Source organism: Stenella coeruleoalba (genome assembly GCF_951394435.1).
Source record: "Stenella coeruleoalba genome assembly, chromosome: 11".
In the NCBI taxonomy this organism is placed as follows: domain Eukaryota; kingdom Metazoa; phylum Chordata; class Mammalia; order Artiodactyla; family Delphinidae; genus Stenella; species Stenella coeruleoalba.
In genome coordinates, this window is record NC_137157.1 from 98,070,633 (window position 1) to 98,142,332 (window position 71,700).

The following is a 71,700-nucleotide window of genomic DNA, read 5'->3' on the forward strand; positions in this document are numbered from 1 at the left end:
CAACAAACAAATCAATAGCCTTCCTTAATCACCAGTCTTAGACAATTAGGAATGTAAGTTTTTTAAAATGTCTTATTCACAAAACTGAAGAAGGTGCTTGTGGAGAAGCAGATGGAATATTATTGAAGGAAATGATAAAAGACATGGTATATTAATTAGGATGCTTTCACATGCAAGTAACACATGCCAACCAGAAATGTCTTAACTATGAGAATATTTATTATGTGGTGTAACAAGAAGTCCAGCACAGGCAGGTGCAGGTTAGTCCTGCGACGCAAAGACGTCATCAGACGCTCAGTATCTTTCCATCTTTCTGCGGCAGGGCTTCGACCCTCAGATTTGTCCTCTCATGGTTGTAGATTGGTTGTATTAGCTACAGTCTACGTGTAAAGTCCCCTTCGTACAGCCTCCTTCTGAAGGAAGTAAAAGAAGTATCTCTTCACACATCCGTGTTTATCAAACTGTTCTCATAGAATGTCACCTCTAGTCGCACTCCCCGGGATTAAGTTGTGAGGTCATGCCTACCGGCAAGGGAGGCTGAGAAACATCTCATATTTTCAGTCTCTATCGTGGGAAGTGTGTTCTTCCAGTAAGAAAGGGGGTGGGGTGGAGCAGGTTACTGAGGAAGAGGCCACCCCAAATAAACGGACGGAGAGACCCGATAGCATTACTGCTCCTCCAATTTAAGTCTATGAATTCAGGGCAATTACAATCAAAATGGAAATGAGTTTTTTTCCCAGGCACTTGAAAAGCTTATACAAAAATTAATATGGGAGGAAAAAAAGGGCCAAGAATAGCTCAGACAATTTTGGAAGGGAACAAAATTGGGGACACGTGCCCAACTAGAGATCGAAATACCTTGTAAAGCCATAATAACTAAAGGTGAGAACGCTTATGACAACACCCACTTCACAAAACTGTTACAAGAATCACGTTATAAGGCCTACGTGAAAAAGGCTTTGTTGACTGTAAAACGCTGTCTAGATGTGAGACGGTACAGAGGACAAAGGTGTATATTGCATCTCTGAGCTACAACGCTTCCTCCAGCAGTAAAATTAATGACATCGACTTCTTTACTCCCTACCTGCCATAAATTCTTCCTGTGAGTGGGCTCAAAGGAGGGTAAGAAAGAAGCACGAAATCTCCCAGTTGGAGGGAATCTTGGAGGTTATTATTTCAGTCTCCCACTCAGCGGAGGAATCCTATCTACAAATTCCGGCCCCAGGTGGCCATCCTGTCTTGGCTTGAACACTTTCTGTGATGGAAGGGTTACTCCCTCTCAAAGCATCTCGGTCCTCGGGCAGGCAGCAGTGACAGTTAGAGATGGAGCTGAAATCAGACTCCCTCCAACCTTTTTCCACTTGTCTTAGTTCAACCTTCGGGAACAACACAAAACGAATTCACTCCCTTCCACCCTTGACAGCAAATCAAGGGTTTGAAGAAGGCCATCAGGGCCTTTCCCTGGGATAAACATTCTCAGCTTTTTAACTGTCCCTCTAAGACCTTTCCCTAAACAGGCTGGCCTCCCTGGGGTGCCCACTCCTTGGTCAATATCCTTTTTAAAGCTGGTGGTACCTCCCTGCCACCGCCTCCAAATGGAAACAGCTTAGATGTCCACAAGTGAGTCACTTTAAACAAATGAAGGCATATGCATATGATAATGGATGGTGTGACTATTAAAACTGTGTTTTCAAAGAATATATAATGAGTTGGGGGGAGGAATTCAGGATATGATGTTAATTTCAAAAAAAAAGATTTCCCTCCATATTCCTCCGTCTCACACAAAAAAAGACTTGAAGGACACATACCAAAACGATACCAGTAGTTATCACTAAATGGTGACAGTTAGATCATTTTTGTTTTCTTTTTTTCACCTTTCTACATTTGTAGGTTTTCTACCATGACTATACTTTTCTTTTGTAATAATAAAAACAAAATTACAGAGGCTGACAAAGCTGAATGTGAAGGAGAAACATGGTGCCTGGAACAAACACGGATGCTCTGATGCGGGCAGCCAATGGGGTGCTCACCATCGTGGTGTGGCCATGACAAGCATTAGTTTTTGGGAGCCATGTCAGAAATTTGTCAGAAAATTGAGCTTTTTGTTAACTAAAATCCTCAAGACTTTTTTTTTTCACATGAACTCTCGTCAATAGTTTGAATAACTGAGTCTTTTTTTTTTTTTAATCAAAATGAAAATCTTTCATTTTCCTCCATTAAATTCCATGTGTTTGTTTTGGCTCCTTGCTTAGCAAACCATATCCTGTTTCTGCCATGCTGTGTATTACTTATACGTTTCCATTTTGTGTCAGCCCTCATTTGTATGTTGGCCTACCGTTCACGTCATTGAAAGATATTTAACAGAACCGGTCCCCACAGAAGGACCAGAGGCATCTTGTACTGTACACCTTTCTTTGGATGACTTGGCTCAATCATTCAGTGCTTTCTGGATGCAGTGGGTTGCCTAGTTGTGCCTTTACCCAGCTGGACATCATCTCTTCCTTATCTATTCATCTTACCATGAGAAACTTTGCCCAAATCCCTGCTGAAAGATTCAGTACCTCTGGGACAACCTGGTGATTTTTGATAACCTTTCAAGAAAGAAAAGAATATGAAATGATGTTAGTATGATGTGGCTTGTTGTACACAAACTTGTGCTGGCTTTTTGAGATTTCTGCTTCCTTTTTGAAGCGATTTCAATCTAACTCTTTAATAACCCAGGTTAAGGTTTGCTGGGGATCAAAGTTAAACTCAATGGTGCAAACCTTCCGGAAGCTACATATTCCCCCTTTTGATAACTCGGACCGTTTCCCATCACTAATCCTTTGGCATCACTCCTGAGATCCCTGAAAGATTACCGACAATGGTTCCGTGATGAAACCTACAAGTTCTGTCATCCCCGGGGAAGAGATTTGTCAGGACCTGGAGACCTGAGCTTATTTAAAGAGGCCAGGTGTTTACTTCCTGCAGAGCTTCACACCTAGGGCTGTAGTTTCCTTTTAACCATGTTGAAGATCCTTCTTGGAGACAGAGGAGATGACAGCTACTTAGGAGTGGAGCAACTCTGCTTTGTATCTGTCATCTTCTAGCGTAACACCGTCCGCCCCTGGCCCTTCCCTATTCTCCCAGGTCAAAGCACGCTCACACAAAGCTCTGGTAGCTGTTCCGGAGCATTTTTTTGCAAGTCTCAGCTAGATTCTGAGCCCCAGCCTTGCTAACACGATGGCTGCAAACCCATGACACTCTTTGCCGTTCTCCGCTTGTTCTGTGCTCCTCCCTTGCGCTGTTATAAAGGCTCTTGGAGAACCTGAGGCTGCTGGAGGGCTTCCTTCGCTGGCTCTGGGTCTTCCCTTTGCTCCACTGTCGGGATCGTGGGAGATTGTACTGTCAGCATTTAATTTCGGGAAGAATTTTTTTTTAAGTTGAAGGATAGTTGATTTACAATGCTGTGTTAGTTTCAGGTGTACAGCAAAGTGATTCAGTTATAATATATATATGTATATATATACATATATGTATTCTTTTTCAGATGCTTTTCCATTATAGTTTATTATAAGATATTGAATACAGTTCCCTGTGCTATGCAATAGGACCTTGTTGTTTATTTATTTCATATACAGCAGTGTGTATCTGCTAATCCCAAACTCCTAATTTATCCTTCCGGATCCCCTTTCCCCTTTGGTAATCATAAATTTGTTTTCTATGTCTGTGAGTCTATTTCTGTTTTATAAATAAGTTCACTTGTATCATTATTTTAGATTCCACGTATAAGTGAATATCATACGATATTTGTCTTTCTCTGACTTACATCACTTAGTATGAAAATCCCTAGGCCCATCCATGTTGCTGCAAACGGCATTATTTCATTCTTTTTTATATATATACAGTAGTATTCCACTGTACATACATCTTCTTTATCCATTCACCTGTCGATGGATTTTTAGATTGCAGGAAGAATGTTTCTTTAATACATCCTCTGTCCTCTTACCTTTAAACAACAAAACACCAACATAATAAAATAAAACACAATAACAACGGCAACCAGAAAGCTCCTCTTCAGGCGTGCTTCTCATCACGGATGCAAACGAGGTCTGATAAGACGCTGGAAGTGGGCATTTCGGCTCCTCGTGGTACATCTTCTTAGAAAAACATATGACAAATGATGAAAAATGTTGCTTAACTTGCTTCAAATACGAATGTGGAGGAGCTATTCTTTCCTGTGTATTGTGCAGTGGGAAAGAGGGGAGAGGAGTGATGGAGAAACAAGGGAAATTAGTACTGAGTACCAACCACGTGGTTTCATTTAATCTTCATATCAATCCTGGAAGCACCGTCCCAATTTTAAAGGTGGAAAAAAATGAAGCTCAGGCTTAAGTAACTTGAAATAACTTTGTTTGTGGTCCAGAAGGTAGAGCAAGGGTTGAACTCAGAATCAGTGTGATTCTGCCGTTCATGCTTTTTTCTACATAACAGGTTGTAGGTAAGCAGCTCACAGGACAATCCAGTCCAGAGATGTGTGTTTTTGGACCACCCTGTATTTTAACATTTTTGAATATATTGCCAACGTTTACAATGTAGGAGATTTTACATCAAATTCCAGATTTCCAGCTTCTTTTGAAGATCTCTGGACCCACGTTTCTCCCCATGGTGACCACTGGCCAAGCTGAATCATGGCGAGCCCTTTAGAGAGACCGTGCCCCCTCCAGGCTGCCATGATCTCCGATCCTATCCTCATTTACATCCTCTACTTGGTCCTGCTGGTATTTGCATTTGCAATGCCCTAGGCCATGCTGATGCTCTACTGGTTTTCCTGGTTTCAGAGAGAAAGACTGCTGCCGTATGCAAAAGAAGGGAGCAACGGATACGAAAATCACAGATATGTCTCTTACACTCAATTCAGCCTCATTATTGCCCCGGAAAGGGGGCTCCCAGAATCTCAAGATGTCCCCAAAAGAATGTGCTTGTTTGTCCCAGGCTCCTCTGTTCCCAGTTATGTACTCAACTCTCTGTACTGTTTCTTAAACCACAGCGTCTAGTAAGAGTATCATTTAAGACTTTGTAACCTCCGACAATGGGCAAAAGAGTTTGTTCCTGTGACTGTTTAAACGGAGGTCTCAGGCATGATCAAACTCTGTGCTGTCCCAGAATCTCTGGCTAAGAGATCTCTCCATCCACAGCTGGATGCTACGGACAGAATAGTAAAAATGTACGTAGGCTAAACAGGCCAGACAGTGGGGATATAAATAGGCCAGACAGTGGGGAACCAGGCTGGGGATCAGGAACCCGTTTCCTGCTCTTGGTCCTGTTCTTATAAGGACACCAGAATGTAGGACATTACAGTGATACAGACCTGAAGAGGCAAGTCCGAAACTGGGGCTAGTAAGTTTGAATGACAAATGCAGGGGGAAATATGAAGGTCATTTTGAAGGGAGAGATTCATTCATTCATTCAGTCATTTGACACATGTGCCTCATGTGTCCACTACATGTCAGACACATTTTAGGCCGTGAGGATTCAGGAGTGAATGAGACAGACAGAAATTCCTGCCATCACGGAGCTTACTTTTTTATAGGGAAAGACAGACCATAAACAACCAAACAAACAAGACTAAAAAGGAAATATATATAATGTCAGTTGATGATAAGGCTGTGGAAAAACTCAAGCAGGGCAAGGGAGTTAGGGAGCTTTTTCTGAACGCTCGTGAGGCAGATGCAGTGGAGCCTGGGGTGGGGGGAGGGGAGAACTGCTGGGCCAGTGAGTGAATTTGAGGGCTGGGACCCCGCACACGCGTGGGGGAGCAGGCCAGCCCATCCCTGGGGATGGTATAAAGGCAGAGACAGATAGGCTGGTACACGGGGTGACCGGACCTTCTATAGCCAGGCTGGTCACCAGGCTGAACACGGGGCCTGAAGGGAGGGGACAGCTCAGGAGCCGGGACCAAAGGCCCACGGAGAGGTCGGTAAGGGGAGACGTCTTTAGTTCCAGTAACTGAATCTAGAGGCCAGACCTTTAAACCATGAGACACAGGAGAGCTGGGAGTCACAAGGAAATGAAGACCGTGGAAGCTTCCATCAGAGCCTGAAAACCGGGGACGGGGTGAACCCTCTAAGAAAGAGGGGAGCAGAGAGAGGAGCCCGGGCCAAGAGGGCGCCTTGCAGGAACCCCCACCCAGGGAGCCGTGTGTGTGTGTGTGTGTGTGTGTGCGTGTGTGTGTGTTTGTGTGTGTGTGTGTGTGTGCGCGCACGCACTGGGGTGGAAGAGGAAGCAAAGAGCCTTGCTTTGTCTGTCGGTTCAGACCTACTTTCTTGCCTGAAGAAGTGGAGACAACGGAACCTGCAAAGGAGTGGAGAGCATCGCTTGAAGGAAGGAAGGAGCCGCCAGCTGGGCCACCAGCCTCGGGAGGCCACGCAGAGGGGGATGGTGGCTTCGGAAGTCTCCAGACTGAGAAGAGGAAGGTCCCCGGCTTTCGAGGGAACAGCTGCAGTAGAGGAAGGTGGGCAGATGCCAGTCGCGGGGGCTTAAGATGTGATTAAAGGACGGAATGGAGCCAGCACGTGGGTGGCAGGTCCCACATGTTGAAGTGGTGTCCCTACCGAGTGAACAAACAGAGGAAAAGCCATACGGTGCCTCCAATGACCAAGCAAGACCTTTTAAGGGAGTTGGAGGATGACATCAGGAAAGGGGCCCTTGGAGAGGGCGGGATGGTGGAGACGGTGGTCACCACGCCCACACGCGGCCCGGGCTCTTTCTGTCTGGGCTTCCTCCCAGCAGATCCGGCAGCTGCAGGACATGTCCAGACCCTTCACTTGTCTCCGAGCCTCCTGGCAAGATGGTGCGCAACAAGGACATGGGAAAAGGAGAAGCACGGTGTCCTAACATCTCCCAGATCTGTCTGGGTGGGAGCCTCCACGGCTGGCACGAGATAGCGTGAAGCAGAAGGTGTGGGTATCGGTCTTGTGTTGCTTTCCTCATTCTCTTTTTGACTTATTTCCCCACTTGTCCCTAAGTCTGGATGCAAACGTGTGTCTCTGGGGGGCGTTCTAACAGAGCTCTATTCAACATGAGAAGTCCGACGGTTTCCTCTTGCGGATGGTGACTTCAGGGCTGGACCCTGCCTCATTTGGGAAATAATAACACATTGTGCTTTGGGTCCCAAAACATCCTCCTAGAACCACCTTACGAAGGCCTTCATGGACACGCATAGCCAAAACCTTCAGCCACAGTAGAGCAGGACCACTTCACGCCCCCCTCCTGCTAGGTACTCCTCTTACGCTCTTAGAGAAGGTCTTATTAAACCTTTTAGAGCTAACGCACCAGTGAAAATGTTTACTCTGGGAAAGAACTTCTGTTTTTCTTATATTTTAAAGATACATGTACTTATTTTTTTATGCATTGATTAATTTATTCATCAATACGTTAAAGTGCAGAAAATAAAGTTTAAAAAAGATCGCCTCTCCACTTAAGGGAACAGCCATTTTCATGTAATAAAACAGATATTGCTGATAGTACGTGAAACGTGCCAATCCCGGTCCCGTGTCTGATGTACGTGATCAGATTTAATCTTCAGAACAAATTGATGAGGGACGTAATTACTGTCCCTATTTTATAAATGCAGAAAAGGAGGCTCAGAGACATTCACCGGCCCAAGAACTGGTAAAGGGCAGGGCCAGGGCCCCATGGCCCATCTGCTCCCCTGAACGCATGTTTCTACATCATTGGGATCCCCTGATGGGGTTTAATGAGCATTTGTTCACCACCACGGTGAGGAGGGGCTTCCCCGTGGGAGGAAATCCTGCAACCCATCCCTTCTCATCCTGCACTAGTGATGCCCTGATTCCAAGAGGACCTGGACTACCTCCATTCCTGTCTCAGGAGAGCCTCTGGGGGTGGACAGAGGCAGGAATGGAGCCTCCTGCTGGTGGGAGGCTGGCTGTGCAGATGCTCAGGGGCTCACAAAGCAGCCCGGTCCTGTCCCAGGGCCCCTGGAAGCCTGACCTTGCCCTTCACTTGCTCGGGAGGAAGGAGGGGCTGATCTTACCCTCCTCCCTTGAAAGATCCAGCAGGGGAGTGGGAAGTATCAGAGACCAAGCTGGAAGGGAAGGGGAAAGACCGGCACAGCAGGGGTCCAGGCAATAACCCGCCTGGAATTTGCAACCTGGAATGCTGGGGGGACGAGGGTCAGGGGTTCAGGCACGGGATGGATAAGGCTGGCTTCCCAGGCGTAGGATTTCCCAGGGAAAGTACTTCCTTAGCTCCTAGTGACAAGGTTTGGCAACAGCAGGAGCTGTGGTTTAGGTGGTGTCATTTCTGGATGATCGTTACATGAAAGGGAGCCAGGGTGCAGGAGTTTATGTTCCCACGTCTGACGATCCGTCCAGCAACACATGTGGCTGGGCTGTTCCTTCACACACTTTTGCTTTTGCTTTCCTGGAAGGAGTTCCAGTGTTATCGTTATGTTTAACAGTTATAAACACTCCCATGTATTACGAGCTTACTAAGCACCGGTTTCACTTCTCTTTGCCTGGGAAATTTGCGTTTATCACCCCCAACCAGGGCAATGAAAGCGCTGTACAAACACTGCTTTACAAGCTGGGAGTGACTTTTTAGTCTGCAGCTCCATTATAGCAAGTAAGCGATGTGGCCTCTCCGTCCCTGACTTCTCCTGGAGATGGAAGACTCCCCCTAAGGCAGAGGTAGTGACCCCAGGGAACTGAGAGAGCCTCTTCTGCCCTGTGTGGGGAGGTCTTAGGAGCGGGGAGAAGGTGTTTGCTAGTGTGGCCCAGGGCACTCCCCACAGGAAGAGAGATGTTCACTTCCTCCTAAGTTCTGGGCTGTAGCCTCACTGATCACTGTCACAGCTCTTCTCATACCACAGTTTTTTGGCAGCCTCTCCCCCAAGACCGTGAACTTCTTGTAAGCAAAGTCTCTGTATCTTTTCTGTATCTCTGCATCCCTAGCGCCATGTCTGCAGCAGGGTCTGGTCCCTGGGGAATGCCCAGTGCATGTGTTTCTGACACGCTCAGGAAGCATGTGAGTAGCTTATTTTTGGAAAGACTTGACTTTTCCTTGGTTACAGTCTCATCACAAGTCTTTCCTCACAACTCTAGTACTTTTACGACAGTGGTGTGATCCTGCAGTGTTCTGTTAAGATTACTCACTACAGTTTACAACTTACTACGGACAAGTATCTCACAAATGGGGTGCGGGGGAGAGCCCGTCCTGCCTTTCCATGTGCTAATGTCTTGGCGGGTGTTCACCTGGTACTGATGTAGGACACACAGAAGTAGCTCTCCCTTACTAAGAAATGTAACTATACTATTTATCAGGTAAGTATAAACCTGGCCTCCGACCCAAAGCTTTAGGTACGGGAAAGGTTGGACTAGCATAGGCACCAATGAGTCAGGCTCCATCCTGAACCAGTTAGTAATTTTGTACATTCAGCAACTTTTCTCCAATCCCTAATCTGCCCTGGCTTCCGGAAGAAAGTGAGCCAGTTTGGGCTTCATTATCAACTGTGTTAGAGTCCCTTTTTTGTCTTGAAATATATCAAGATGTCAAGAGTTCAACTACTGGAGCTCACCTTTCCTTGACTCCTAAGATGAAAAAGGCACTTCCTGGTGTTAGGGAATTACCTCGATGTTCTTTTTTTTTTTACAGCATAGAGATTTTTTTTTGGTTTAAAAACATTTTTTTAACATCTTTATTGGAGTATAATTGCTTTACAATGGTGTGTTAGTTGCTGCTTTATAACAAAGTGAATCAGATATCCCCATATCTCCTCCCTCTTGCATCTCCCTCCCACCCTCCCTATCCCACCCCTCTAGGTGGTCACAAAGCACCGAGCTGATCTCCCTGTGCTATGCGGCTGCTTCCCACTAGCTCTCTGTTTTACATTTGGTAGTGTATATATGTCCACGCCACTCTCTCACTTCGTCCCAGCTTACTCTTCCCACTCCCCGTGTCCTCAAGTCCATTCTCTACGTCTGTGTCTTTATTCCTGTCCTGTCCCTAGGTTCTTCAGAACCTTTTTTTTTTTCTTTTGGATTCCATATATATGTGTTAGCGTACGGTATTTGTTTTTCTTTCTGACTTACTTCACTCTGTATGACAAACTCTAGGTCCATCCACCTCACTACAAACAACTCAATTTTGTTTCTTTTTCTGACTGGGTAATATTCCATTGTATATATGTGCCACATCTTCTTTATCCATTCATCTGTCGATGGACAGTTTAGGTTGCTTCCATGTCCTGGCTATTGTAAATAGAGCTGCAGTGAACATTGTGATACATGACTGTTTTTGAATTATAGTTTTCTCAGGGTATATGCCCAGTAGTGGGATTGCTGGGTCGTATGGTAGTTCTACTTTTAGTTTTTTAAGGAACCTCCATACTGTTCTCCATAGTGGCTGTATCAGTTTACATTCCCACCAACAGTGCAAGAGGGTTCCCTTTTCTCCACACCCTCTGCAGCATTTATTGTTTGTAGATTTTTTGATGATAGCCATTCTGACTGGTGTCAGGTGATACCTCTTGTAGTTTTGATTTGCATTTCTCTAATGATTAGTGGTGTTGAGCATTCTTTCTTGTGTTTGTTGGCGATGATAATGGCCTGGAATTCATTCAACATCCAGGAGGGTTTATTGAGCACCCCGGGAGTGATGCGGAAACACTTCCCAAGGGAATTGGTAATAGGAACTGGGTCTTAAAGGAGAAGTAGAATCTGACTGAGTGAGGTGGCTGGGAATAATAGTCCACCTTGGGGAAGTGACCTTAGGACGGGGAAGAGCCCACACACACTGAAAAGTGGGCATGTCCACCTGAATGGAGAGAAGGCTGGTACCTGGGGAACATGGGTGGGATGGAATGTCAGGCCAGGTATGTTGGCTCTGAGTGGCACACTGAGGTGTTTGGATTCTAAACCAAAATGTATCCTCAAAACAAAAAAAGGAGGACCTACTTACAGCACAGGGAACTCTACTCAATATTTTGTAATAACCTATAAGGGGAAAGAATCTGAAAATATATATATATATATACACATGTATATATATCTCTGAATCACTGTGCTGTACACCTGAAACTAACACGACATTGTAAATCGACTATACTTCAATTAAGAGAAAAAGGTAGAATAATTTTACTGAGAGGACACTGAAAGCCAAGATAAATGAGAACAGTTAGTTAGAAAATGTTAGCTGGCTCCAGACGTAGAACAGAGACCATCAGACCTTGAAGGGGCCTTCAACTTCATCTGGTCCAAATGCCTATTTCCCAGATGGGGAAATTACAGCTGAAATAAAATCAAAACCTGCCCGCGTGCGCTCAGCGGATAAAGCCAGAGCTAGAAACTAGTGTGGTGTTTTTTCCCCGCCCCTGCCCCCTTAATAAATTCAAATCTCCAGGCTTAGACAAATCACATCCCAGGTTCCTCAAAGAACTCCCAGAACCCTTGTCAATAATGTTTGAAAAAGCATGGAGAATAGCGGAACTGTTAACAGACAAGAGAAGAACAAAGTTGTCCCGATTCTCAAAAAAGGGGGAAAGGGGCACATTATAAAAACGAAAAGCCAGTCAGCTTGACAATTATCCCTGGCAGAATATTCTAGAACAGAATTTTAAAAAGCTATTTACTCCACGACCATTATTATAATGATAGAAACGAAGGGGGAAATAACCCACAATTTGACCACTTTAACCCATCAACTGAACAGATTATTAAGTAGACTCTTTGTAAGTCTTTAGAAAAGCAGAGATCGCTCAGAGCCAACCCGAAATCTCAGAAAACAAAACACGTCTTCATTTATTCCTTTTTTGATGGGGATGTTGGACTAGTAGAAAGCAGTGACGTCAAAACCATACTTGCTCTTAGCGCGGCGCTTGACAAGATCCATCATAATCTCCTTGTGGCTAAGACGTGAACTGGCTCCCAGCCAGTGGGAACAGCCATGGCTGGTGTAAGAATTGTACCTAGACTGCTGATTAGTGTGTATATCAGCCTGAAAGGACGCTATGGTGGTGAGCCATGGAGGTCTCTCTTCACTCTTCCCTGAGAGTATTTTTGTCTTACAGGGGACACTTATCAGATTTTCACATGACATGGCCAAGGAGGAATAGCTAATATGAAGGACCCTTGCTGTGTTCTGTGAATTACGTTAACTATACTTTTCCCACAAAATTATCACGCTTAAATCGTACCACCCTGGGAGGCAGGTAGGAATGCTATCTCCATTTTAGAGATGAGGAAATCGATGGTTTGAGATGAATCGGTTGCTTAAGGTGACACAGCTCAGGAGGGGAGGGAACAAAATTTTGAATCCAGCTTTTTGTCTGGCACCAGAGTCAGAATGAAAAGATCGTGTGTAATTTGGACAGACCACAGCTATGAGCTGAAATCCACATGGTATCACAGAGCTTAACACCTGCATTTTAATTCTAAAAATCAATTGCATATCCAAGGATTGGGCCGATCCGACCTACTACACCCATGGGAATGACCTGGGGGTTTTAGTTGCCCACAGGCTCCATTGGGAAAAAAAAAACAAAACAAAACAGTGAAGAGAGTTAACCAAATTTTGGCTGCATTTATTGATAGTGTTTAAATCAAGGCAGCTAAGGGTCCTGCTGGCTATGGGATCAAAACATATTTGAAGATAAATCAGAGAAAAGTAACCAAGAAAGATGCAGAAACTATGTTGTATGAAAAATGGTTGAAGAAGCTGATACTATTTTAGGCTGAGAAGGCCGGAATCATCACATATTCAATGAGAAGTCATATAAAAAAAACAGCAGAACGGGATCCGGGAGTAGAAGTTATGAAGGGCCAGGCTTTGGCGCAATCCGAGGACGAACTTTCTAACTGTTGGAACTGTCCGGAAATATAAGACAGTGGTCAGTTTGCAGTTACCATGAGAGTTAAACAGACTGGAGAGCCCTCGTTAATGTGGAAGTGGTTACCGTGGGAGCTGAGAGGGAGACAGAGGCCACATGTTCTTCCCTCCAAACCCCAAATCCCGACCCCGCTTAGATGTTCGCTTATCGGAACTTGGTTAGTCGTTAGAGTTCAAATAGTGAATTATTCATCAACTGACCCTTCAAATAATCCTCACACAGATCCAGATTTGTTAAAACAATATGGTTTCTTGGGAAGTAGGAGAGTTCCTACTGTAATTCCTAATTTCATTTGGGGCTACCCGAATCCAGGTCAGCATCATCTCACTGGCAAAGACCCATCCGTATCAGAATAAGAATCTAAACCTTATCACCAGCTCTGTTTTCGGACACTACTTAGTTAAGAGATTTATAGTTCTTTACTAATACATTTACCCCGAAGTATATTATACGGCTTTCATTCAGTCCGGACCATTTCGCTGATTTAGGGTAAAACAGTACAGTTAGATCATCGCTATTCCAGAAAGCTATTCTGACATGTGCCTGACAAAAGCTGATCTTGGTCATCCAGAAACAAAGGAATTCTCTGGTTTATTAGGAAGTTTGTGCTCACATTTTAACATCAGAGCCATCCTTGCCTGTCTGCCAGCGCCATCTAGTGATGCAATGAGCACATTTTTTCCAGCCTGGGAGTGATAACCCAGTTTTGAATAATCTAGGAGGGACCACCCTTCTTTTCTGGACCCCAGAATATTTGGATTGGAAGAAACCTCTTGGGGACAAATGTTTAATACCCGTGTATCATCCAGGCAGGCCTTCCCCAAGATCCCACCCAGAGATATCAATTTCTAGTCTAGTGTCCAGAGTGAGTATTAATCCAGGAGGCCAGAGCTCCCAGGAAGAGTGAAAATGAACAAATTGAATGGGAGAGATCATAGTGATTTTTCCCATCTATTTCTTTTCATTTCAATTTTTTTAGAACTCAGGGCAGGTTAAGACTTGATGCAAAGGCTTGTGACCGGAGACTTGCAGAGATGTTGCAGAAACAGCCCCGGAGAGTAGGTGGCACTAGATAGGAAAATGCACAAATATCCTACAAAGCGGTGTAAGAACTTAATTTTTTTTTAGGGCACTGATTTTTGAGAAGTGGTTGCTGGGCAGATATTGTTCAAGTCTATGCCGATGACAAGACTCGTCTTAAACCGTTTCTTATTTAACCCACTGGGCTTTGAAGAGAAGGATATTATGTGCATTCCTGTTCTTGTTTCAGGTTATTCAGGATCGAGGATAATGTTGAGGATATTCTATCAAATTATTATAAGCGCAAGACAAGCATCCTCCCAAATGCTACATGGAGATGGAGGTGTTTGGATTGGATGATGCTAAGATCCCTTTTCTCCTCTGAGAGTTTCTTATTTGGTGATTTGAGACCATCCGCAAGATCGATAAGGTGTGCCTTTGTATTAGGGGCACCCAGCCCGTGAGATCCAGGACTCGGCAGGGTAAGAGCCTCCTTGTTGCTTTAGGCGCACAGGTGAGTCAAAGCAAGGTGAACTGGACCAGAGATCTGATCGCTCCTGATTCTCAGCTACTTCCTGTCCCTTGCATTCTTTACATGGTTTATCTTATGTCTTTGTCAAGTCTTACATGTGGCTCTCTTTTTAGTATCCTCCAGTAAAGGAAAAGTTCCTCAAAGGCACAGAGTGTATCTTTTGCTTCCTGTATCTCTTCCCTGACATATCTGACCCCAGCGTCTCCTTATGGCCTCAAATCATGGGCTGTGAGAGCTGGCAGCCACCTTGGAGATTACCTCGTCCACTTATCTCATCAGATGAGAAACACAGGCCCCAAAAGGGATGTGACTTGCTTAACACCATTCAGCTCATCAGAACCAGAACTTGGATCAGCCCCTGAATCTCCTGACTGTCCTAGACATTAACATGGCACATCCCATAGTGGCAGAGAGGCAGGACGCCTCCCCACCCCCAGCTGGGAGCAGCTAACCACGAGCAAGAAACTGCTCCAAACCCTCATGTATGTGAATATTGCCTTCTGCTCCATAATATGTACGTGTTTGTTTTAACATTAAAATGTTAGAATTATTTTTTCTCGTAAGGAAAATTGATACTGAAGTTATAATGGGAAAGAGTCGTTTGTCTTCCTTGGCATAAAGCTGTAACCCTCAGAGTCAAAACAGAGTTGTAACTTTTGTGCTTGGAGCTGAGGAACCGTGAACATCTTTCTGAGTGTGGCTCTGGGTCCCTGAGGATAGAGGTCAGGAGGAGGGGAAACCAGGGAGGGGAAAGCCAAGATCCTATCTTTTTAAAAAATTGATTGTTTTAACAGCCTTATTGAGCTATAACTCACATACCATACAATTCCTCCATTTAAATTGCATAATTCAGTGGGTTTTGGTATAAAGGTGCTTTGTCTTGAGTGAACAGCTACAAACACACATCCCCACACAGCGCCTGATGGAGGAGAAGGAAAGGCGAGATCTAGTTTTTAAATGCAATTTACGCTCCACCCTGCCTCCTCAAGATCTGTAGGGCGTTCTTAATCCACAGAAGCACCCCTTCACTGCTCCCCAACTCCCCTTCCCAAGCTGAACGGAAGCTCCATCCATAGACAATTATTTAATTTTCTGGGCAGAAGCAATGGACCGCAGTGATGAACTTGCAGGAGAGGCAGTTCTAGGGTTGGTAGAGAAGGGAGCAAAGGGCCAGGGAGAGGGTTGTAGGTGATAAAGCAGGGAAAAACACTGCTTTTTTAAAAAGAGCATAAGTTTGTCCTAGCGGACTACTTGAATTCCAATTGCGATTGGGTGACGGGGCTGGTTGGGGGATGGCTAGAAACCATGCAGAGTAGGGATTAGGAACACAGGTTCTAAGGCCAGGAACCGAGGTTCAGATTCTTGTGTTTGGACAGGTTCAATCATATCTCTGTGCCTCAGTTTCTTTTCGGGTAGAAGGGGTTAAAGAGAGTACCTACTTCACAGGGTTGCTGTGAGAATTCTATTTGTTAATTACATAAAGAGCTTATAACAGTGTCAGGCCCTAAGTTCGTGTTATACCAGGCCCTGTTCCATCTGCACACCTTCTCCTCAAACACATACACACACATACACACACACACACATGCTCTCTCTCTCTCTCTCTCTCTCTCTCTCTCTCTCTCTCTCTCTCTCTCTGTCTTAGGAACTCTGACCAGCTGTTCCCTCTGCATGGAATCCTCTTTGCCCAGATATCACTCAGCTTGCTCCCTTACTTCCTCAAATCTTAGCTTCTCAATGAGGACCATCTTGAATACTCTCACCATCCCTTACCCGTATCTGTGTTTTTTCTATAGCTCTTATCACCTTACAGCATACTATACAACGTGCTTGTTTATTACATCACGTTATCTGTGTCCATCCCCCCACACCCAAGCCCCAAGCCTGCCCCACCTCACCTTCCCCAGCACGTAAATTCCACAAGGGTAGGGATTTTCCTCTATTTTGTTCACTGATACAGCCTAGGAAGCTGGGGACAGTGCCTGGAACATTGAGGGAGCTTGCTAAATATTTGCTGAATGAAGAACCGAAGAGCAACTCATATTAGATAATCTGCTGTGGTTTCCTGACCTCCCTGGATGTGATTCTTAGGAATGTCTGCAGTGACCCAAGCGCAGGCGGGACACCCTCCAGCTGCCCTTTCCACCACTCAGGGCTTGTACTTGCCTCCCTCTCTCCTAGTGACCCAAGCGCAGACGGGACACCCTCCAGCCGCCCTTTCCACCACTCAGGGCTTGTACTTGCCTCCCTCTCTCCTAATTTTAAAAATGATATCCTATTGACGTGCTTTCCTGCTTCCCGCTTCTCACCTTGAAGCTTCTCAAACGCTAAGTCGTCTCTGTTCTCTCTTTCCAGATCATTCCTATTAAGTTCTTTTTGACAATGCGATGACCAAAACCCTAGAGTGGCATTCCTGGAAGGAAAGCACCAGCCAGGAATGTCACAGCCCGAGAGCCTTTTCAGAGTTCTCCATCCTCTAATTAGGATGGCCACACATCTCAGCTGCCGCTTTGGACTGTGCTGTGAGCTGCATGTTGATGTCTACATCTTCCCCCCCCCCCCCGCCGCCCCCCCACACCCAGCAGCAAAAACTAATCATCAGTGGTATTTGCAAGAGAGCCTTTCCGTTCAGTATGAGTGAATTATTTAGCTCTTCATTTTTTTTTCAGTTGAATTTAATTCCTTGTCCTGTTTCCTAATTAGGAAGATTTACAGGATTCATTCTGATTTTTTGAAAAAAAAAATTCCTTCCTAGGGACGCTTATCTCGGCTTCAGCAAATGTTTCATCTGCTTATCTCACCTCTTAATTCCTGCTGGAGTTGTTAACTGTCAGACTCCAGCAGCAGGGCTGATTCTGGCGCTGCCTCACTGTTGGCTCTTTTTCAGACTGAGGCTGGGTCTTTATATTCAGGGCCGATGGGCACAAATGCAGCTTTTTCTCCCTCACTCCTGGACCCTCTCGCGGCCCCTCATCTCTCCCTGTGCCTCTTCTCGTCTCCTGCTTCCCCCTTTCTGTCGAAAACAGCCTGTCCCCCATATACATTCCTAGCTAGCCCCCTCCATTTCTGGCTGTCCATGTGGCCGTTAAAAATAAAAACAATTATGAAAATAACATTTTTAAAATAGATAATACTATATAATGCATCTCACCAGTTACTTGGTTCTTTTTTCTCTTTCTGTTGTCTTAGGGGAGGTAGAATTCCCCCCCACACACACAAATTGACCTTGCCATTCTCTTCTTTCATCTGCCTGTTTTCTCCATCTGATTATTTTCTTGCTTTCCAGACATAAGATAGGTCTCCTCTGCTCCATTTCCCCCCCTCTCCTTTCCCCTTGGGCAATTCCTCCCTGCTCTCCTAGCATTCCAAGATCTAATCAACTCAACCAGGTGTGAGGGAGGCCGCCATCCCTCAGGATCCCTGGGCTGGGTTTAGCGTGGTTTAAGTTATCATCACCCAGAACACACACAGGACACATGAAAGATAAAGGAAAATGTCTTCTATTTGTCTGGCTTTCCTGAGAAAACTAGTGACCGTGGTCAGGATGCATAGTTTCTACAGCTGTGGCACTTAGCCTGGAACGATGATGCAGAGGGAAGCCGTCCCAGCCCCAGACCGTGTCACAGAGAGTCATCTCTTGGAAGACCATGAGAGGCTGAGCCCCATGTCTGAACCCTCCCTGGAAAAAGTTATGGGAAAGTGTATAACGTTGTTTCCTATGAGAACATTCTAGAAAGTCCCAGATCCATTCCACTTCTTCAGCAAAATAAGAGGTGGATTATCATCAGTTATGAACCCAAATACCTAAGGGGCCCAGGAAGGTAATTTAAACAAGGAAAAGAGATACAGGTCAGGTAACTCAGGTAAAGCTAAGAACCCGTTCCCAGTCCAAAGGGGTCAGTATGACCAGTCGTTGGCATAGGAGGATGGTGTGTAAGGGAAGCTGGAGAAACACATTATTTAATGTGAAATTTCCCAGTTTTAAAATGGTGGGCACTTATCAAAACTTTTAAAATACTTTGTGGGCTAAAGCTCATTAGCTGTTTGTGACCCCTGGACTAAAGGATCTAAGGTCCCTTCCCACACTTGCTCTCTAACAGTGGTCATAAATCCAGAATAATAAGAATAAAGATAATTACCAGACTTTTCACAGCTCTTTTCAGTTTATGAAATGTGTTCTCTTCATATTAGGGATATGGCAGTATATTTTAAAAACATATCCACCTGAGATATATATCCACGTCAGCTGTGTTCTCTCCATCTCCCTCTCTGACCACCAGCCCAGGCAACCGCAAGGCTTCAAGGAAATGAAGTATAGCTCCAACCGCCCCCAAAAGTTAAGGACTTCATCCTAATCTTTCCAATTAAACTTGCTTTGTAAAAATCCACTCCACCTTCGAAGAAGAGCTAGTTCCTAAATTATTTAAATTGCTACTGTTCACTTTGCAAAACTTAAAGACAATCACCAAAACCCACCGATAACAATGGATCGATTTCATGACTTATAAATAAATTTTATTCCTAAATAAAATATTAACAAATTGAATGCAGCAGTTTTTTCAAAGAATAATGAATATGTGACTAAGCAGAGCTTATTTCAAGAAGGTAAGGATGGGTTGAACATTAGAAAACCTACTAGTATAGTTCATTATATTAATGAGTCAGAATAAAAAAGGAATATAGTGATAGAGCTCAAGAGACGGTTGATAAATTTAACATCCTTTCCCAATTAAAAGCTTATAGTGAACTAGGAATAGAAAGGAATTTCTTTAAAGATGATAGTGTATTTAAAGAATATCTAGGGGCTTCCCTGGTGGTGCAGTGGTTAAGAATCCACCTGTCAATGCAGGGAACACGGGTTCAAGCCCTGGTCTGGGAAGATCCCACATGCTGCGGAGCAACTAAGCCTGTGCGCCACAACTACTGAGCCTGCGCTCTAGAGCCCATGAGCCACAACTACTGAGTCCTAGTGGCCACAACTACTGAAGCCCGCATGCCTAGAGCCTGTGCTCTTCAAGAAGAGAAGCCACAGCAATGAGAAGCCCGCGCAATGAAGAGTAGCCCCGGCTCACCGCAACAAGAGAAAACCCGCGCAGCAACAAAGACCCAACACAGCCAAAAAAAAGAAAAAAAAAAAAAAAATCTAGCACCAACCAGGGGCAAACGTTTACCATACCTAACTAAAAACTGAATGCTCATTACCTTGTCCTGCATTCTTCAAAAATTTTCTGAAATTTTGGCCAATGCAATACTAAGAGTGAAAACTGCATTATTTGTAGGTGATGTGATTGTTAACATAGAAATTGCAGAGAGATTGGCTGACAAGCTATTAAAACTAATAAGACATTTTCAGCGTGGTAGGATGTAAGATACACATAGCATTTCATAGCTTGTACGCATGTTACACACATATACACTTGAAATAATCCACTGTGATAGTTAAGTAGTTTTCAATTTTTTACTATTCCAAAAAATACAGCAATAAACATTCTTGTACAGATTATTGTGTACATTTGTCTATTTACCTCCTTGAAATTAGTTCCTAGAAATGGAATTGTTTAATAAAAGATTATGGAAATTTCAAATTTTGATACATAATGCCAAACTAGACTCAAGAATAGTGTGTGTTGGGCTTCCCTGGTGGCGCAGTGGTTGAGAGTCCGCCTGCCGATGCAGGCGACACGGGTTTGTGCCCCGGTCCGGGAAGATCCCACATGCCGCGGAGCGGCTGGGCCCGTGAGCCGTGGCCGCTGAGCCCGCGCATCCGGAGCCTGTGCTCCACAACGGAAGAGGCCACAACAGTGAGAGGCCCCGCGTACTGCAAAAAACAAACAAACAAAAAGAATAGTGTGTGAGCAACTAAGACCCAACACAGCCAAAAATAAATAAATAAATCTTTAAAGAAAAACAATTTGCACTCTCTAATTTATTCTGGTAAATGGATTGGGATAGGGATCTTCACTTTATCTTTTTTTTTTCCCCTCTTTAATTTTTGCCAAATGCTAAACCAGTTGCCCCAGTATGACTTCTCGAATAATCCTTTCTTTCCCCACTACTTTGAAATAGAATTACTCTACATATTGGAATGAAGGATAGCTATATCATAGTAGGTGAAAAAGTCTGTAGGTATTCTTTGATCAAGTAAAAAAATTTTAATGTGTGGAGGCATAGAAAAATTCAGAAGGAGCTTAAACTGTTCCTTTTTCATTTCCTATGGGTAGATGGTGCTTCTTTGCCTGGAAGATTCTTCCCCTCTTGTAGCTCAGGTAACTTCAATAGGAGGGCATCCTTGAAGTTTTGGCTTAAACCTCTTGGTGGGGGGGGTTGGATTGGGGGGCGGCAGACACCCTGTCCTAGGTAGGCACCCTCTCAAAGAACCCTGTACTTGCCATACTACCTGTAGACCATCCTGCACCTTTTAATTTTATCTAAATTACTTCTTACTTTTTTCTCTAGACTCTAAGCTGCATGAGGACTGCATATGGGTCACTTGCTCATTGCAGAGCCTAGCACAGTGTCAGTATCTGGCAAATAACCGTCACTCATTGAGCACTTCCTGTATACCAAACACCATGCTAGGTGCCTTCAATGAGCACACTACACGCTTAGATACTATTATTATCACCTCTGAGCACGAGGAAACCGAGTCGGAAGCTTGTCCCACAGGCTATTAATTCCCAGGCCTGTCTGCCTCTTGGCCACTACACTCCCTATACGGTGATTAATAAATATCGGAGGTCATCAATAAATACCGAGGCTTGAGGATCACTTGGAGGGGACTTTGCTGGAGGGATGCAGCCCTGGAGGGTGGCTGGGCTGGTAGCCCTTTAACAACCGCATTACAACCCAGACCCTCGCAGGCCCCGCCCACTCCGCGCCGAGGCCGGAAGGGAGAGGCACTGGCGGGGGCGAGCTTCCGGGGGCGGGGCGGGGCGGGGCTGGCGCTGGTTGGCCGGCTTCGGCCGGAAGTCGGGAGGTTCGAGGGGGTCCGAAGACGCCGGTTTATGACGGGGAGGCTTGCGTGGAGGTTGTCTCTCCGTTCTTTCGCTCCCTGGGCCCTCGGGAAAAACCCAGCACCCCGACCCTGTGGCCAGCCCCTTCCGCCAGGCTCTCTCCGCTCGATTTCGCCACCGTTATGTGGGAAGCGAATCCGGTGAGTAGCCGGGCGGGACGGGGCGGACCGATGGGCGGGGTTGATGGGAGAGGGCGGGAGGGTTTCCCGGGAACTACGCCCTCCCCCCCAGGCCGCGCAGACCGGCTCGTGAGTTCCGGGGACGCGAAGGCCCCGGCCCCGGGGGCTCGGGCAGTCGCCTTGCGAGCAGTGGAGACGGCTCGGTGGGTCCCCAGCGCCGTGCGGCTGTCCCGTCCCACTGATTGGACTCGCTGTGGTTTCTCCGGCCCCGTCCCTCCACCGTCTTTGTAAACTTGGCGTTTTGCTCTCTGGCTGGAGTTCCTGGGCTTCGGACCTGTGACTGACTTAGGCTCAGGTGTACCTGCCAGCCCCACCCCCATCCCCGTCCAAAGCGAGGGGACTCGCCCTCTGGGTCCTGAAATGGGCCTAAGGGGAACCGCCGGGGCTCCTTTTCCCTTCCTGGTGGACAGCCATGGAAAACTGGGGTGGTCGAGCGTGTGTTCTAAGCCTCTAGATGGTGAGGTTCTTAGATTTTTTTTTTCCAGTGGACAGAAACTGATGACCTGGAGCGTTTCCACTGCAAGTCTTGTGTCTCCCTCCGGTATTTGCATTGTGTCTGCATGCCTTTGTGTTTACCTTGCTTTTGTACATTTATTTATTTAATATGCCGCCTTCAAAGAGTGGAATCCGCTTGCCAAGAGTATTCCATTAATCTGTTAGAATTGAAATCGCCTAGTTACACGGCAAATAGACACTATTTACGCCTTTGAGTTGACTGGAAAAATGGCAGAATCACGTATCAGCAAATTGTTGACCTAAATATGTGCAACTACCCCACGTGCTGAGATAACTTCCTAAATTTAGTTTAATAACCCTGTTTCCATATTTGCAGTAACTCCTTTGCTGTAATCATTACTTCTTTTTTTCCCCATTCCTGGCATATATTTCCAGATAGAGAGTTTGTCTGTAAATTTGCTTCTGTTTTTACGTTTTTACCCGGTAGAAACTAGTCTGTTGGTCTGGATTTTTTTGGTTGCGTATCATGGTTACATCCCAGGCCATCGAATAGCGATGATCATTATCTAAGACCCCCCCCCCCTTTTTTTTTTTTTTTGGTTCAAACATACAGTCCTTTAAGGCCACATCAGAGGAAAGTAATTGCTGGGGTTCGATTTTAGCAAAGATAATTTCAAATTGTGAGAATGTGCTCTCTCCTTATATATTCAGTGTCACTATCTGTCATCAGTAAGTTTCATTTTCTATTATTATATGTGTGTTTGTGTTGTATTCAGTTTTTATTGGCAGTCCTTCTCCTTCCTGGCTTCTCCATAAGATACCCTTTAGTCATCCAAGTACATGTCTTGCCCAAAGTCACATGTCTTAAATCCTTCACCATGTTAGAAGCTCCATATGGGCAGAGACTTTTGTCTGTTTTGTTTACTGCGGTATCCTCAGACTAGGGAACAGAGCCTGACATATAGTAGGCACTCAGTAAATATCCACTGAATTAATAAAGTGGTTGCATCGGTACTAGAAAGAGTCCTTTGCTCCTGTTGTTCATTCTCCCTCCTCCATCACATATACAACAGAACTGGCTACTGGGTCACTCATGTGTTTGTGAGGATTATAAAGGCATTAATGAGTATCTCATATATTTGCTTTGTTACAGCATTATCTCACTTCTTTGGAAGGAAGGCTTGGTTTTCTCCGAAATCTCCCTAATGATTTTGCTTGATTTCAGTAGAGCAGACTGACTTTTGTTAATAGTGGTGAACCTTCCACCTACAAGCCCACATTCTTCTTTTGACCCTTATCACGCTGCTCTGATAGATCTTAATGCTCCTGTGTTTTCTTACCGGTCCTGTTTTTCTTCCTCTGAGCATATGAATGTTGTCAATAAGGACAGTTTCATTTTGTAAAAGTACAGTGAACATTCTGCATATGGATTTCCTCTTGTAATTTGTTAGTGTCTTTCACTAGAAGAGGCATCTGAATAGTCTGTCCAGCTGTGCTTGTGGGATGAAAATTAATTTTAATGTTTCTCTAAGCCAAACACAATTGGAAAGATGAAAACAAAACCCACAGTGCATCCTAAAGATAAATACAGATGACTTTTGTATTACCCACCAATTTAAATTACTGTTTACCATTTCTTCCCATTGAATGATGCAATAAATTCTGCTTTGTGGAGGAAGGCCATAGAGAGCTGCTTTAACTGAAGACTTCTGCTAGTTTCTCCCTGTATTTTTTTAGTAGCTTCCATGACTTTGATATGCCACCTGTGATCTGCAAATTTATCTCCTCTTGCAAATACGCCTTCAGTGTGATACTGTATTCCGCTCGCAAGTGTTTTGAGGAAATACTACACTGCCTCTGGCCATGATAATGCTCAGAAGCAGTCGCCCCTTCTACGTGGAAAGTCTCCATGACATGGTTTGAGTATGGAAAATCACCATTGAACTGGGAACAGTTTCTTGGGCGGGGGAACCCAAAACAAGATAACCAAGGAGCTATAAATAAACTTTATCTCAGTACACCGTTTTATTTTATTTTTCAAGGCAGTCATGAGGTCAGTGATGATTCTGTTCAAGCCTGTCACCGACCAGGCCCCTTGAGGTCCCTGCCGAGGCAGAAGCAGGTTGACAGGGCTCAGGCACTCAGTTTTGGTGTGAGATCCTGGCAGTTCTCCACCCACCTGGGGGGGGGGGCATGGCCCTGGACTGATGTCCCCCAGTGTAGGAAAATGGCAGATCTGTAGGAAGGAGTTGGAGGGGATGCCGTCACTGCCTTGACTCTGTGTACCCTGACTTTGCCCTGCTTTTTTCTGTATCTTTGTCGCTGTCTTCCCCCTCTTTGCAGGAAACAGAGTCAGTATCAGCATTACATAGGAGGGAGTTTCAACTTCTCTCTGACGACAGAAAATGAAAAATGACAAACATCTGTTACGATAACAAATCATCTGTTGCAGTGGTAGGACCTTACTTTGTAAAGAGTGATAAACTCTTCAAAATTCCTTTTCGCTTATTAATTCATATGATTAGAACAATCTAATGAGTTAGCTAAGGGAGAAGGAAGTGACTTCCCCAAGATCTCGCAGGTGGGTGAGCCACAGAGTCGTTTAGCACCCGTGTCCTCTCTGCCACCACCCTGCCGCTCGGTTGGGGCAGTGATAACGTTTGTAAATCGGTCCAGCGCTTTACCCGCTGAGCCTCCCTTTTCTCTGTTATTTTATATTCACAGCTGCTTCCACGCTCGCTTGGCACTGTGATTCTCTCCTTCCTCTGTCCAGCCTCTTGAGAGAATAGTCTTATACTTCTTGTCCTTCGTACTCAGACCTCAGCCCCCCCAGCCCCGGCTCTGCCCCAGCAGCTGACTTGCGAGGGGGTCACTGAGAGTTTCCGAATCGCCACGCACAGCGGCCACCTGCACATCTCACTCTCTTCTGTCATTTTCCAACAGTAATGCCACTGGAGATGTTTCTCAAAACTCTCTTTTTTTGATTTCCTGGGACTGTATTCCTTTGGATTTCTTCTCCTTTCTATGATTCATCCTTGAATCATAATCTTGGGTGAGCTGCACTGCCTTCTTCTGCCCCTGAAATGTACCACCTTAGCCTTTTTCTTCTCTCAGCACATCCTTTTTTGGTGAGCCCCAAGGCTTCAGATATCTCTTTAGTGACTCTACCTGCCAAATGGACGTCATTAGTCCTGACCCCCTTTCTGAACTGGGTGATGGACAGCTCTACTGGTTGTCCCTCCGGGAGTTCAAAGTCAGTATGTCTAAATCCAGCTCCCTCAGTCACTGAGTCATTTCACGCAGTCAGTCAACAAACACTGAATAAACATCTATTGTCTGGAAAACACCATTCCAGGCACTAGGAAGGGGCAGGGCAAACCTGGACCAAGTCAGAGCCTGCCCTCCAGGGCCTGGAGATACAGTTTGAGTGGGGACAGTGTTACCAGAGGGCATCTGGGGGCCTGGGAAGGTTTGTTGAAGTAAGTTACGCTTGAGCTAGGTGTCCAAGTCCCAGGAGTGGTCTTGTGGGAAGAGCAGAGGAAGCAGCATGGCCAAAGGCCACGGAAGTGAGAGAGAGAATGGCCGCTACAGCTTGGATGGAGGAGTGACGTCGACAAAGCGCATGTCCTGTGGTCGTCTCGGTGAGGACATCGCGAGAGGAGGGTGGAACGCTGCGAGGACAGCAGCTGGCATCTGTGGGACATCCTGGCTGAGGAGGCAGCGTATGCTATAGACGTACCTTCGGGCTGGAGGGGGACAGAGGTAGGATGTGTTCCTGGCAGTGAAAGTTCTAGAGAATGTAGTGTCTATGAAGGTGTGTTCTTAGGGTCAGCGTACGCTCACGGGTTCATAACTGACAGTTTCATCTTCGTGGCATTCTTTGTAATTGTTCTAGCAATGGGTTGAGCTGAGCTGACAGAGGAGTGTGACGTGCCAGTGTTTGGTGGCTGGGGGCAGTCTAAATTGAGTATGGGGTCATCCAGTACCTCTGAGGTGGGGATTTATAAATGATTGTTCTCTTTTTTAGTGATGAGACTAAGGCTCAAAGTTGGGTGCACTTTCTGAATGAGGACAGCCAGGTTCTAAACCCAGAACTTTCTGGCTCCAGAACAGGTACTCTTCCCAGTCCAACTTAGGATTTAGGATTTAAAGTGAGTAGAAAAGACCCTGTGGGAGAGTCACAGGGACTCAGAGCTAAAGGAAGGGTTCTCGAACTGCAGGAAACCTTGACGTTTCTGTGACACCAGCTCCTGTGCGCCTGGACCTTTGCTAGTGACGTAGCCCATGAGCAGGAGAGAAGTACTGTGGCCTCTTCCCAGGGTTGGCACGGCACATGCTGCGCAGGCTAAGGAATGAGTCTGATAGTTTTTGGTATCAGGGGAGAAAAAGAGTTTGGGAAGCAGGCTGGAGGCACGTGTTTGTGGTCGAGGCCTGAGGGATGGGGTGAGGCAGTTTGCCCATTGTGACCCACCTGGTCTGATGCTCAAGCCGGCTGCTGAGGTCTTTGGCTCATGCAGCTCCCCCTCTAAGAGTTAGACCTGCTTTGGAAATAATGTCTGAGGGCAATACAATACTCATGTATTTATTTAGCACCTACTATAAGCCAGTCAGCTCTAAATCCCAGGGTTTACAGTGGTGAGCAGAACAGAACAGGCCCAGCCCACACTGATTTGCAGTCTGCGCAGGGTGGCGACGTTAAGCTGATAATTACACAGTACCATTGAGCTCCAATTGTAGTAGAAGCTCTGAAAGAAAAAGTACGGTGACGTGTAATAGGAGGAGCTAGTGCTGGACTTGGAGATCAGGTCAGGCCACCCAGTGAAAGTTACTTCTACAGAGATCTGAAGGACTGAGCAAGAGTTAGCCACGGAAAGGCTGGGTGGGAGGGGAGGAGGGCTGTTCAGACAGCCGAGACAGCCTGAGCAAAGGCCCCGGGGCAGAAAGGAGCTTGTGAGAGAAGCCGCCCGTGGCTGGAATGCGGTGAACCGGGAGTTAGGGCCAGCGGGTAGGTCGGGGCAAGCCATGCGTGGCTTTGTGGCACGTGTTCAGGATCTGAAATTTATCCTTGGAGGAGTGGGGCCATCGCAGTGTTTTACACAGGAAGTGACGTGAACATACTTGCGTTTTGAAAAAGATCATTCTGGCTGCTGTGTGGAGCACGAGTTATTTATTAGAGAGTGTACGAGGCAGATGATGGCCTGCCACCGATAACCGTGTCCGCGTCACCGGGAACTGGGGAAGTGTTCGGTCCCAGAGCAAAGGGGAGTTAAGATTGCTGATCAGCCGACTACTGACAGGGAGATCATCTTGGATTATCCAGGCTGGGTCCTTGAAAGTATCCATAGGAGATGCAGACAGAAGTGAGTCAACGTGAGGATGTGAGGATAATCAAAAATACCAAGGGCGGCGGGGCAGCGGGGCGGGGGATTGGGAGGTTGGGTTGACACATACACACTATTGATGCCATGTATAAAATAGATAACTAACGAGAACCTACTGTAGAGCACAGGGAACTCTGCTCGGTGCTCTGTGGTGACCTAAATGGGAAGGAAATCCGAAAAAGAGGGGATATATGTATACGTACAGCTGATTCACTTTGCTGTATGGTAGAAACTAACAGAACATTGTAAAGCAACTCTAATCCAATAAAAATGAATTTATAAAAACAAAGATATACAAGGTTGCTGGCTTTGGAGATGAAGGGGACCACGAAGCAAGGAATGTGATAAGCTTCTAGAAGCTTCCCAAGGAATGTGATAAGCTTCTAGAAGCAGGAAAAGCCAAGGAAATAGATTCCTGCCCCCGCCCAGTCCCCCCACCGACAGCCTCCAGACAGGAATCACTAGTTGATTTTAGTCCGGTGAGTCCCACATCAGACTTCAGCAGAACTGTAAGATAAGAAATTGTGTTCCTTTAAGCCACTAAATTGGTGGTAATTTGTTCCAGCAGTGATTAAAAACACAGAGAGGGAGGGAGATGCAGGAGGGAGGAGATATGGGAACATATGTATATGTATAACTGATTCACTTTGTTATAAAGCAGAAACACACCATTGTAAAGCAATTATACTCCAATCAAGATGTAAAAACAAACAAACAAACAAACAAAATAACAAAACTTACACAGAGAGCATCAGAAGGTCTGTTCGAAGACACTTAGGAACCTATAGTGTAGTCTGGGGTGAGGGTGAAGGGGACTTGGACTAAGCGGGAGAGAGACAGGAGTGGATCAACCCAGGCTGCATTTCGAGTGATGGAGGCTGGGTTCCTGGCCCAGGCAGCCGGGAAGAAGGACCATTTCCACTGAGATGGGGAGACTGGGAAAGGGGAAGATGTGGAGGGGACCAGGAGTTTGGTTTGGGGCCTGTGATAGGTTTAACGTGCCTGTGAGGCATTCAAGTAAAAAGTCAAAAGGGGCAGTTGGATAAGTGAGTGGAGCTCAGAGGAGAAGGCCGGGCTAGAAATGGCTGTTTATGGCCTCAGCCTATATAGACAGAAGGTGCTTAAAATCTTGGGAGCAAGTGAGATCCCTAGGACAGTGTTTCTCAAATTTTCAGCACCCATGCAGATCACCGATTTTAAACAATATTTTATTGTTTATTTTAATTTTATATTGTATATTTTAAAAATGAATAATGTTTTTATTGTTAAAAAGATGACATTTTTGCAGCCTCTTACAAAGTATCTAACTTGATAGGTAGCTTGAGATGTGGGTTAGACCCAGACACTTGAATTTTTTACTCTATATTTCTATTAAAATAGGAAATCCCATGCTGTAATTATAGATTGTCAGGATTTGCAACTAGTGTTTGCTGACCCTGTTAGATGTTTTGGAATACCAAGATAAAACACAGACTGAGAAACTGTGGGAATTCTGGGACCATACCTAGTCCCTGAAGACTGTTCCTAGAGCTGTGGCAGTTGCCAACTTGATGCACTTATAATATTAAATAACTGTAGGGGTGGATGTTTCACCCAGCCGGAATGTTTGGAAGCAGGGAGTGAATGGATTCTGGGACTACTTCAGTCTCCGGAAAATATCTGTTCGTGTTTTCTTGTAACGTTGGCTGTGTTCTTTATACAGCCACAATAGTAAAGTCAGTCTCACTCTCTGATGAGTAAAGAAAACCATCAGATTCTGGGAAGAAATCACAGCCTAGCAATCGAGCCATTTGCAGCACAGTTTGCTGACTTTGAGAAATCTGGTATCTTACTCTCAGCATTAAAATTTGGGGTATTTTGGCCTTGAAATAGTAGGTTCCAGTTATTTATGTTGCTGACTATATTTCAGCATCTACTTCAGTAGGCCTTTGGAAATCAAGAATGGCCATTGGTATTATTAGCATCATGAAGAAACGTTTTTATCTCATCCCTCCTTTCAGAAACTCTTGTCAGCACTGCTGTCCTTGACAGCTAGTAAACTTAGGTGGGAAGAGTAATCTTGCACACACTGCCGTTGCTTTCCGCAGCATCTGAGAGCACATGCTCTGAGTTGCCAAGATTTGCTGGTATTCAGTTTTCACTGTTTCCTTCCACACTCGGTTACAATCAGGAGGCACATTGGTGCCTTCTGACTGGCCCAGATGTTTAAAGCATCTTTTAGGAACCCAGCCGCACCTTTCCTTGCTATTCGTATAGCTCATGCTCTGTCAGTTTTGAATGGATTGCACCTTTTTCAGCCCATGTCACACCTCACAGAAATACCATCGCCTGAATGAAAACTGACTTCCCTTGTACCGTGAGCTTCCACCCACAAGCAGAACAAAAAGTTGTCGAGTATTTCTGCCCCGTTACATGCCACCTGTACTGCAAGAACGGATTTGTATTTTTGCTCAGGTAGTTTGTTCAGTTTTAAAACTAAACATGTTGAAACACTCAAGTGGTAATAATTGCTTTTCTATGTCATGTGCCGTTGATAAGATGTGACTTCCAACAGAGTCATTTAATAAAGAAATTTTGTCAGTAGTTTATTTTTTTTTTTGTTACAACAATTAAATTGGGCATTAAATTTGGATTGACAGCTTCTCAGCAATATTCAGATTTTTACCGGTTTTAGCTGGGTGATGACCCTTTAGTCTTGGTCCTTTCTCTGTCCTTTTCAACAAAGCAAATTGACTTGGGGCTCTGTTAGAAGATTATGTGAAAATTTATTTGGTTTTACACCATTGTATTTGCTGAACACTAGCTGATATGAACTCAGTAACACAGACTGAACATATTGAGATGCTATGAAAATAAAAGGATTTTTGTGAAAATTGTAATTCATCTTATATTTCAGCTTTGCAAACTGTATGTGATCAAATTTCTTTCATTACTTTTTTTGTGTGAAAAATGCTTTTGAACTACTTCCTAATTCTTGAGGACCATGTTTTAAAAATGCTGAGAAAGACAAAAAAGGGCTAAGACTGAGCCCCAGTAACCTACAAGTTATAGGCTGAACCGAAGTAAAGTTGCAGAGGATTGAGAGTTTGTGGCCAGAAATCTAAGATGACCTGGAGAGAGTGATTTCATGGAAACCAAGAAGAAAGTAATACAGGACAGTGGGTAAACTGTGAAATGTTACTGAGAGGTCAAATAAGACAAGGTCTGATAAAAGTGCATGGGATTTGGTAACTTGAAGCTCACTGGAGATCCTAGCACGTGCTTCCTTCTGTGTGTGTGTGTGTGTGTGTGTGTGTGTGTGTGTGTGTGTGTGTGTGTGAGAGAGAGAGAGAGAGAGAGAGAGAGAGAGAGAGAGAGAGAGAGAGAGCGAGAGACGGTGGTGGGAGATATTAGCCCAGAAGCTAGAAAAGCTAAATTAGAGTGGGTTTTGGCATGCATGGAAAGTGAAGAAATAAACAGTGTGTGTAGACACACAAAGAGTTATAAGCCACCAAAGGAGATAAAGTGGAATCCTGAAAAGAAGGTATATGATAAGGGGAGCAAAGAACAGATGGGACAAAGCAAGATGATAAACTTAAACCTAACCATATCAATAATCATACCAAAATAAATGCTCTAAACACCCCAATTAGAAGGCAGATTGTCAGATTGGATTAGAAAGCAGGACCCAACTGTAAGTTGTCTACAAGAAACAGACATTGAAAGCAAAGACACAAGTAGGGGGACTTCCCTGGTGGCGCAGTGGTTAAGAATCCGCCTGCCAATGCAGGGGACACGGGTTCGAGCACTGGTCCGGGAAGATGCCACATGCCATGGAGGAACTAAGCCCGTGCGCCACAACTACTGAGCCTGCACTCTACAGCCCACGAGCCACAACTACTGAGCCCGCGTGCCTCAACTACTGAAGCCCGTGTACCTTGAGCCCGTGCTCCACAACAAGAGAAGCCACTACAATGAGAAGCCCGTGCACCGCAATGAAGAGTAGCCTCTGCTCCCCACAACTAGAGGAACCCTGCGTGGGACAATGAAGACCCAACACAGCCAAAAATAAATAAATAAAAAATAAAATAAATAAATTATTTTTTAAAAAAGTAGAATAAATAGAAAGAGATATACAGTGCTAACACTAGAGAGAAAGCTTGCGTGGTATGTTAATATTAAAGTAGGTTTTTAGAGATAATATTAGTGATAAAGAATGTCATTTCCTAATGATAAAGAGGTCCGTTAATCAGTAACAATCCTAAACATTTATATACCTAATAATAGAGTGTCAAGATACATGAAACAAAACTAATAGAGCTGTAAGGAGAAATAGGCAAATCCCATTATAGTTGGAGATTTTAATACCCCTCTCTGAATAATTGATAGAATTAGTAGGTAGAAATAAGCAAGGATGTAGAAGACTTGAACATCGTCAACCAACTTGACCTAATTAATATTTATAGACCAGTACACCAGCAATAGCTGAGTACACTTTTTTTTCAACTACACAGAGAACATTTAACAAGATAGACCGTATTCTGGGCTATAAAAGGAGTCCCAATACATTTAAAAGAATTCAGGTCTTATAAAGTACACTATCTGATTAAAATGGAATTAAATTAGAATTCAATAAAAGAAAGATCTGTAAAATCCTCGAGTATTGGTAAATAAATAGCACGCTCTAAAATAACCCATTGATGAAAGAAATAAAAAGGGAAAATAGAACATATGAAAGCATATCAAATTTGTGGTGTGCTGCTACAACAGTTCTTAGAAGGAAATGTATAGCTGTACTGATGCTTATATCAAAAAAACGTCACAAATCAATGACCACAGCTTCCTCCTTAAGAAATGAGAGAAGAGCAAGTTAAGCTCAAGCAGGAGCAAAGAAATAAAGTTTAGAGTGCAAAGCACTAAAGTGAAAACAACAGAGAAAATGAAACCGAAAGGAAAGAGGGGATACAAATTACCGATATTGAGAATGAGAGAGAGAATATCACTACATAGTCTACAAACGTTAAAGGATAATAATGGAATGTTATGAACAACTTAATGTCAATCAGTGTGACAGCTGAGATGAAATGGACATATTTTCTAAGACACAAACTACCAGAGCTCCCTCAAGAAGAAATAAATCACATGAATGGCCCAATATCTACCAAAGAATTTAAATTTAAAGAAAAAGCCTACCCACAAAGAAAACTCTAGGCCCAGTGGTTTCACTGGTGAATTCTAACAAACATTTAAGGAAGAAATAATACCATTCTGCACAAACTTTCAGAATATAGAAACGAAGGTAATACTTCACAACTCACTCTATGAAACTGGCATTACCCTAATTCCAAAACCAGTCAAAGACATTATAAGACAACTACAGACCAATATCCCTAATGAATATAGATGCAAAACTTTGCAAAATTTTTGCAAATCAAACCTAACAGTATATAAGAAGGTTAATGCATCATTATCAAATGATGTTAATCCCCCAAATACAAGGTTTGTTTAATATTTGAACAGCATCAGTGTAACTCATTATATAAGCAAACTAAAATGGAAAACTGTGATTATTTCAATACATGCAGAAAAAACATTTGACAAAATCCAGTATCTATTCCTGATAACAGACCCTCAGCAACCTTGGACAAGAAGAGAACTTGTTCAGCCTGATACGGGGTGTGCAGAAAAGGTTAACTCAGCAGGCCTGGGTTGCTCAAACCTTGCACATTCTCAAGAAAGGCCTGTTTCCATGACTGTCCTTTGCCTAGCTCCAGAGAACTGAACTCCTGGAATGGTTTGTCTCATGAGTGTATCTGCATGCCTGAGAACTTCAGCCATGCTCCACCAGTCTGTCCAGAAAGTTTATACTAGCAGTGTGATTTATGGTGAGTTCCTTCCCTCTGGAGATCTGGAACTTCAGCAGCTGAGGACATTCACACAGGCGCTATAGGCTTACATGACCAACTCCCAATAAAAACCCTGGACACCTAGGCTCAGGTGAACACCCCTGATAGGCAACACTTTGCAGTTGTCACACATGGTTACTGGGAGAATTAAGTGTGTCCTGTGTGACTCCACTGGGATGGGCCGCTTGGAAGCTTGTACGTGGTTTCCTCTGGACTTCATCCCACCTACTTTTTCCCCTGTGTTTATTTCACTTTGTATACTTTTACTGTAATAAACTGTAACCATGAGTAGAACAATTTCTGAGTTCTTCTCTTATGAACTAGAGAGTGGTCTTGGGGACCTCTGACACAAGGGGCATCTGCAAAATACCTGTATCTAATATCAAACTTAGTAGTCAAAGGCCAAATGCTTCCCCACTAAGATCAGGAACAAGGAAATAATACCTGTTCTTTATTCAGCATTGTACTGGTGATTACAACCAGTGCAGTAAGGCATGAAAAAAAAATAACAGGCATCTATATGCTAGAAGAAAGAAGTAAAGCTAGCTAGCTAGCTATCTAATGCCTAGAAAATCTGATGGAATGTCCAAAAATCTCCTAGAACTAATAAGTGAGTTTAGTAAGGTTGCTGGATACAGGAACCATATCCAAAAATCAGTGTATCACTATGAACTAGCAACATTCAATCAGAAATTGAAATTTAAAATGCAATTCCATTTGCAATAGTATCAAAAATATGAAATACTTAGTCGTGAATCTTGCATAAGTGATATGCAGGACTGTACACTGAAAACTATAAAACATTGAAACAGTTAAATAAGACCTAAATAAGTCAAGAGATGTACCTCATTCATGGGTTGGAATACTCCATATTGTTGAGATGCCAGTTCTTCCAGATAGGTCACTATGCAATCCCAATCAAAATTGAAAAGATCTAACCAAAGCAGTTCTGAAAAAGAAGAATAAATTTGGAGTGCTAACACTACAGTGTAGTATTGGTATCAAGATAGAGAAAATGTTTATTAGAACAGAATAGAGGGTCCAGAAATAGGCCCACAAACAAACAGACAACTGATTTTCTATAGAAGTAAGACTCAGTGGAGAAAGGATAGTTCACTCAGTGTTTGGTCAGAGGTTATGTTTAACCCCCTTGTGCCAGTGAGGCTGCCCCCTGTGTTGAGGGATCTGTGTGCAGCCTTGGGAATGCTGTCATGTCTGCCCCGTGACCTGTTCTGACCGCTCCTGGGTAGACACAGCCTAGAGCTTGTGCACAGCCTTCCCGACTCCCACCGTTGACTATAATCCCAGGAGGGCTTTCTTGGCTGTCCCTGGTTCTCTATATTAAATATCTGCCTACTGTGCCATTCTGCTTGTATCAGAGCTCCGGGCCTCTCCTTAATTGTTTTTCATCAAAGATTTCCATTTTTTTCGATAATGCTCTTAGACGTGAGGTTCTCTATACTCGGTTACACGTAGAATCAGTCCCCTCAGGCAGAGTCATGGATCTCTTTGTCCTTAGGATGTGCTTTTCCTCCTGCAGTAGAACCCCTGTGTCACTGGAGCTGGAGTTGGGACCCCACTCTTCCCAGAGTGACACCCTGGGCGGGAGGGGTGGTGGCAGCCCCTGGTCTACCTGACTTAGCCCTCCTGCCATGAAACCACTACCCTAGAAACCACCCTGTACCTGGGTGGGAGCAATCAGGGCCCAGTATTCACAGCTGGCTGGGCTTGGACTGGAGCTTCCACCAAATGAGTGGGGACCGGGTAGAGGAAAGGAGATCGGTCCTCTGTGTTGCCTGCCCAGAGTAGACCTTCTGCACTTGTGGGCAGCCTGACCCTTCCAGGGTCAGGAGGGAAAGGGAGCCCCTGTCTTCTCGTCTGCAGCACTGAGCCGGTGGGGTGGGGAGTGGTGGACCAGATCTTGCCCCAAATGCCTGTTCTGGAGATCTAGTAGATTTTCTTGAATAAATATTTCTCTGTTTGCTAGATGATCTTAAGACAGTTTCCAGAGAAATGTTGTTCTTAAATGTTGTTCTTTTAAATAATGCCCACCAGTTAAAATGCAGTTTTGCTGAGGAGGGGCCCACTGCACTCCTTACTCTGTCATTCCAAAAGTTCCACCCTGTTTGTAAGCTTTCAGTATCCAGTTTTGGACCTTCTTCCTATAAGAGACAAGGAAGTTTGCATTACAACTATGATTTCCTCAAGGTGTTACGTTTATCCTAACAAAATAAATTATATTCTGTGTATTTTAATAAACTCATCAGAAAGGTTTTAACCAATCTGGAAGGTGGCATTATTTTTCTCCCATAGAGCAGGATTTTGATTTTAAGCCCATCTTCCACCCGGCCTTTCAATTTGATGATCCAGATTGATTGCTCCCAGGCTCCATAAATATTGCGGTTGGAATAGCTAGCATTGTAGACAGGTTCCACCAGCATACCCATTGCACTGGAAAATTTACAAAATGCTTTTCCAATTTATACTAGCTTTTTTGTCCTTCTTAGCCTGAAGTACAGGAATTATCATCGTCTGCCAATTAAAAACCGGAAAAGCATGGCAGATTATGGTGTCGTGGCTGATCTAATTCATTCCACTAACATTCATTCACTGCCTTTTCCCTGGTGGACACCTGGCGCACACTCCTTTTGTTGCCTGTAAGTGTATTCTATCCTAGATCCATTACTACGCTGGTTACAGTATTTTAAAGTTACGCGTTGAAGCTTAACTTAACTCTTTGAGCCTAATTATACAGAATAGCCATTCCTTTGGAGGATGAACTTGTAGAAAACCATGAGTCAGTCTTATGAACTGAGTCTGAGTCTTTGGAAAGAAAGCCATAGCATCTGTGAAGCAAAGCAGTCACATTCAGCTTTGGCCCCAGAGGAAAGAAGGAACAACTGTCCATGTAGGAAAACGAGGCAGGGGACTGACAACTTAGGGAAGAGCTGACAGTCCGGAGGCCTCGGGTGTTTCTAGAATCTTCTTTGAACTGCCAGCTCCATGATCCTAGACACATAATTGTATCTTCTCTGCTTCGTTTTTTTCCCCTAAAGTTAATTAGAGAATGACTTCTCCTGTGCTTTGGGTTGTAGAGGAAAAAATTAGTGTAAACTGACAAGGAACTTTATAAAATTTGAAGCACTTCAGGGCAGTGGTGGCTGTCTGTGGTGCTGCCCTCTCTGCATAGGGATGAATATGAGATGAGTCTGTCCTACCCACCTCCCCCTGCGAGAGCTGCTTATGACAGGATGCTCTGAAAGGACTTTTGTGAAACACGTCCACTTGTAACCTGGCTCAGGGTGTGGTCTTGGGAACAGTGTGACGTAGCAAAGCACACATGTTGCATGTATGCTGTGTAAAGGGGGCTCCTATTTCCCATTCCCTTTTCTCCTAGATGGAACTCATAAGCCACATATTTATCTTAACTATTTCCTTGAATCTCATCCTTCCAAATTTTTCTGGTTATTTTCAGAAGAAAAATAAATTTAAGTCACTCTCGCTTTCTTTGTCTCTCAGTAAAATGAGCAAATTATGTGAACAATAAGTAATAGAAGGAAGAGCAGGTGTTGTGAACAGTTAACCTACACAACTGATCTTAAATTTTAAATCACTGCCCTTTTAATTGGGTTAAAATAGATAAGGTAAATAGTGGGCCCCAAATCTGCATCTCTTGCTCCTAGGGTGTTCTGGTTTTCATTTCTTAGTGGCCAATCCACTTTAAAACATGAAGGAAAAGTCCCGAACATAATCACAGAGCATCCCTTGGAGAGAGTTTCCAAACGTGAATGAGAAAATAACAAGTCCCATTCCCTGAGCTCAGGTACTGTGCCTGGTACTTCACTGCGGTACCGAGCATCACCTCTCCCAGCAGCCCCGGGAGGAAGGAGCCTTTCATCTAGGTTCTGTGAGGAGGAAGCTGTGGCCTTAACAAGGCCATGGAAGCTTATCCCACGTTACACCACTTCTGTACACTTTAAACAATGAAATGTGAAGCAAATATTTTCCAAATTACCCAAGTATAGTACATATTCTTTGTTTAAAAAAAAAAAACAGAGATATAGGAAATCACATTTTTAACAAATCAGCAGAAACCGTATAAGTTTATATGTGTGTATATGATGAAACGCGCGCACACACACACACACACACGCACGCAGAGAGAGAGCAAAGCCTGACAGTCGCACAGTAAGCAAACAGTACTGATTAACCCTGGCGAAGGAAGGTGAGAGGCGCCAGGAATGGAGGTGATAGTCAGAAAGAGTCTAGCTTTATCTTAAAGGTTCTGGTGTTTTGCAAGGAGAGATTTTCATGTATCAGCTGTGCAAATTTAAATTAATAATTTAAAAACCCTTAAAGAATGAGGACAGAAAGCCGCATTCCAGATAAAGTTGAATCTTTGACTGACTTCTTCGTCCCTTTTCTGATGGCCTTTTCTTCATCACAGTCTCCACCCAAGAATGTTTAAAACTTTTCAAAGATAATGTGTACATAATATAGGCAAGATTATAAAGTCATTGATCAGGAAGTATAAGGTAGTATTCTATGGTGCTTACATGGACAGACCCTGGATCCAGACTGCCTGGCTTTGAATCCTGGCTTCCACGTTGTGTGACCTCCTCATTTATAAATTTGAGGTACTAATAGTACATATCTTAAAGGGTGGTTGTGAGGCCCAGATGACTTATTGTTTGTGCAGTACTGAGGACAGCACCTGGCACATAGTAAGAGCCCTATACGGGTTACTATTATTATGATCCTAATATTCAGGAAAAACTATGATAAGTGTTGATGTATCCATCCAGACTTTTTCTGTGTGTATGTACATATGCGTATACCCACATCTGTATTTCATGTGGGTAAATATAGATGTATTTTTTATTAAAATCGGATCATACTATTTCTATTTATCGTAACATTCTTTGTACTCAACACTATATGTTATAAACTCTTTCTGTGCCGCTAAATGAAATATGAATATTTATTTGGCCACGCTGAGCAACTTGCAGGATCTTAGTTCCCCAACAAGGGATTGAACCCAGGCCCCGGCAGTGAAAGCGCTGAGTCCTAACCCCTGGGCCGCCTGGGAATTCCCGAAATATGAATATTTAAAACAAAAATCAGTTGTATTTGGTCTTAACTAGTTGTGATAGTGGATCCTTTTGACCAAATACGTGAACATTTGATAAGACAGAAATTTCTTGGCATTAAACTGAGAATCTGGAGTGCTTATAGGTGTTGATACCGCTTACTTAAGTGGTTGCGTGGACATTGATATATCCACCTAAGTGTCTGATTGTTTGTCTTATTTGTTAAGTGTGAGGATATTCAACATTTTTTAAAATAAAGACCAGATTTTTTAATCAGATCGTGGACAGTTTAAACAAAAAATTAAACTTGTGGTTTATTTCATAATCCCAAACTGAATCTTTCCTTTTTCTTTCTAAACAGTCCACTATGGAATTTTTCCTATAAGCAATTAACCCAAAAGACCCAAATCATTTCTGTAGCAGTTGCTGCTAAAAAACTGGAATGTTAAGGCCCATGTCCAAGAAAGATGTGCAGATGTGATAATTTAACATTTTAAAATGTTTATCTTCAGAGCCAGTATGAGAGATAGAATGCTGTTTGTCAACATCACTGTTGGAATACAGCTCTTTGTGAGAAGAAAAATGATATGTGAAAAGCACACTGGTTATTAAAAGAACGATTTCTTCCTCTCCCTCTTCCCGGCACTTCAGGAGATGTTTCACAGAACAGAAGAATTCTTATCCAAGACTGCAAACAGCGAGACAGATGAGATGGACACGTCGGACACGCAGTGGGGCTGGTTTTACCTGGCAGAGTGCGGGAAGTGGCACATGTTTCAGGTAGCGCCCCTCGGGCGGAGCAGGCGGGGTTTAGACTCACCGAGCACCGTTGTGCTGGTGTGAAAAGGGAGTCCGGGCGGCACCCGAAAGAAATCAAACCTCAGGGAAGTCAGAGGGTGGAACGAAAAGAAAAATCAGAAATTCTTCTGGTCCTTTTCCTTTCCCCAGGTTTTCACAGTGTTTACTTAGAAGAAACGGTGTGTGTTTTCTGTGTGTCCAGAGTGCAAGCGTGACTGAGGGGTACGTGGTCTCGGCACATGGGAGCAAGGCCAGGCCTGCTTTGGTGGACAAAGGGAAGGGGAAGCGACCAAGCCGGTCTTAAACGCCTCTGTGCTCCTGGTGTTAGGTTAGAGGGTGTAGAGATGTCTTCTCCTCCAGCCTCACAGCAACCCGAAAGCAGATGCTAGCACTCTGTCTTACAGCCAAAGACAGTGCAACTCAGAAAAGTTACTGTAATTGGTCTTGAGTCACACAGCTCGTTAACGGTTAAGCTGAGACCTGAACCCATATTCAAGAGCTTGTGGATTTTTTTTTTTTTTTTTTTTTTTTGCTTACAAGGCTACTTAAGGAAGATTTGATTTGAGCCACTTAAGATGTGTAATTTTGGCAATAATTTGGAAACACTGTAATACTTTGGAAAAAGTCCTTATAACCAGTTACCGAAGTTTCTTTGCTGGAAATCCTTAAGCTATTTTCCATATGCTGTCTTAGCTGTGATTCTCCCCGTGTGTTGGGAACTAGAACAGGTGATTAGTAAGTTTCCTCTGTCCCTCCACTCTGTCTCCGTCCCCCATTACTGCCTTTGTGGCCAAGCCATTCCTGTGAACAGCTGGTAAATGAACTTTCTGGTTTGTCTTAAAGCCGGATACCAACATTCAGTGTTCAGTTAGCAGTGAAGATATCGAAAAAAGCTTCAAAACAAACCCTTGTGGCTCCATTTCTTTTACTACTTCCAAATTCAGCTACAAGATAGACTTTGCAGGTATGTCTTTTTCCCTAATAGTTGTGTGTTCTTAGTATGTTGATATGGTGAAATCTGCAGTTCTGAAAATCAGGATTAGTTGACATACTTGCAAACAACAGAGTAAATCCTTTTTGTAACACATAAAAATACCTGTAAAAAAATTCAACATTTAAAATCTTTCTGAGCGACATTGCCTTTTATAAAGGTTATTTATATGCTTATAGATACTAACATATATGGAGACTGTCATGTATTTTCCTGTAATGTTTCTCTTCTAAGGAACACAAAACACCTCTAAGCCATTGTTTTATTCATCATCCTCTCAGCTTTTCGAAATAGGTAGAATCAGTCAGATTTTAAGGATCAATCAGAGAGGTTACACGCAGAGTCATAGGTAGCTGGATTGAGTTTTAAGACCACAGTTGAGCTGAATGACCCATCTCTTGGTGTCTTTCCTAGAAAACTACTCTTCAATGGACATTGCCTCCTGCCACTTTCTGATTTTGTTGGCCCTTTCACAGATTAACCAGCTAATCTGGAAATCAGCCCCGCTTCATATTTCATCCATGATACATGCGCATGTTTTTAGGGACCCCATGAGAAACCTGTTGGACTCACCCTGCAGTTTCAAGCTGCCAGCCTCAGCTGTTTACTGCTTAGAGGCAAACAGAACCTGGAGGGGGAGACTTTCTTAACAAAAGCGCCTTTGGGCTGCCACACAGCTCAGGCCTCTAGATGTTCTTTGCTATTTTCTGTGAGTAGAGTCCTTATGACAGAGTCAGTGCTATACCGTGGTGAGGGGGGGTGTTGAAACCCTAGGAGATTCCTTTGGAGGATCCAAGGCCCAGTCATGCTGCAGGAGATTTGTCCACTAAGACACTGATGGAATCAGATCTCTAATGACTGTTGTGCCCCCAGAGTGAGTTTTTTTTTAAAATCAAGAGTTAAAGCCATTAGATTCTTACTCCTGACTAAGCATAACATATTTTACGACGTTAGGCAAATAGGCTGCCTTTAAGGGGGCCCGACATTTGTCTTAGACGGAAGGTGTCAGCAGACACTTCAGTCTTGAGTACACCTGTCAGTGTTGAAGCCATACTGAGACATCGCAGTGTGCAGACATCAAGCTTCACGTAGAGCACAGAGTGCAGAGCTTTTGGTAGGTAGCCCAGCAAGCTGCATTTTCTGAAAGAATATTTTCTAGTAAGCTGTATTTTTTGGAAGTTTTCTCTCAGACGGTGCAGTTTATTTAAGTCTTTATCAAAGAATTGGAGTCACATATGATAGCGCCAGCTCCCGCTCCTCTGTGTGATGACACAGTTTCAGAGGCACAGGTATTAGCATTCCCCGTGTACCACTTGTAAAGTTAGCCCCCATGGTTCTGCCACAAGCCAGCTCGGCTTCTCTGTAAAAATGGTGAAAAGCAAACTCGAAACGAGGTAGTATGAGAAGAACGCAGCACAGGCTTCACCGCATGTGCTGGGATGACCTTTCTTTTTCCCTGCGCGGTGGTCAGACGCCAGTGTGTGCAGAGCCTAGGAGAATACGGAAAGGACAAACGCACTACAGCATTGGCCTGGATGGGTGAACCCCTTTACCTTGGAGTGGAATGATGCCAGTTAGACAAGGTAGACTGACGAGAATCTCACATTAAGACTTAGCACCTAACTTTGTGGGAATGAAGAGGGGGACCTAGTAAATATTGCCACAGCTGAGGAACAGAGGTAAGAAGAAAATGATACTTTAGTTAGTTCATTAGTCTTTCATCACTAGAATCTTTCATATAAGTCTGTGTTGAGTCTAGCTAGGTTTTCTGTTTTTTTGGTTTAGGTGTACAATTTAAAGAGAAGGCAAGAAATGTACAAATTTTTGAAACTCTGTGAATTGTACATGTTTTATCATGGTAATGTATCTTTTTTATCATTTCCAAAATTTTTGGAGAAATCAAAGTAACACTTTTCACTTAAGAAGCCAACCAGAAGATTCAGTACTGTAATTTCTTTCTCTTTCTAGTACTCTTAATTTTCCTAAGTTGAGAACTCTCCTATTTTCACGTCAGTTTAACCCAAGTATGGTACAGAAAGGGATAGACCTTACACACTGAGCCATGTATGAGGCTAGCTTCCTCCTGTGTGAGCCTAGGTCAAGCAATGAAGCTGCTTTTTATGCCATGATAAACAGATGTTGGTCAAGTATCCCTCATATACTGTGCTTAGTAGCTACTCCCAAAGCTCCCTGATTCCCTGACCATCATGTAGTGTGGCTAGAAATTTTCATGACAATTTGTAGCACAGTGTGTTTCTGTGACTTATCTAACATCTTTGTCTTTTTGCACAGAAATGAAGCAGATGAATCTCACCACTGGAAAACAGCGCTTAATAAAAAGAGCCCCTTTTTCTATCAGTGCTTTCAGGTATTGTGGAGAGAATGGGGTGGAAAGCAAGAGTGGGCTTTTTCTCTCTCTTGTCTTCCTTAATATTTAACAGAGGAACAAATAAACTGAAAATGTTTCGGTAGGTTATTTTTAATAATCTTAATATCGATCTTTTCTCTACTGAATTTCACATTCATTGATGCAAGAGCAGCGTTGTTATTTTCTGCTGGCATTTCCTTTCCTGTTGTCCTTTTCATTTCCCCTTATATATTTGTATTTTTCAATTCTTTAGAGCACTTTGCATGGTAGTTACAAAATGCTTTATGCTCTCTGCTATAAATCCTTAACATAACGTACTGAGGTAAGTTTTAACTAGCTTGGAAAGACTCTCACAGGACCGTCCAGTTATTTGGGCCATAAATCCTGGGTAATTACCCACTGTGTCTTCACCTGCACTGAACCCCTTTGGGCAACTCCTAGAAGTAATTTCAAATCTGTAGTGATTAAAGGGGACCTGGGAAGATGGGGGTGCATGGGACAAGGGCACAGCCTCCTGCCCCCTGGATCTGGGTGGCGAGTTTTCCTTTTTCTGTCTCCTGCCGTCTATAGCCTGAAAAGAGAGTATAAATGCCAGAAGAGAATAAATATTTGTTACTCATATGAATGGAGTTGAAGGGCATGTCTCCTGTTTTCTGGAACGATTCCTCAATCAAGTATTGAAATTCCCGTTGTTCAAAGAATTTAAAATGAAACAGAAACAATGCTAGCATGTGAATTGTAGGAGATGCCCATTGTTCCTTTCAAGGAGATATTTTGAAAGGATTAAAGATAGAAATTTTTAAAGTTTCTGTCAGTTAGCTTCTTGAGACTTTTGGCTTACATTTTAGGGTCATGATTTAAAAGTTACTCAAGTACTTATATAATGAATGCTCTAGTGCTTCTGTGGAAGGGAGAGAATCTTACTTCCTTACCAGCTACATCACATTCTCATTCTTAAGTGTAAGGGTTTTAATAAAGGAATTACTTATCTTCAAAGGGTATGGAATCTGGGAGAAAAATGAGACATAATAATGGAAAATTGTTACTGTAACTGTGTGTTATTATATCTGGTACCCTTTGGTGGGGAGAAGCACTTAATGGGGTCAAGCACTTTGTTCTCTCACAGACTATACAAGCCATAGAACAAAGATAGGAGAGGGAGAGAATTAGCGACAACAGAGGACAAAAAGCAAGATAATAAAAGAGGAAGAACAGTTAGGTGGGATACAGCAGAGTGATGAAGATGAGGAGGTATTGATATACAAATGTTTATTTATTACAGGAATACATTGGGCATTTTTTGACATGCAAGGTGAATAGTACATTTCCTATTGACAAGGAATTTATAATTAACTAAGGCCACAAACATTAAACAAACAAACAAAAATATTTTCCATGGCTAAAAGATACATCAGGCAAAGTAAAAATACAAAGAAAACGAAGAAAACCTGGGAAACATATTGTCACTCGGTATCACAGTCAAAGGGTTCACCTGTATAGTATTTGAAGTACTTTTTGGAATCTCTAAGTAGAAGACCAGCAACCCCTTAGAAGGATGAGAACAGAAGAATTCTTTGAAGAATTTGAACGGTTCATGCAACCTCACTCGTACTAAGAGAAATACAAATTATACCAGATTATTTCTTACCATCGGATTGACAAAAATTCTCATGTTTGACAGCACACTCCTTTGGAGAGGTTGTTGGCAAATAGGTGTTCTCTCCATTTCTGGGGGAAATGCCAATGAGTATAGCCTTCGAGGAGGGCACCTTGACGGCTTCTGTCAAAATCAGGAATAAATATATGCTTTGACTCAGAAATGCCATTTCAAAGATGTTATCCTGAAAATTGACTCGTGGCCATGTACAGTGACAAAGGGACAGACTTGTTCTTTGCAGCATCCTCAACAGTAGCAAAGAGTTGAAAAAGGCTAAATGTCATCAGTAGGGGACTTGTAATCAGTAGGGGTGGTATCCTTGCATATCAGTGGGTAAGAGAGCATCCACGCAACAGTGTCTGCCGTGTGCCAGGCTCTGTGCTAGGATGCTCTCTCACCTACTGATACGCAAGGATCTCTAAGAACATAGTCAGTGGAAAAAAAGAGCAGCTGCAAAAGACACATGATTATGCTACCATTCGTGTGTGCCAAAAACAAGGCTTGTGTTAACCTAGAGAAGTTCTGGAAGAATACCCAAGAGACTAAAAGCAGTGATTACTTGGAATGGAGGCGAGAGGTGAGAAGTGAGAAGAGCAAGAGGTGAGAAGACCAAGGACTGGAGTGGGAGGGAAACCATCCACCATTCACTTTTTTATACCTATTCATCTTTAAATCATACGATTGTGTGATCTTCCCAAAGTTAAAATGAGTTAAAACATACGCTAAAGATAGACTTGAAATTTATGAATGTCTTCCATAGCCTGCAGTCACCAGAAAGGATTCCTATCAATATTATCAGTCACAGCCTTTTGCCATCCAGCTCGCCAAGATCATTGTCTTTTTCTGTGTTCACGTCCAGTGGCTTACACATGGTGGATTACTTTACTGGCTTCTGCGCCGAGTGAGTTCATGCGGACCGTGCCGGGGGATAGTGGACAATAAAGAGAGAAAGGTTTAGGTTTGCGTTAGATCTTGAAGGATGTTGAGCGCGCGGCCGAGGGTTTTGGATGGTATTTAATAGGCAGTATACATCTGTTAAAGAGGTTTGTTTTTTTAATCAAGAATTTTTGATTTTCTTCTTGGAAATTCCTTTTCTTCACCTAAAATCTTCCTCCATTTAAAAGAAATTCTGAAAAAATAAGAAAAACAAGACTGAATTAAACGACTGTTTTTGAAATTTTAGTGTTATGTAGGATTAGACGTTTCCCATCAGATTTCTTAATTCAGCCCCTAAAAAGCTGCACACAAGCGGATATTCAATAAATATTTTAAAATAAAGAAACCAAGGACTACACTTAATTGCGTTTGTCACAGTAGCGCAGCGTGGCAATTCAGCTCGGGAGAAAACGTCTAAGTCATTGACAGTGATTCTAATCAGCTTCTAATATTTTGTTTTGTCTTTTCTGTTTAAAGTTATATCTGTGAAAATGAGGCCATCCCCATGCCACTCCACTGGGAGAATGTGAATACCGACCTGCCCTACCAGGTGAGAGCAGCGCTGACCAGCTGCAGGTGGGAGAGATTGGAAAGGACCCCAGTAAAACTGTGCAAACTTCTCTTTCCAGCTCATTCCTTTGCACAATCAAACACACGAATACAATGAAGTTGCTAGTCTCTTTGGGAAAACAGTGGATCGCAACAGAATTAAAAGAATTCAGAGAATTCAAAACCTAGACTTGTGGGAGTTCTTTTGCAGGTGAGACAGTTTCTACTCTGAACCCCCTCCTTGGCCTCTGAGACTTTTACAGTCTCAGAGACAGTGAAGCACAAATGTTTAATCATATTCATTGTCAGTGGCACCACCACGTGAGCTGTGTAGACGCCCTGTGCGTGTTCTGACCTGGTTTTTCAGCTCTCTTCCTCATCCTCAGGGAGAGCTGCTCTGTAAGCCAGCACCAGCATCCCGTGCAACACTGTCCGACAGCCTCTTCTGCACTGCTTTCAGAGTTTCGAGCTGGGCGTCGTGGCTGAATCAGCATTACCAGGGGGTCTGGGGAGCTGTTTAGTTCTGTTACTATGACTTTGTTGGCTCAGACTTCCCAGCCTGTAAGTCATTTGCTTGTTTTTAGTTTTGAAGGACATTGTAAAACGTACCTTCAAATTCCCTGCTTAGCCCAGAGTTTATGTTCTAGATTTGAAATCTCCATTCATTACTCAATTTAGGTTGGAAATGACCCATTGGATTGCTTGGTGTGCCCTTAACCTAAAAATAAAGCCCATTACAAGAAACTTAACAGGTATTGTCCACATGAACACATTGTGCTGTAGTTTTTTGAATAACATTATAATATAATGTAATAACAGTAATAAGCATTACTTAAAATAAGTGATTTTCTGAAATACTTTTATTAAATCTGTGTTCAACGTTTGATTTCTAATATTTTTTAATACAAGCATTTAACCTTTAGTCAGGAAAATTTCAAATAATAGAGTCTAATGTCATGAACCCTGTGTATCCATCATCCTGATTTAACATTTATCTCGATTTACCATCATAATCTGTCTCCTCTTTTGCTATGTTATTGTTGTTGCTGAAGTATTTTAAAGCAAATCCCAGGCCTTAACTCATTTCATTCTCATATACTTGAAAATCAGGCTGACTTTTGTTTGGTGATAATATGCGGAATTCTTTGATGCTTCTGGTAGGTCAGTTCCTACAGCCTGAGTAAACTCCAGGTTTTATTCTCATAATAGTTTATATTATAAAATAAGGGTTTTCAGCTTGTATTCTTTGTAATTTTGAGTCTTTGGGCCCAGCCCACTTTTATTTCTGACAATACTGAGTTTAACTGAGTTTAGGTTTTTTTGTTTGTTTGTTTGTTTAAATTTATTTTGGGCTGTGTTGGGTCTTCGTTTCTGTGCGAGGGCTTTCTCTAGTTGCGGCGAGCGGGGGCCACTCTTCATCGCGGTGCGCGGGCCTCTCACTGTCGCGGCTTTCTCTTGTTGCAGAGCACAGGCTCCAGACGCGCAGGCTCAGTAGCTGTGGTGCACGGGCTTAGTTGCTCCGTGGCATGTGGGATCTTCCCAGACCAGGGCTCGAACCCGTGTCCCCTGCATTGGCAGGCAGATTCTCAACCACTGCGCCACCAGGGAAGCCCTGAGTTTAGGTTTTATTCAGGGGGTAATGGAGGATGGAAGCCTCCGTCTTCTTTGATCTTATTCTCTCAGTGAATAAAGTAAGTTTTCCTAAAATGTTCTGATGAAGACGTAATTCCTTCTTCTTAATCGGGCCTCTGAGGTGGAATTCCTGTCAGTCTTCCTCGTAATTTGAGACCTCAATTAATTCCTAGTGGTAGAAATGTTCCAGCGAATCGCCAACACATCATATACTAAGAACCTCAGTGGAGATGTTTTTACTCTGTAGATGCCATGATGTTATGTGAGGTCGGCCTATAGAAATCTGTGATGGGAAATGAACCTGCCACCTGCCATGACAGCAGAAAATACTGAGTCGCATTTTAAGGACAGCCTGTCATTCTGATCTCTGCCTGAAGGACGAAAATAAATTCATCCACCCCATTGTCACGTAACCTGTGACTCACTGTACAGGCGGGAAGCCCACATGAGTCCAGCAGATAGATGTCAGTTTGCATGTTGTCCAGGCCTTCCTTCTTTCCTCCCTTCTTCCAGAAACATGTTCCAGAACCAGTTTTGTGCCAGGCACCGTTCTAGGCACTCGGGATGTAAGAGTGCACAGGACCAGAGCTTGGACAGAAGTAGGTTGTGTGTGGGATGTCACGGAGCACTTCCTAAGCCAGTGTCATCTAGGCTGGATGCAGGAGGAGAGGGGAGGGCACCCCAGGCATCGGGAGCAGCACGGGCCAGAGATCGATGACAAGAGGGAATGTAGAACATTGAGAGGATTTCAAATAGAACAGAAGATAGGATGGATGGCGAGAGAAGATGCTAGAAAAGGACTCAGGAGGTAGAGCATGCAGGGGTTTGTGGGAGACCCACTGGGTGGTCGTGTGATTTTCTCCATCAGCCTTATGAGTTGGACTGACCTGGCGTCTGGGTCAGAGGGTTGGCACAGGCCAGGCCACGCGGGGCCTTGTAAACAAACTAAGGGGTTTGGGTCTTTTCCCTGGGATAGTGGAAAGCCATTGCAGGACTTCAAGCAAGAGAGTGATGGAGCTGATGTGCATTTTAGAGAAATGATTTATCAGGCTGCACTGTGGAGAAGGCGTTTAAAGCGGTGGTTCTCAGGGGTGATTTTGCCCACCAGGGGCGTTTGGCAACGCCTGGAGCTGTGTTTGATTGTCGTGGGGTAGGAGGCGGGGGCTACCACTGCATCTGCGGGGTGGAGGGCAGGGATGCGACACATCCTGCGAGGCACAAGACAGGCCACACAACAAAGAGCTCCCCAGCCCAAAACAGCAGCGCTGAGGCTGAGAAACTGGTTTAAAAGGATCACAGAAGGGTGACCAACCAACTTAGGAAATTGTTTCAGTCGTTACAAATGTGACACACTGGATGGCCTGAGGCAAGGTGCTCTCGGTACCACTGCAGTGAAGAGGACTGTTCTGAGATATTAAAGATGTAGAATGATATTGCCTGGTACTCGATTTAATGTGCGTGATGGGGACACGCACATTAGGGGAGGTGGGGGAGATGGGAAAGATAGCTCCAGGGATTCAGACTTATTTGTTCTCATTGACTGAGGGAAATGTGTAGGAACGGGTTTTGGTCTGGGGAGGACGGGGCGGGGTTAGCAGTTGATACGTGGGTTGGGAGCTCAAGAGAGCAGTGTAGACAGAGATAAAGGTTTTGGAGTTACTGGAAAGTGTGGGGTCATAGAAGCCAAAGGAATTGATAAGATGACCAGGTATTTTATGTCGATTAGGAAAAGAAGGGGGTAAGGACCAAACTCTGAAAGGGATGAACAGAGGACGAGAAAGCTCAGGGAGGAGACTGAGAAGTAACCACATAAAGTGGAAGAAAACCCATAGAATGTGGAGTCACAGGAGCCAAAGGAAGAACGTGGGTGACACAAGTATGTGTCATCCTCAGGGTCACATACGGCAGAGATGCCAAGAAAGATGAATGTTGAAAATGTCCTTTGGATTTTGCAATAAAATGTCCTTGGTACCCTAGGCGAGAGCACCGTTGGTAGATGCTATACTGTGTGTACAGCAAACGTTGACAACTGTTTCAAGGCGCTCGGCAGTGAAGAGTGAGAGACGTGAGAAGATGGTGATGTGGGCGTGGGACGCGTGCTTGGTTTTGTTTTTCGAATTTAAAGATGGGAGAGACCTGAGGATATTTACATTATTATAGGAAAGGACCTATGCAGAGGGAGAGTTTAAAAGACAGCAGAGGGCTTCCCTGGTGGCGCAGTGGTTGAGAGTCCGCCTGCCGATGCAGGGGACGTGGGTTCATGCCCCGGTCCGGGAAGATCCCACATGCCGCGGAGCAGCTGGGCCCGTGAGCCACGGCCGCTGAGCCTGCGCATCCGGAGCCTGTGCTCCGCAATGGGAGAGGCCGCAGCAGTGAGAGGCCCAGACAGCAGAGAGAGGGAGGGGTAATGGGGTGGGATTCAGAGAACGCGGGTCAGAAGGAGAGAGACAGAGTGGTCCAGTTAGATATACAGATGAGGATGGGGAGGGGATCAGAGATGAGGTAGGTCAGGGAGTTCTCCCTGATACTTTGTTTCCTTGGGGAAGGAAGCAGTGAGGTCTCCTGCAGAGAATGAGGTGCTAGGGAAGGGGATGTGAGGGAGAGAGAGGAAAAGCAGAGAGAGGAAACAGCCACTGTGGAACACGGAGGGGAGAAAGAGCTAACCTGGGAACCATGGGGTCTCCATCAGTGTCGAGGGCTGAGCTGACGTGGGAACGTGCGGATATGGGGTGGGAACCATGGCGATGTTGTTTGATTGATTCCAGCCTCCCAATTCTAAAGCAGTGATGGGAGACGGTTGGATTGGTCCAGGGTTGGGAAGGATAAGGCAGCAGGAAATCAGAGCAGGGAAGGCTGCTGCTTTGTTAAGAATGCTGATTTAGGTGCGAGGTTCTCCATCCTGGCTGCCTGTCAAAATCACCTGGGGAAGCTCTTTAACCTGTATGGGCATCTGTCACCCATCCCAGAGCCACTGAATCAGAGCCTCTGCGTTCTGACAGTTTTATCTTTAAAAAGGTCTACAAGTGATTCTGGTGTTCAGCCAGGAGGGAGAACCGCTGGTCTAAACTGGACGAACCTATTTCAGTCCAGAGCGCGAAGCTCTTCCTGCTGCATTTGGAACGTGGGGCACACCCAGCCTGGCCCGGTTGGCACCCTAGTCCCTGGGGGGGAGGGTACTTTTAAGACATCTTTGAGAAGTGGGTGCAACAGCATTTTCAGTAAGTTCAGAGATGAGTGTGGGGTTGGGCAAAGGTGGGCAGGGTGGTGGAGAACCTAGTTTGGTTTCAATCTGTGACTTTCCCTGAAGGTTTAACTGGAGCCCAAGAGGCCCTGGAACCCAACGTTAGCCTTTCTAGATCAAGGTCATAGTGTGAGTCTCCGCATGTCCTGGGTGCCTTGGCGATGGGCACTAAAGTAAACCGTGCACACCATGGCGGGTGCAGAGCTGTGATCACCCCATCCCGTAGACGCTGTACCCATCCAGTGACTGAGCAGAGTTTCAGTGCCCACACTTCCGGCTCTTTCACTAACCACCACTTCATTTATCTTATCTAAGAGAGACTCGAGTGAATTTTCAAACCAAAGTTCATTCTAATCTGCACCTGAAAAGTAGTGCTGAGTGAATATCCTGATGATAGCGTGGATTCTAGTCATTACAGACCGTGAAGCTTAGTATTTGAAGGACGTATGTTAAAGACATGTTTACTTAGAAAAAACCCGAATGAATTCACTGATGCTCCACTAACCAAGAGGACTGCCATAGTGGTAGGTCGATAAGCCCCTTAGACAGTGTAGCTTGATTTCTACGAGTGGTTGAGAAAGGTCCTTACGATGGAGGCGAGATGGAGAGCTGGGTGCCGGGTGACCATACAAAGGGAAAAAGTAACATCTGGTTAAAAGTCTTATCAAAGAGTAACTTGAATGGCATGCATGCTTTCCTCTTGAGCCCTTCCACATCTCTGTCAGGAATGTGGATGAAAATGTAGGAGACGTGCTTATCACGCTTGTGGAAGGTTCAAAACTAGAAGGGGAAGCTTACTTGTAGGGTGAATTAATCAGGAGTCAGAAAGACCTTGGAAGATTGAAACAGTGAGTCTAAACAAATGTGATTATCTTCTCTTAAAAAGATTTTTTTCTTAGTTAGAAAAGCAGCAAATGTGCATTGTAAAAAAAACAAGGCAGACAGTACATAAAGGTCTAAAAAGAAAGTTGGCATAATTTGTTCTTTGTGAAAACATGCTGGCTTTTTCTGAAATAAATGTTTGTTTAATGCACATCCTCCTAACGTCGTGCTTAATGGTCTGAGAAGACTGTCTCCAGTAGATGAAAGCGTATGCATTTGAATTTTGATACATGCTGCCAGAGGGCTCTGAGAAGGACCGTGTGCATTTCCATTCTCTCATCATTTAAGGGCAAGTGTCCTTCCCCCCAACCCCGAACAGTCCCTAAGCTGCCTGCTCTTTATAAATTCTGTACTTTTAAAATTACTATATCAAGATAAAGCTTAATTGAAATAAACCTATTGCGTGAGATTTAGAAATCAGTTGCACAAATCTGGAGAGCGGAGAGAAGCCTGCTTTGGGAAAGCGCCAGCAGCTTTAACTGACTGCAAGCTTCCATCGGTAGCATGGTGCAGAGCGAGCTCAGCTGGGCGCCGTCCCACGACATCTAGGCCCTGTTTCTGTTTCTTCCCAGCGTTTTCGGACTAGAAGGTGTCCAGCAGATTCCTGCCCACTAAAGGCTGTCCAGGGTGGAGAAAGGCCTAGAAGCTATGCCATGGGAGGAATAGTTGAGACAGTGGCGTCTGTTCACCTGGGGAAGGAAACCTATCAGTGTCCAGAGTTATTCCTGGATACTTGGAGTTGTTTTGTGTTAAGTGTTTGGTTGTTCTGTGTTCAGAAGGGAATAACTGAGACGACAGTAGAAGGACCAGGGAGGCAGGTTCTGGTTCACCGTCGGGGGGTGACTTTCTCACGATTACAGCTTATGGCCAGTAGGTTGGCCGCTGTGCAGGGCGGGGAGCGCTGGGGGCGCGGCAGCTCTCATTGCAGAGCTAACGGGGGAGGCTTCTTTTTCATCTTTAAGACATCTTTTGAATGAAATATGTTTAAATGAAAATGCAGCCAACAGTTTACAGACACCCATGTACCTACCAATCAGATTTGACATTTTAATATTTGTGACATTTTCTTCATCTTTGTGTCTGGGTTTTTTTTTTTTTTAAGATACACAGCATTAGAGATCAAGGTGGAGTGTTTCCCCCATCCCCATCCTCTCCTCGTCTTTCGCCCTCAAGTTGCTGTGATACCTTCTTATCCATGTTTTTATATTTGTTACTACCTATGTTTGTATACCGCTACAATATGCATTATTATTTTGAGATAGAGGTCTCTTTTTGCATCATTCTTTTTATATTAAACATTATTTTTCAAGAGGTATCTATGTTAATACTTATAGTTCTAGTTCATTATTTTAACTTTCATGTATAAATATATAATTATTCATTTTGCTGTGAAAGAATTTTAGGCTGTTTTCAGTTTGTTTGTTTTTTTACTATTACAATAAGTCCTACATCGAATAGCATTTTATGTGTTGGAAGAGGATTGTCCATTGGCAAGAGGTTTGAACTGGATGGCTTCATGTCCCTTCCAGCCCTAAGATGCAAAGTTCCGTTCAGTTTAACCAACATGTCCTACTGTGGGGATAAAAAGATTAAGGCATGGTCCGTGCTCAAGGAATTCACTGTTTAAAGACTCTGTGAACTATGTATTATTTACTGTTTGTAGTGTCATTTTTAGGCATCTGTAAAGCTTGGCTGGTTTCGGCGATCAGTCACTTTACTATGATGGGGCATTGTCTGGGATATCTATAGTTTTTGGTATAATTTTCAACATTCAGTGTCAATATTAACTAATAATTTTTGATGAGATGATTTATGTGTCCAAGATCATTTGAGATTATTTTTTTTTTCCAGAGCTATTTGTCCACTTATGATGTATGTTAAAGAACTGTGTTCTGTTTTACCCTTTCTATTGAGGTTTGCTCCTTGAAAAATTAATAATGCCACTTATGGTAGATATCTGTGTGTTTTGTGTCTGTGTATTGTGTTTTCAGGAAAAAGGCTCAGCTCAAGAAAAAAAGAGGCGTGCCCCAGATTAATGAACAGATGCTGTTTCATGGCACCAGCAGTGAATTTGTGGAAGCAATTTGCATTCATAACTTTGATTGGAGAATCAATGGTATACACGGTGCTCTCTTTGGAAAAGGTAACTATCAGAATCCAGTTGGAGCGCTAGAAGAGAATCTCCTCTCCTGAGAGAGGATTGACTGTTTGTATCTCAGGGGCTTGAGAGTCACTAAGTTAAAAGTTACTGTACTGGGTTCCTGGCACACCCTCAGAGTTTCTGAGACACCGAAAAGCCACTTCCTGCGTGTGCAAGATGGAAGGAAGACTTTTTACACCTCTACCAGATTAGATAACCCTCCAAGTCCCAGTCATTCAGGTGGGGCATCATGTCCAGATTAGCTGATTTTTGCATTATGACGTTTACTTTCCATGCATAAGTCCTTTCCATGGATAAACCCATACAGTGAACTGTTTTATGTCAAGTACACAGAGCACTATAAAATAAATCAATTAATGTGTACATTGTACGTAGGTCTATTTTTTTGTTTGTTTTGTTTTTAAAAAAATGATAGGTAGGAATATTAATGAGCATGGGGGAAATCCTCGCCTTTTTTCTAATGTTGTGAAAGTCTAAGTTCTCCAGTTTGTGCTCACTACTCAAGCAAATTAAGGAGAGAGGGGAGGGGAAAAGGTAAGGGGTGGACATTTCTTTGCTTGGTCCTTATTTTGTACCTTTCCTCCAGCAAGAGAACTGGCTACCACTCAGGATCAGGAGGTGCTACATTTTTTTCTTTTTTTTTTTTTTTTTTTTGTGGTACGCGGGCCTCTCACTGCTGCGGCCTCTCCCGTTGCGGAGCACAGGCTCCGGACGCGCAGGCTCAGCGGCCATGGCTCATGGGCCCAGCCACTCCGCGGCATGTGGGATCCTCCCAGACCGGGGCACGAACCCGTGTCCCCTGCATCGGCAGGCGGACTCTCAACCACTGCGCCACCAGGGAAGCCCATGAGGTGCTACATTTTTAAGAGTAAATTAATTTTTAAAATAACGACTTTAAAGGCCATCCCATTTATTTAACTGTAAGAGGATCAGAAAGGTGTTACATTAAGTCCTGTCGGATTTGGGTAATAGGAGACTTTGCAGTTCATTCCCGAAATGTTTTAGGGTAAGTATTCCCTTCATGATGTCAGCCTCCTAGGCCTACCCCTTTGGAAGAGTCGGATTCTTCGTGGAGGTTTCCTCTTTAGGCAGCGGACAAGTGAGCTTGTCCTTCTGGAACGTTCAGGTGTGAATAGGATCACACTCTCCAGAAATCTTTTCCTGGATATGGGGTTCTCTCAGCTCCAGAAGTATTATTGAACAGTTACCCGGTAGCACAGAAATGTGGTGTCTTGGGGTTTGAAATCATCTCTGCAGACCCTTGGCTTCACTGTGCTCTCCAGTGGCTGCTTGGATGGGTGGGTGGTGGATGGGGAAAGGGTGGAAGGAAACAGAAGTGGGAGGGAGGTCCGAGCAGTGACAAGGCAGGTCCTGTCACTTGTGATCACAGAAACCATTCGTATCCATCTTACGTACTGGATTTCTTTATGAGGCTCTTTTTGAAAACACAAGTCTGGTTGCTACGTTTTGGTGGGGACGGGGCTGGTGGTGGTGGTGGGGACTCTGGTCTGTACTGACAGATCTATCCCAGTGGCAGCCTGCATCACAGCTGTCCATAACAGACGGATTTCTGTTCTTTCCTTTAAAACCTACCGGCGAGGAAATTCCATGTCTATTCCTGTTACACAATTCTGTGTGTCTCCCCCCCCAACAATCACAGTGTTTTTTTGCTTGTGTTTCATGCACTCCTTGGAGTAATCTTGGCTCTTCGGGCTCCTTTTTGTTTAAGGAACCTATTTTGCTCGAGATGCTGCCTATGCCAGCCGCTTCTGCAAAGATGACGTAAAGCACGGAAACACATTCCAGATTCACGGCGTAACCCTGCAACAGCAGCATCTGTTTAGAACGTACAAATCTATGTTTCTTGCCCGAGTGCTGATTGGAGATTACATAAACGGAGACTCCAAATACGTGCGCCCTCCTTCCAAAGACGGGAGCTACGTGAATTTGTATGACAGCTGTGTGGATGACACCTGGAATCCCAGGGTCTTCGTGGTGTTCGACGCCAACCAGATCTACCCCGAGTACTTGATAGACTTCCATTGATTTCATTTCCAAGCTTCCATGGTCGAAGAAGTTTTATTTTTCGCAGGGAGATCTGCTTGCCGGTCACCTAGCTGCTCAATGTTAATTATTTGATCGTTTTGAAACAGATATGAAAGAAAGGGGCCGCCCTATAAAAAGACATACTGACTTTAGGGTTGGTTTGTTGTTTGTTTTTGTCCATTACTCATCTTTGTTACAGATCGATACCATTGCTGTTTTAACACCTGGGGTGAAAGACAGCGCTCAGAACGCAATCAGCTGAGTCCCTCCATCTTTAACGTTTACATCCGTGTCTTCAGGGTAAATGTTTTCAGCTCAAATAGACTGATTCATATGTATGTTCAAAAAATAAAAATACAGGCATAAAGGTGTCCCTTCAGAGGAACTGAGCCTTTGTAAACGAATTCTGAGATGATGGTGCACCGATCTACGTGTTGCCTTGTTAGTCTTCCGAAGAGGGGTGGAATTCAAAACCTTGAAGCAGCCTGAGTACCTTGAGGGAAATAGAAACAAGAGAATCGTTGGCAGTGCTGCCAGACAAGCCAGAAGGGGAGGATCAGGACAGGGCGCCCTGCTCCCGGTGCCTTCGGGCGGCAGGCTGCACACTCGGCCTAGCCCTTCTCCTCCTCTTCTGCTGAACTGACTGTAATCAGCCCGCGCGTCATCCCCCAGCGCTCCTGAATTCTTGTACCAAGACTTACTGCACAAGGCTTTTATTGCATCTTCAGAATGAAACTTTTATTTATTATTTAAAACACATACTTTCCCTTTGTTTTGGGGTCCCTACAATGATTACTTCTAAGAGATTTTTTTTATCTGCCGCCCCCCCCCCACAGCTATTCAGCAAGGATTTATAAAATCCACACTTCTAAATCCTATCTCCCCATTTTGAATCGTCTGCAGAAAGCCTGGGATGCTTGGAACAAAGCTGGGTTACTCTTTTGAGCAGCAGTTGACAATCTGCTAACTCTCTTGAAAAGTTAGGTATAATGCATAATCGCGCCCAGTGGAAGTTTGCTTACCTGCTGCATCTGTTTGGCTCTTCTGTTTTAAGGAGGGCTGAGTGATGTTGGAACAGCCCCTCAAGCTATTCTAGCAGAGGCTGGACAGCAACGAGGCAGAGGTGTCACACAGGAGTTTGGGTGTCAGGTGGGGGAATTGGCCATACGACTGTTAAGTGTTTTTCCAACCTTGATTTTCTATGATTCTACCTGAAAAAAAAAAGAACACTGGTATCTTTTCTGAGAAACCTTTTTCTAACTCAGTTTAATACTAAATTCCCTCTCCATCATCTTCACTCCGTTTGGGCTGAAAGGTAGTGAACGTAATTTAACTTCTCAAGAAAAATCCAGTAAATGTCTATGCCTGGGACGCTCGTTCCCTCACTTGAACTGGGAAGGCATCTAGGAATAATACAAATAAGGAGTAGGGAGCATGATTAGGTGTGTAATTCTTCAGCTGCCACATACCCCCAGATCCTCGTCGTAGCCCAGAGTACACGTGATTGTGCAGCCGAAAGTAAGTCGTGCACAGGGAGTACCTAGTGCTCAGGAAGTTGCATGTCCAATGCTTTGCAGTCAAGTGACAACAAACGCTTCCCAATTCTGATGTGCAGACTAACAGCCGGTTTCGATGAAGCGCTGTTAGTGTTTGGAAAGGACACATCTTAGAAACACGCCGAGGTCATCAGGGAAATAAAGGCGGGAAAGTCACCAGGCTGCCTTGTGGGAGGTGGCACACCGCTGCTCCGGACTCGCTCCCAAAAGAGGACCTTAGAGACATCAGGGAGTCAGATTCTGAAAAGCTCTTTCTTCTGCTTACTTGTTATTTGCATACAAAATGATGTCAAAATGGTCTGCACTTCAACACGGCTACCTTTTTTTTTTTTTCCAACTTAACATGATTGCCTCTTGTATCACTTGAATGGGATAACTGTTGTAGCTTTGGGGGTTGTTACTCCTTTGGACACGTGCCGATCTGATCTCCAGGAGACTAAGAGCCCAAGGTTGAAACTTGCAAGGCAACCGGTGTGAACTCTGCACTTCGCTAGCTGGCTCGTCTCTAGTAGGCAGAGTGCCCTGCGATAGACACTGTGAGTAACAACTGTGCTGTTATTCATGTCTGAGACCCTACTCCAACTCCCCTTTTATAAGAAAGGGCTGATCGTGATGACCTTTTTAAACGTGATAGTGTTGAGTTCATCAATGTTAGTGTTCTCTTTGTTTTCATCAGTAGATCGAGTTGAGAATCGTATCATCAGTGTAATCAGACCAGACACCGCCGTTTGCCATCTTTTCTCTTGTCCTCACATAGTGTTGGGGGTGGGAGTGGGGAGAGAAACATTCCAGAGTCATGAATAAATGATTTTTAAAATTCTGCATTAAATACACTCCAGCTGATAGTAACTCTTCTTTTCCACTTTGGTAATATCAGCCTCAGGGTGAAAAAAAACTGTGTTTATAAGAAACAGTCTCCTAAATCTTGGCGGTAACGAACAGGAAGGTTTTGTATTAATGCCAAATACAAAATACAATAGACTGTTCCAGTGAGGGTGGTCAAGACTTGGGAGCCATGTTGGATGTATGAATGTATTGTTTCTACGTGGAGTGATTAAAGCTTTCCGTAGCAGGTCCTGGAGGTCTGTGTGTGCCATGATTCCTGTGTCTCATCTCCACCTTGCGTTATTTAAGTTTTCAACTCAAACTTAATGGACTCCAGAGGTGGTGGTTTCCTGTAACTCTTATGTAACCAACTTGCAGGTGGGGGAAGACCCTTGCTCTCAATTTGAATCATCACGAGCACTAGCTAAGCATATAACCCGTGGGGAACAGCATTTACTCCGTGCAACTGAAAATTCTGAAATAGACCAAGGCCTGGCGCCTTTGCTCTCAGTGGCTTCTGGCACAGAGGAGCATTCTGGAGGGTGTCGGCCGTCACCCGAAGAGCAAGCTACCTGAGTCCACCAACCTCCAGCCACTCCCGGTATGTCCTTTTGAAGTACGTTAGACATTTCACTTAATCATTTAAGCTTCTGTTGGCCAAAAAGGAAGGTATCAAAGATACCTTAATTGTAGAGCTGCGAGAAATGCAAAGCAGAATGACTAAGGCTTATCTACCCATGGAAACAGTCAAGATTTCCGTTCGCTAAAACCGTGTCCCAGTCTGTCTAAATGCCGGACTATTATTGAGATTCATTATGATGAAAATTCACCTGAGCTTTGATGATGTAGAAAAGTGACACCTTTACAGAATTGTGCCTAAGCCATCCAGGTGTTTGAGGTCACCTCCCGGGTCACCAGGAGCAGAGCTAAAAACAGTCTTAATAGTGAGCGGTCCTGCTCGTGCTTCTGTCCCAGACTGCCCTCTGGCCCCAGGGAAGGAGGTTTTATTTATTGTTCAACAAACATTTTATTTTGCGTAAAACAGTCCACTTCTAGATGAAAGTATACATTCTGTACTTGTAAAGAGAAAAAGGAAAGGTAATGAAAAGATAGCAAGGAAAAGAAAAACAAAAACCTTGTCAAACATAATTTTTGATCAGAAGCTTTAGCAAAGTGATTTTGCTTCATTTTACCCCTTTGCACTAAATGCAGGAAGAGGTTTGGTGAAACAAGCCGCCCTGCCTCACTCCCTGTGAATAATCGGATCATGATGCTTGGGCGCCGCTGACGGAAGAAAGGAACGTTTTAAAGAAATATGAGGTACCTGGTTCTCGGGGGCTGCCTGGTCAGTGAGAGTGATCTATAAGGGAGAGGTGAGCCCAAACGTCTCGGAAAGGTGTTCATAGCTCATCATTAACCTTCACTATTCCGCAGGAGTAGTTTTCTTCTCATGTTTTCCCAGACTCCAGGCTGGGAGCTAGCTGGGGAGCTGGTTTGGTCCCTCTCTTCCCCCGCCCCCGCTCCTCTGCTGCCCTTGGGCTCCATCCATCCCAGGTTAGAAGGTGTCTTGCTTATTCCTGACACCTGCCGGCTCCTTCCTTGCTGTGACTCAGCTCAGCCTCCTGCTGTAAGATTATGTAATGTGTTTTCTCAACTCTAATTTCCTGGCTTTTGTTCCTCAGCCCTGCAGGCTATGAACTTGGCTTTTATTTGAACTTTCTCCCTGTGTGGCTGTGGATCTAAGAAATTAGCACTGGTTTCTTGTGAGAACGGAGCATAGGGCCTTGCCAAAGACATTTGTGTTCCCTGCAGCCTTTTAGCTTTGCTGTACCTTCTATGGAGACGCTGCACAGCAGGCTGATTCCGGCTCTCATCTCACTATTTAAGCCAGCTCAGGGGAGTCACAGTCCAGAATTGAATCCAGATCATCTCTGCAATCTTGGCCATAAATCCAGGTGGTGCTTCTTGTGTTTTCCTGTTCCTGTTTAAGAAATACCTTGTCCTGAGAGGCTCCTTACACTTTGGTATCTCCTCGGGGCACACGTGGAAGCTGCAGGCATTCTAAGTCCACACTCGATGGCATTCTGAGAGAATCAGTATTCCGGCCCAGTTCCTCCTCTTTATTCCTTTAAGAAAAAGATCAAGGAACTTCCCTGGCAGTCCAGTGGTTAAGACTCCACGCTTCTACTGCAAGGGGCACGGGTTTGATCCCTGGTCTGGGAACTAAACTCCTGCAAGCCATGCAGCCAAAAAAAAAATCAAGCCCCGCCTTTTATTTTTTAACATCTTTACTGGAGTATAATGGCTTTACAATGGTGTGTTGGTTTCTGCTGTGTAACAAAGGGAATCAGCTGTACGTATACATATCAAGCCCCATCTTGAGAGTGCCGATCTGAGTTTTCTTTCTGGCTTTGCTCTTTGGCTCCGTGTCACCTTGGATAACTCACCAGAGGGGGAAGGTCACTTCTCAGAAGGTGAAGTTTGTGAAGGACTGACCGGACTCTTGTTAGAAGAAAAGCCCGTGGGTGGATTTCTCTAGGCAACACCTGACCTGACTGAGGCCCAGGAGGCAAGCGTTGGGATGGGAAGGGAAAGGGGTTGACCTGGTTCTCCCCAAATCTCCCGCCACTCAGTCTGTTCCCCCTTGAGTTCACGACTCTGAGTTCCCGGGGTGTGCCCGGCAGTGACCGAGCCAACACAGCCCTGCCCTCGCGGGACTTACATCAGGAGGACACATCCTGAACTGTCACAAGAGCCACCAAAAGGGAAGCTGAGGCCACTCGGGAGCCTGTGACAAAGAGATGTAACCTGTCCCGGGCGTCAGAGGAGGCTTCCCTAAGGAGTGACATCTGGATGTGGAGACCCAAAAGAGGGGTGGGCGTTAGTTAGGTGGATTCTGGATTCTGGCCACACCCAGCTACCCTACCAGGCTCCGGGAGATGAGGGACGAGGTGTGGGTGGAGGCCCGTGGAGCACTTTTTATCATTAAAGTGAAGGTGACAGGATCAAAGCCACTTAAAGAACCAGAAAGTGTTGCCCTAATGCCTGCACTGGCCCTGGCCCTGGGAGCTGGCCTTCAGGGAGCCCGGCCAGTGCTGGGGTTACCTGGGGACAGCAGCGGGGCTTGCGAAGATTTTTACTCAACTTACTAAATGTCCAGATGCGCGTTAGGCAGAGTTGTTACTTCCTGCCCCCGGGCCTTTGCTCATGCCTGCCTGTCTGCCCCCTCCCGCCCTCCCAGAACACACGCTACATACCTCCTACCTTCAGAGTCCTGTTTATCTGAGGCTTGGGCTCTGGAGTCAGAGGACCTAGTTGAACCCTAGCGCCACCACTTGCCAGCTGTCTGACCCTGGGGAGGTTACTTCACCTCCTCATGTGTCAATAGGGATAATAATAGTGCTACCTTGCATGATGAAATGACGTCTGTGAAGTGCTTAGGATAACGCCTAGGGAAATATCATCGGGTGTTAATATATAAGACCCTTCCTCTTTCAGGAAGTGTTCTGTAACGAACACAGCTCTCACAACCCTGGGATCCTTACAGGATCCACGCTGCACTGAGGTTCTTTTTGTTTCTCCTTAACATTTACCTGGTCAATGCCCTTCGGCCAGACACTCGCAGAAGCAGCCCTGGAGCTAAACAAGCAGGGTTGTAGTGAGTGAGAGTCCAGACCAGGAGCGGTGGAGTGTCCCAGGAAGAGGGGCTTAGAAAGAGCTTATTGAGGATTGGGGGAACATCTAAGGAAATGGGGCTTTGCCCTAGATGGGAGGCTGCCAGGAAGCAGACAGGCAGGTCTACGATTAGCTCTTATCTGCAGGAGGGAGAGACAAGCCTGTGGATAGGCTGCAATTTGTAAAGCAGCAGCAGCCCTCGTGTGGCTGAGGGATGGGTGTTTGGTGTTCTGTGGGTGGCACACTGACCTTATTTTTGTCTGTGCTTAGACAAAATTATGAGGTGGCCTTGCTGTGTCTCATTTGGTCATAGTCTCCTTGTAACCTTGCCCAAGGTTGGCATTCCGTGAGTTTATGAGCAATGGGAGAATAACATGGCAGTGCAGTTGCCAGGCGAACTGCAGGGGCTGTTCTCTTTTTCTCTCTCAGCCTATTAATGAACTATTTATTTGGACTAGTTTTCTTCTCCCAGGGAAATTGTAAGTGAATATATTCATTCATTCAACAAAGCACTAGCTGAGTATCTATCTGGCCTAGGTACCAGGCACTGTGTCAGGTAGGATACAGTGGTGAAAACCCTGCCTTCCTTCAAGGAACTCAGAGTCAGGCATAAGGGAGATTTAAAGACTGTCTGTGTCACTCCATTTTGCTAGTTGAAATGCCTTCTTCAACTTGCCCACCAAGAAATTCTCCATCCTGTCTGGAACTCCCAAACATCCAAGCCCTGCACCCACGAGGCGGGGCTAGAAACTCAGCGTGAAGTTTAGACCTGCCACCCCTCCCCGTACCTTGCACCCCTCGGACTGTGTCTGCCCAATAAAGATACCCAGACCGGGTGTCCTGCGTGTTCCCCGCTGCACCCCTGTGCGGTCCACACTCAGGACGTGTAAGGGAACTCGACATCCTCACATCCCAACGCTGGACTGACTCCTCTCATAGTTTTCTCAGAAGGATATTTTAATCCAACAAACAACTTAATGTTTTCTGAATGGCTTTGCTATGTAGGGCGATTCTGTCTGGGTGGAGGACCGACACCACGATGCTGGGGGTTCCTAATTAGACTGGCATCTGGGCAGTGAGATGCTGTTGAGGGTGGAGCAGCAGGGCACTAGAGGGCAGCATCTCACCCCAGAGCCCAAGCCGCAAAGTCAGGAACTGAGCTCCTGTGACGAAACCTCAGAGAACAGGGTGGAAGGCCCCTCCAGAAGGTACCTGGTCTCCTCTGCCACGAGGTGGCGCCATCCCTGGTCAAGTCCATCTGGGTCTGTATTCATCCCTTTTGTACTAACTGCTGGGAAAAGCAGGCCCCTTTCCAACAGTAACCTCTTCAAATGTTTTAGAATCTGGCCTGTCGGAAAGCGCCTCTCAGATAACCTCTTTACGTACTATCATTGAATCCTTGAATCCTATTTTCTTTCCTTTTCTCATGTGAAATTTTATGTCATCCAGCAGATAATTTGGGGATACTTTCTGAGTCCGTAAATACAAAGATACCCTTCAAACCTCCCCTCTTCAGGCATCAAATAAAGTAAACTCACAATCTCGAATCCTGTAACTTCTCTCTTGCCTACTCTCTACCTCCTCATCTCCCCACGAGGCTGCCTCCGGGGATGCCCTGTGTCGTCATTAAGTTATGGAGCCCCAGGGTTTCACCACCCTCCTTGGCACAGATAAGAGACTCACCTTCTTACAATTGTAAAGTCACCACCTCGGAACACTGCATATCTGTGCTCTTTACCAAATGTGTGTCCAGAAGTTGGGCCATAAACTTAGCTTAAAATTGGAATCTATGACATATCAACACACATTTCTGAAATACTTTCTCAAAGTCCGAGGAATTGAACTTGGTACACTGCAGATTTTTTAAAGGTAAAATTTCATACCGTTCCTGTGAAACTGAGGTGGGGTCAGGTAGTCATTTGTCACTGCTGCGAGGACAGGAAAAGCTGACTCCCGGGTCATGTGTCAGTCTCAGAGCTGGCAGAGGTCCCAGCCACAGGCTTTGTGATCATGGGGCCAGCGGTCCGTCTTTTACTGTAACTTCGTTGTAATGTGGCTATAGCTGCCTGCTCTGGGCTCTGATATCCTCCATTTAAAAACTATATGTATTACAAGGTCAACATTTAAAAACTATGTGTGTCCTGGGTTTAGCATTTTCTGTTTGCAAAGCAATGTGATGTAATGAAAAACATAAGTTTCAGAGTCAGACCACTGCGTGTTACAGACGCAGCTTAGCCACTTTCTAGCCACGTGGGCTGGGAGAAGTCGCCCAGCTTCTCTGAGCTGCTGTCCCTTGTCTTTTAACGCTGCTGTGAGAATCACCCGAGACTGGGCTATGAAAGCGCTTGGTACAGTGTCTGATGAACACTGGCTGCTCCACACTTAGATACAGTTTTATCCCTGGCTGAGCTCTTCCCAGAGGAGGGCATCTGTCAGGCCAGGGTGAAGGCCCAGAGGCCTGGGAAAAGTGACAGTGGAGAGCTAGTGTCAGATCTCAGCACAGGCCTTCGTCTCTCAAGGAGCGTTAAGAGCACAAGATGCAGGAGAGGAAAACCAGGCACGGACAGGCCAAGCGGCACGAATAAGAATCCATCTGTGACCGAGATTCCATCCCCCGGCTTCCAGACAGCCTGGTGGGCTGGGGGTGGAGCAGGTTGTTGATAAGAGTTCCTTCCAGCCTGAGGACTCTCTGTTGAGAGGTCTTCGCACATTTTCATCATCAACAGTGACAATAGCACCTAATGCCGTGGCTCTTCCTGGATTACCGTGGCCTGCGTTAAGAGCCTGCCATCAGCGACTGCCAGGTCCTCAGGGCCAGTTGTAATTTTGCTTCTCGTTTCTTCCGGCAGAATCTAGCTCATTGTCTTAATATGAGCATGTATATTCGTTGGCTTCACAGTGACCTGCGTTAACTTGCATCTCATCTTGGCTCTTCCCCAACCTTGGCAAGTCACTTCCTCCCCCTGGGCCTCAGCTCCACCTCTGTAACATGAGGGGGTGGTCTAAGGCCCATTCTAGCTCTTGTCTTCTGTGATCCACAGCTCTCAGTCTCTCAGAGCCGCCAAAAATAAAAACAAGGTCACTCCTGCAAAGCAATTTATGTTCCCAGTTCTCCCAGTTTAGCATCAGACTTGGACCATAAAAAGGAGGGTAGACAGAACACTAAATAATAAGCAAAGTATACTAAAGGATGAAGTAGCAGAGACTGAGGGTATTTCAGTGGAGCCAGAGGTTTTTTTTTTTTTTTTTTTTTAAATATTGGCTATATTACCAGTGCTGTACAATATGTCCTTGTAGCTCTTTTATTTTATTTTTATTTATTTTTGCTGAACCGGGTCTTAGTCGCGGCACGTGGGATCTTCGTTGCGGCATGCAGAATCTAGTTCCCTGACCAGGGATCAAACCCAGGCCCCCTGCACTGGGAGTGCAAAATCTTACCCACTGGACCACCAGGGAAGTCCCTAGCCAGAGGTGTTTGAGAGAAAGTGGACGCTCTTGCCAGGTGACCTTTGAGAGTCTGGTCCATTGTAATAAGAGGAATGATACCAACTGGGGGTGTTCCCTGCTGCCATGCAGGTTAGATGACATCCACAGGCAGGGAGCATCCTCATAGGGAATCTAGATTTCGAGGAATTACCCCAAATGTCTGGGGCTGTGAAGCATAAGGTAACTGGCACAACTCTGGGTGCTAAGTCCCCACCTAGAGCAGAGGGAGTGCAATGGCTTCGCAGGAGCTGGCTGGCTGACTTCATGCCTTCGTCTTCTATGTGAGAAAGCAAATTGCAGGGGAATGACATGGGGGGTCATTCTGAATAAATTCTAATGCGTATGCAAAGTTAGATCACTCAAAACTAAATGCTCTTAATTGTAATGACAATTTACACAGCACAACTGTCTGGAATCTTTGCGGCTGAAACCTGCTAATCTAGGGAAAAGACTCAGGACTGAAAAACAGGCATTTGCCTTGTTTAGCATGTAGCCAGCTCCACAGGTGCATTGTCCATTCACTTGTCAGTAGCGCAGGGTGCACTTTGGAGCCCAGGAAAGATGAAAGTCTGTTTACCGTTCGGACTAATAGGACAGTGAAGAAGCTTCAAAAGTGTATGGCAATATGGGGCAATGGTTGTTACAATAGCATTTGGCGAACTTGAATAAAGTATTTTGGATGGAAATAATGAAACCAAATTCACCCACTCATTAGCCTTTAATTCACTCTCATTTCCTAGAGAAAAAAAAAGGAACTAGGGAGTTTTGGTAATGTGAAGTTTCAGCTATTAAAACTACCAAATGAATTCTCGAAAGTAGAAACTGTTCATTGTTGCTTTAGTCGTGAAACATCACAACAGCGTCCTACCGTAGAGCACAAAGAACTCTATTCAATATCCTATGATAAGCCATAATGGAAAAGAATATATAAAGAAAGAATGCATATGTATATATCACTGAATCACTTGGCTGTGCAGTAGTAATTAACACAACATTGTAAGTCAACTGTACTTCAATAAAAACATTTCTTAAAGAAACCACAGAACATTGATGACCATCCACTGTGTGCCTGGGGATAGCCTTTCCCGTACCAGGCCCAGTGCTGGAACTGACTTCAGAGATGACAATGGATGGTCCTTGCCTTCCAGGAGCTCTTGGCCTCACAAAGAGACACACAGGTCAACAAATAAATGATAATTCCTTGTGATAAGTGTTGATCAGAGAGATGAATTCACATGTCCTGGGAAATACAAAGGGGTCAGACGCACCTGGAGAGCAGGGTAGGTTTAACCTAAGGGTAAGACCACTTTCTACCTCGATCTTGAAGGAAAATACAGGTGACAGAGTGAAAAAAGATAGTCCAATCCAGGCAGAAATGAGCGTGTGTGAACATGCGGGGCTGGAGGGGGGCTGTGTGTCCGAGGAATAGTGAGCAGGCGTGGCAGCCACGTGTGCTTGTTTGGGAAGCAGAGAGTGGAGCAGCTGAGTCAGCGGAGGTACGGCCAGAGGGATGGCTTGGGCCACGTTGGGAGGGGCTTTGTGTTCTAAACAAAGAAGTTTGGATTTTGTGTGGGGAACTGACCGAAGGTTTTAGGAAGTTCAGGCACGGTCGGCAAGACTGGATAAGTAGAGATGTCGTTAGTGGAGATTAAGAATACGGAACACAGAGCATCGCTGGAGAGCGTGGTGGACATTCCCGTTTTATTTACCTGGTGCTGTTCCCATCTCCTGGGAACAGCAGACACACCTGGGCGCACCTGTTCTCTCCTGACCCAGCTTGAATAAGTGAGCCTTAACAAGAGCTACCTTTTTAATTTAAAAATAATAAAAACATTTTAATACAAAAGGCATCTCCTTGGCTATAATGATTGTTCTCAGGGTGGATACCAGATACAAGCTAGTTCAACCATATTGTCTTATTTTCTCCACTGTCCAGAGTGTTTGACCAACCTATGGGCATATGACCTAATCTGACACCTTCCGTGATAATTCTGAATTTTGACTTGTCACTAAGGGTAAGGGCCTTTTTTTTTTTTTTTTTCCTGATGCTGAATCTGTCAAGTTCCAAACCTAGAGATGCTAATGGTTATGTCTCTAATATTGGGAGAAAGCTCATCTTCAGTAGGAGAAAAAAAAAAAAAAAAAAAAACCTAACACATGGAGAGAAGTAGACGTGAGAGACGGAAGGAAGAAAGTTCCGGTGGCCTTCCAGCCTCTGGTGCCAGGCATCCCTGAAACTAGTTTCATCCCTGCCTGTCCTCCGGTTTGATTAACACGAGCCAATAAATTGCCCTCTTTGCCGTAGGTAGTTACTATTGGGTTTCTGACACTTGCAAACGAGAGTCCCGACTGATGCAGCCGGGAAGATAATGAAGTCTGACCTTGATCCATTGCAGTTTAAAAGACTCTTCTCTGGGTGCTAATGGAGCTCGAGGGGAAGATCAGGACCAGGGATAGAGGTTTGGAGGTCATGTTTGGATTAGTCGCTGTCTGAGCCACGGAAGCAAACGAGCTCCCCCAAGGCGAGCGTAGGAAGTGACTGGCGGTGGGAAGTGACAGGCGGTGGGGAGGCATCGTGAAGAATGCCAGCGTGCAAGGGCACAGGAGGACCAGCTGCCTCGCTCTCAGGCCTTTTCTGATTTCACCCAGCTCTTCTGTTCTCATGGTCCTCCGCAGGGAGAAGGCAAACTCCAAATCCACGAGGGGCCGCCAGCGCGCTCGCTCTCTCACTTTTAACTGTTCTAGGGCCACATCTTTTGAAATCTGCCTCCTACAGCTTTCAGGCATCAGAGCAATTCTAATTCTTCTTCCCCCAAACGCTCTTCCTTATATTTGAAATCTGTGATCTCATAGCTTCGGTCTTCTTCTTCAGGGTTAAGTCTCTCACGTCTTTCAGCCGATACTCATCTGACAGTGATTGGATTTTCCTGAACCCTTCGGGTCTTTTTCATGGATGGTGGTTCTGGTGGTTCTGTAGATAGTTGCATTGTTGGTGTGCTCGTGAGAGGAGGTGAGCTCGGGGTCTTTCTGCTCCGGGTCTTAGCTGCTCTCTGAACTCTTCTAGATGCTTGTCCATGTGGCTTGGGAAGGGTGGCGTCTGGAGCAGATACTGTTTCCGATTTAATGTGCCCAGCACGGAGCACAGTGGATCTAATGTCTCCCTGACCTGAGCACCATGCTGGTTGAACGGTTGGGAAATACTGCCCTTGTGAGCAACCAAAAGGTCCCAAGGCTTTCTTTTCTTCTAGAAATTGCTGGAAAGCCAGCTGAATAGAATCCATAGTGGTGATCGTGTTCGAGCCTAAATAAAGGCCTTTACATTCTTCTCTGTGACATTATTTTTCATATAAAAAGATGATCATCGTAACATTATCTTTTAAGACCAAATACAAGCACACCTCATTTTACCGCACTTCGCAGATGTGTTTTTACAAATTGAAGGTTTGCGGCCACCCTGTGTCGAGCAAGTCTGTCGGCGCATTTTTCCAACCGCATTTAGCTCACTTCGTGTCTCTGTGTCACATTTTGGTAATTCTCACAATATTTTAGACTTTTTCATTGCTATTATATTTGTTATGGTGATCTTTGATGTTACTGTTGCAAAAAGGCTACAACTCACTGAAGGCTTACATAATGGTTAGCCTTTTTTAGCAATATGGTATTTTTTAATTAAAGTATATATATGGGTTTGTCTAGACATAATGCTATCGCACAGTTAATAGACTACTGTGTTGGATAAATATAACTATCACATGCACTGAGAAGACAGAAAGTTCACGTGACTCACTTTATTGAGATGTTCACTTTATTGCTATGGTCTGGAACCAGGCCCACAGTTTCTCTAGGTCTGCCTGTAATTAGAAACAACATACCTGGTCAAAATAGGAGAATGAAAAATATATTTCAGTACATACATAAGATGGAATATTGTGTGTCTGTGAAATGGTCTTTCTGAAGGAAGGATTTAGGAGGTAGTAAATGGATTTAAAAAAAAAAAAACTGCTAGTACCACCTCAAATTATTTAGGATCAAATTAAAACATAACATTGATTTCTCTCTTTATTCCTCATTTTGCCACTTGCCTCTCCCTAAGGAGGTGGCCATCTGGGTGGGGAGCAGACTTCCCTTGCCCCCTAAAACTGCAGTTGTAGAATGAACTTCTGTGGGTTTTAATAGCGATGACGTGGTCCCAGGGTGCATCCTAGTCTATTTATTGTCTTTGGGAGAAAATCACTAGCCACCTTGCCCCTGCCTACATCCAACAGCTTGTCCTTGGCCAAAGGCAATTGCACTGTCTTCCATGTCACTAAATTTGGCAGAAACTTGTTTGCGTGAAAATGAAGGAATGTGTCTGTGTCCTGTTACCTCTGTCGGTCCATGATGGGCAATTGTGTCTGGAGCTCTGGAGGAACTTCTTAACTGTCTCCAACCCCCTAAAGGGTTGTGATGCAGAAGATGGTGCCCAGATGCCCTCCATCCTCTCTGAGGACAGACCAGAGGGGCCAGATTGAAACTACAGAACAAGATGTTTCCGGAGACATCAAAAAGAATTGTCTATCGTGGTTTGGTTTTATTTTATTTTATTTTTAAATTAACTTTTATTGGAGTATAGTTGATTTACAATGTTGTATTAGTTTCTGCTGTACATCTGTCCACTCTTTTTTAGATTCTGTTCCCATATAGGTCATTACAGAGTGTTCAGTAGAGTTCCCTGTGCTATACAGTAGGTCCTTATTCCTGTCATGGTTTTAAAACGCAGAATTGGTGACAAGGGCAGCAGTGGAATTCCTTGCCTTGAGGATGTTTAAGGACAGGAGAGACAGGCAGCTGGACTGGGCAACCTCCTAGGGAAGGTGACGTAGCGAGGTCGCCCCTTCATGAACGACCCTCCAGGCAGACACGCGCTTGTCCTTAGAGCTGCTCTCGGGGCTGATCACGAGGTGGGCTCGCGCCTCATCTCCCCCGCTGCCCCAGCCTCTAACAATGTTTGGGGCAAGGAGACTATCTGACGTGGCCCCTTGTACATAGGAGAGACTCAGGAAAGGTTTTGGAGGGAATGAATCAGTGCAGATGAAAAGTGTCTTGGGAATTCCCTAGTTCCTCACCTCTTCCTCCTTTCAGCCCAGTCCCCAGCTCAGGTGAGCTCCCAAATCTCTTCCAGCTCAGAAATTGTACTAGTCCGGGTTTGCTTGGGTTGTCACGACACGCTTTCACCTTTCTTGGCAAACACAGACCTCACAAGTCACACCTAAATGTGAATTTCCTAACAGTTAATAGCTGCAGAATAATATACATTATTCCAGTGAATCCTCACAATGCTGTGGACTGGCATCATGATCCCAACTTTACTGATAAGCAAAAAAGCTCAGAGAGACTGACACGTCCCAGGTTCAGTAACTAACAAGGATGTAAGCTCACATCTGTCTGACTCCAAAGCCCGGCACTTAAACACAAGGCCAAGTGAGTTCTCTCACCCAGGAATATACAAAATTATCTAAGTATATGGATACCTATACCTATATCTATACCTGTATCTATACATATACCTATATCTATATATCTATCAAGGAGGAAAAGCCCAAGAGACCTTAGTCCTTTGCTTAGTCTCCTGTGATGGGATAGCAAGTCCTGTTCACCAGGGTGAGGGAGACATAAGTTGCATCATATGAGGGACTAAATCCCCGCCTGCCTTGGAGACCAGTCCTGGTATCCGGCCGCCTGAGTCTAGCTGGCCCCAGCCTGCTCTGCTCAGCCTATAAGGGGAGGCAGGTCCCCAGCTGTCTACCGGCATGGGGTCACCAGGTACCTTAGGGATGCTTGGCGCCCTGACACTTGAGTGTGTGTTACTGCCTGGCCAGCGTGGGCCTCAGCATTGCGTCCACCCGCAGGGCCAGTTTCCATCACCTGCAATCTGGCAGCTGAACCCTGGGAAGCAGGATCTCTGTCAACAGCCCAATTTTATGGTTTATGTTTCTCTCCTTCAGTTGATTTGTTCTCATTTTGGGTCACTAATCCCCTGCGGGGAACTGATGATCAGACTCAGGTCACAGAGGACCAAGGCTGTTACGGATTTAACTGCCACATCAGAAATAGCTAATGCTGAAATCCGGTGCGTGTTACCTGCGGGCCTTGTGCATTGAGTTCTCCTGGCGAATCTCTTACTTTTTGACCAAATATGTTGGTCTTCTGAGACTCCTTTTTAAGAAAGTTATAAATTCCCTCCTTGTCATTATGGTGCAACTCACAGGAGAGTGTGACTTCATTTGCACACACTTTTCTTGGATTGAATGAATCAGCCTGAAGCAATTGTCTCTTGAAGGTTTGTTAGCCCATCACTGGAGAAGACGGTCTAATTAGCATTTTAGGGCAGGGACTGGCCCGTTCTAAGGTGAGGGCTGAAGGGGAAACACGCGTTTATTTTCAGTGGCACTGGCCTTGGTTTCCAAAAACTT

General features: G+C 44.6%; 1 protein-coding gene across 4 annotated transcripts; it reads left to right on the top strand.

Annotated features, from left to right (window-relative positions):
- Nucleotides 1–21,408: 21,408 nt before the first annotated feature.
- On the top strand, nucleotides 21,409–59,706 carry PARP11 (poly(ADP-ribose) polymerase family member 11). 4 transcript variants are annotated; one of them, XR_013830693.1, is made up of 10 exons: nucleotides 21,409–21,594; nucleotides 39,097–39,225; nucleotides 40,087–40,207; nucleotides 42,527–42,602; nucleotides 45,673–45,745; nucleotides 45,825–45,955; nucleotides 53,491–53,642; nucleotides 55,390–57,798; nucleotides 58,466–58,688; nucleotides 59,300–59,706. XR_013830693.1 is itself a non-coding variant. In XM_079938592.1 (8 exons), exons 1-8 carry the CDS (start codon nucleotides 21,577–21,579, stop codon nucleotides 55,704–55,706), a joined length of 1,017 nt encoding a protein of 338 aa, XP_079794718.1. In that variant the 5' UTR covers nucleotides 21,409–21,576; the 3' UTR covers nucleotides 55,707–58,433. The 4 variants fall into 4 exon arrangements, 3 of the variants coding, with proteins under 3 accessions (XP_079794718.1, XP_079794720.1, XP_079794719.1); XM_079938592.1 differs by lacking the exons at nucleotides 58,466–58,688; nucleotides 59,300–59,706 and having other exon boundaries at nucleotides 55,390–58,433; XM_079938593.1 differs by lacking the exons at nucleotides 21,409–21,594; nucleotides 58,466–58,688; nucleotides 59,300–59,706 and adding an exon at nucleotides 39,394–39,465 and having other exon boundaries at nucleotides 39,104–39,225; nucleotides 55,390–58,434.
- The last annotated feature ends 11,994 nt before the right edge of the window (nucleotides 59,707–71,700 follow it).

What these genes read in the sequence shown, in the direction of transcription:
- PARP11 (XM_079938592.1), top strand. An exon ending in ATACCGACCTGCCCTACCAG is followed by an intron (nt 45,746 to 45,824) that starts GTGAGAGCAGCG and finishes TTCTCTTTCCAG; the next exon opens with CTCATTCCTTTGCACAATCA. An exon ending in CGGTGCTCTCTTTGGAAAAG is followed by an intron (nt 53,643 to 55,389) that starts GTAACTATCAGA and finishes TTTTTGTTTAAG; the next exon opens with GAACCTATTTTGCTCGAGAT.